Here is a 72,089-nt window from a genome sequence, read left to right as displayed (position 1 = left end):
TTGTTATTATTATTATTATTATTTATTTGTTATTATTATTAGTATTGTCACATTAATTGCTGTACTGATATGTAGGCCTAACTTAGTCTTAGAATTATCTGTCCGTAGTATTATTTCTTTTTAGAATTTCTATGTCCTTTTATGTTTACATTTTTAAATTTTGTTTATAGTGGTTAAGTGTAAGAGAGGGCCGTGAGCCCTAACTTCGCCACAAATGTAAGTCAGGAATAAATAAATAAAATAAATAATAAAAAGAAAGAGAGTGATGGTATTAGGTGACTGTATTTGAATTGTCTTGTATTCTGTTTATATAGACCAAAGATGTTTGATTGATAAGGTAAGAGGTAATTGTATTTGAACTATTTAGTGTTTTGTATATATAGACCAAAGATTCTTGATTGATAAAAGAGGTAATGAGGTAGGTTATTTGTGAGAGGTAGGCTTGGTGGTATGGTGGAGAAAAGAGTGGCTGTTTTATACAGATGGTACGGTAATAACTGCTGGATATGTGTTTGGAATTTAAGGACGTTTGATTGACAAGAGAGGTAGTGATGAGGTGGAGTTATTTTGACTGATGTTGGATAATTATGTTCAAGGAGAGGATGAATGTGATTATGAATGGAATATGTTTGACAAGAGGTATTTGTATTTGTTTTGTCTAGTGTTTTGTATGTATAGGCCAAAGATGTTTGAGTGATAAGAGAGGTAGTGAGGGTGTGGTTGGCCATTGAGGATTTGTTATTTGAAAGCGGGTGACTTATTGGTATGGTGGTGAAAAGAGAGATTGTTTTATGGAGATGGTATGATGGATATGTGAATAGAATTTAAGTGTGGAATTTGGCTAAGAGCACTCTGAATGGAAGAGAAGCTAGTTGAGGAGTTGGATGATAAATTGAAAGGTGGAGTCTGTTTGGGTCTGTAAATATGTGAAATATTTGATTGGTAAGAGAGGTAGTGATGAGGTGAAGTTATTTCGGCTGATGATGGATAGTTATAGTGGTTACAATTGGGAAAAGTAAATTAAATATTGTTATTTATTGCATGTATAATGTATGGCACACTATAGCAGCAGGTTTATGTAATGCCTTGGCTGATTCAGTAAACTGGTAGTAGGTCAGCGAGTGTGTGAGGTACTATCTACGGAATGTGCAGGTTCGCATGATTCAGCCCGAAGAGAGGAGGAGGTCACTAAACCTCCTTGTGCTGAGTTGCCATTTCTATTACTGCGGGCAGCCTCGTGACTTATGGCAACCGCCAATTATATGATATTCATCAGGCTCCACCGCACAGTGATCACAGCAGGGAGGTCCTACTAACCATTCTACAGCTATCCTTTTGTCAATCTTCAGGCCCCAGCCAGCAGTCAGCACTGCCGGGGGAGCAATTAGCCCTTTATACCAAATTTTCTAACACTTTTGTGAGTAGCTTCGCGAATTTTTGGCAGTTCTTCAGGCTCCAGCCTGCAGTTTACACTGCAGGGGGAGCAGTTACCTCTCTATACCAATCCCCTACCATATTCACGAGCAGCCTTGTAAATTTCTGATAATAGTCGAATAGCAGGTGAATACCACGACCCCTTGAGCAGTGATCACTGTGGGGAGGGCCCACTATTCCATTATTATTTTTATCTAGAGTATAGTTGAAGATGTTTGCCGAGGTTGAGCAATGTTATTTCTCTCCATTAAGGATCACTAAGGTAGGAAATACTGTAGATCTGGAGGGAAATAATATAACTTTTAAATAAATAAATAGTAAAGCAAAGACAACTTGGCTAGTAGACATGTAACCCATATGAGAACTAAGATAACAGAAAGGACTGCCTGGAGGGGAGAAATCACACAGCCAAAATCATCCGCAGAGTGAAACATGGCTACAAAAATGAGCTAGTAGAGATTGACAGGATTTTAAGAAAAATAACACCTGAGATTTTTAAAAAAGTTTTTAAATGCAACCACAGAAAATATACTCCAACAAGCCTGCACTTCAAAGGCCATGATGGTAAAGTTGCTTATGATGGCAAGGACAGTTGTCAGATCCTGGCAAAGTACTTTGAGTCCCTCCTCAACTTTGAAGTTCCAAAATCAAAATTCCCCTTTGAATAAAACACACCCACCAACCCTGACTCATCTCCATCCACAAGAGAAGAAATTCAACACACATTCCATTCAGCCCAAAACAAACAAAGCACTTGATATACAGTATACACCAGTGTATATATATGTACAATATTATAGTAAATATGTTTTTATTAGTATCGTCAAGTTAATAAGATGAAAGCCATCTTAAATGCTCCACACTGTGTCACAAGGCAAGACTGGAGCTCCCAGCATGACATCATCAGCTTGAGTGAGAAGACGGTACCTGCGCACTGCTCCACCATTATACTTACACCATGGTTTCAGTTAGAGCATTGCTTCCGGTGGTCTTTTGGCAGATGCTATGCCACGTGGAGCAAGCCTATATATACGCGTAGGTGCGTGTGACAAGTTGACTATTATTTACGGAGCCATTACTGTAGTTAGTGACTCCATTATCCATTATGAAGTATGTAGTGTTGAAGAACCTTGATTGTGAAGTCATCGCTGTACCATTAAGGACCAGACTACCAAGGCATTACGAGGTTATGACAAATCATTCATGGTGTGTATTCTGCAGAAGATGCGATGCTACATAGTGTTCATTTGTCAATCATATTCTCGTTTTTCCTCTCCAAGGTAATGCAGTGAGTGAGGTGATTTATATATTATGTAATCTGGAGGTAATATGTTGATGTGCACAGAACTGATTGTGGCTAGATGAAACTGCAAGCCAAGTGTTTATTACTTGTTCACTCTTTGACCAATATGACATGGTTGTCATTTTTATTAATTCTAATGTACCAGTAGCCATTTTACTTTGTGAAGGTGTATGGCTTAATTAACAGAGTATAGTGTGGTGACTGGGATTGGTTATTTTTGTTCAGTTATAACATGTGGTAAATTGATTCCACGGTGATAGTGCTATTCTGGTCATGTAAATAAGGTTCAGAATGGACATTTGTCTTACCTGTATGAAATCATCAATCTGAAGCGTGGCCTTCAGAACTATGTACCAGTACGTTTGTAGATTGTAGATGTTTGTGCAGGTTTATTTTTATAAGCAGTAAAACAAGTTGGTCTCATCACATGATGATTGTTGTTGGTGTTTGTTTTGTTTTATTTTATTTTGTTTTGGGAGTAAATTCTAGTAGTGAAATTTGTAGACCGGCAGAGGTAGTCGGATTTTTGAAGGGCGGAAAAATGTCCGTTCGACACTCCATGTCGTACGATGTCGGCATGCCAAAGATCGCTGGTGACACATTTGGTGTTTATCTGACAAAATTCATTAAATCTCAGCCATAGACGCCCAAGAGAGTTTCGGTTTACTCGGTCTGCCACCTAGTGGAGGCCTAGAGTAAAACGGAACGTCGAAATTGACGAGCAGACAGCCAGATGGTGTCAAATTGAAATGTCTGCACACGGTAGCTGAGGCCATACGATTATTATTATTATTATTATTATTATTACCAACCAATCAAAAATTTTGGGAATATTTTCTGTAGCCAGTTAAAACTGGGGGTGTGTACAGGCATCCAACCTATCTGTCAAGAGTTCTGGAATCGTCGCCATAAGACCTATCTGTGTCGGTGCGACGTAAAGCCCCTAGCAAAAAAAAAAAAAAAAGAGTTCTGGAAACTTTCCCTTCAAAACGCTATAAAAGCGTCGTGTCGTCATCTTCATTGCTCCAGTTCATTGAGTGCGGCAATTTATTTGGGGGCAGGAGCCACAGGTCGGCATTCGGAAGACCCAGCTACTCAAGGTAATGGCAGAATTTTCTTAACATGTGATAGCTCCGGCAGATAGCTTGAGAGAAAGATTTCAAATTTATTTCTTTCATGTAAAGTTTTCATTTCATGGTTTAAATGTAGATTTTTGGCAAGTCTGGGGACTCTGTTCAAATCCTGGCTGGGAAACATGTAAAAAAAAAAAAAAAAAAAAAAAAAAAAAAGTGTGAATACCCTCTGTTGATTCCCATTCAACTTGATATGAGGTGACTAAAATTTTTTAATCCCCCAAATTCTTAACACACTTTTGGCACTTAAAATTTCTCGTTTAGTCACCCCTCTGCATATAGGCTTAGCCTTTGCAACTTTGGGCAATAAGCCCACTTAGCGTTTTAAGAGTTTTTCTAGAAGGAGTGCAAGTGTTTTGCCTCCTAGCCCTTTGTTCAGGGCCGATCATGTTAAACCTTTTTTCTTTTACATTAAGGCCATTTAGAATGGACACTAATTGCCCCTGTTTATTTTGTAATTGTTAATAGACCAGTGTGTAACAAACTGTAGAGCAGAAGTGACTAAAGTTTGTCAGGCATAACCTTGTAAGAAACTTGTGCCTCTGAGAGGCTGGACTATATTAACTTTTCGAGCTCAGACTCATAGGCTATGTAAATTAGTGGAGCAAACATGCTCTTATAAAAAGTGTGCCTGTTAGGGGTATTATACTTATCCCCTTGTATGATATCATGTTGATAATTCTCTCTAATTTTTTACCTCATTTTCGACTTTAAGTCATTGTTGTGGGAGCTGGCGAGGTCATTATTATATTGTTGTTGTTTATTCAGATTTTGTTTTTTTATATCTTATCTATGATCTCATTTTCTCATATTATTGGGTAAGGTTCTAGGGCTATATTTATTAGAGGGCAGGAAGAAAAGCATTAACATAACCAACTTTATTTGTAGATTACATGAAAAAGATGTGCACAATACCTTTTGTTGAATAAATTCAGCTTATCAGTACATATAAGTTAGATCATATTTGAACATTCGTTATTACTATTCTTGCAACAATAGACCTTCTGTGAGTATTTACAGCAAAAGAAAGCAAAACTAGTGTCATGAAACTGCCTAATAAAAGTTTCTACAGCAAAGGAAACAAAACTAGTGTCATGAAACTAACAAAATCAAAGAATAAAATGTCTGAGTGAAATGAATGTGTGTCCACTCCTAACCACTCTCACTATTATCGTCATGTTCAATGATCCCATGACATTGTTTACATACTGGAATGGTGTGCTCACCACATATAGGTTTAAGACAGTCTCCACACCTTGATGTTATCTTTATGTTGTTCTTTTTAGGACAGAAATAGCACTCGACTGTAGCCTTCGTAGTACCTTCCTCAGGTAGAGCTTCAGCTCTGCAATCTTTCTTTTCATGTTCAGCTTTTCCCAGCTGTCCGAATCTCAGTTCTCTGTGTATTCCTGGTCCCCTCGATGCAATGTGGGGCCAGGTGAGTTCTAGAGCTAAAGTCTTTAGGTAAACTCTAAATCTCGGAGTTTCGCTTGTCTGTAACTGGTGAATAATCTTGGAGTTGATGCCAGCAATATCCATCATCATTAAGAACACTGTCAGTGGCCACCTGAAACTAATTCTTGCAACAGTGTACTTTGATCGTAACTTATCCACCACATCCACTCCACCCTTTGTTAGGTTGTAAAATGTCATTAGTTCTGGCTTCTCTTTTTCTTCTGTGCTGTCATCTATTTCATCTCCGTCATGCATAGATGATATCATCAAAACATTTCTGTACTTCTTTGAAGCATATGATAGGAGCATAGCATTTTCTCCAAAAGCAAAGAAACTGCTGTAAACTTCCCTTTTCCTTATATTGACCATCACCGCTGGAATTTTCTATTTATTCTTTTGAATAGTACCGGCAACTATGACATTCTTTTTACTCGCTAGTTTGTTCACTAAGTCAACAGAGGTAAACCATTTATCTTCTTCTTCTTCTTCTTCTTCTTCTTCTTCTTGAGGCGCCTTCCCCTAGCGGAGGTTGACGGTCCACATAGCCAGCTCCGAACGTGATGTTGTAGCATGGAAAGCATCTTCTGAAGTGCAGTGATGTCCTTCAATTCAAACTTTGTTGTCGTACACTTTGATGAGGTGAATGTCAGGATTTCACCGTCATTGAAACTGAGACCATAATGGCTTTTCTCAGTTTCTCTGGATCTTCATGGTTATATTTCTACCAGTTCACATAATTGGCTCCGCTAGCCTTTTGATGATACTGCCAGGTTTGTTTTCTGTGCAAAATGGACCTTCGGGCTGTTTACCTGCTTAGATTTCCATGTAACCAAACCCCATGGCACTACAGCCCTCGAAGGGCCTTTGCCTACCAAGCGACCGCTGCTCAGCCCGAAGACCTACAGATTACGAGGTGTCGTGTGGTCAGCACGATGAATCCTCTCGGCCGTTATTCTTGGCTTTCTAGACCGAGATTTCCATATGGGCAGTGTAAAATGTGCGCGCATCAGCCATTGACATTACTTTCAGGCCATATTTCACTGGCTTTCTCGGCATGAACTGCCTGAAACTACAGCATCCAGCATCCGCAGAATCTCACTAACATTTCGTCCACAGTTACATACTCTGAAACACTGAACATGTCCTGGCAATGCTTCACGAACTCCTGAAAAATTTCCCTGATAGCAGCAAGCTTATCTAGTCTCTTTCTCTCGGCCCTAGTTTCTTTAGCACCGAACCGCAGTGCAGGCAGTAACAAATAAAAACGGTTGTACCTCATAACAAGGCGGAAATGTTCAGGAGCTGTCCCATCCTTGGCCCAGAGATCCTGAAGATTCTGATGAGAAGATTTCAACACACCCACTAGGTACAATAGCCAAGCTTTCACTTCTTCTAAATTTGTCTCTAACATGTCCCTTGGGCGACTGTAAGTCATTCTTATCTTCTGTAGCTGCACATTTGTGAATTTTATTATACACTCCAGCATTCCATCAGGGAAGAACAACTTCCATTGCACCCTTCTCTGCACTTTTAACCCCTGGTGGATGAAGAACAATGTTCCGTTTTTTCCGCTACCTGTTTCTTGGGGGAGCATGAATTTTCCAAGTAATCTTGCTGTCACGTTGTATATATTGTGGCCCAGGATTTAAATTACAATCAAAGACAACTTCACTCGCACTATCATGGTTGCTTTCTTGTGGAGCTTCATTATCGGAGTAATCCATCTTGTGACTCATATTTACATGAGAATTATTATCAGTATCTAGCATGGTGACATCATCTGATGAATCCTGAAGCCACCTGCATTTATCACTTTCTTGAATATTCATAATACTGAACAATAAACCAACTAATTAATCAGTTCTAACCAAGAGCAAAGCTTGCTAACAATTTAACGTGGTTGGTTGTGGGTAAGTGCTGCACTCACTTGAGAGACACAATATTGAATGTGGCTGCCTGCAGGTTATTGTTTCTCACTTGATCTCTAACAATGTGTGTTTATTGCTTCATAACACTCTAAAGGGAAGGTAACTGGGGGTTCAGGTTTCTAGCTCAATAACTGCTGATTCCAAAGATATTTGAAAACAAAGGTGAGCGCAACACTCACCCTGCGACCAAAGGCAGGTTAAACCTCATACAGATAAAAATTTTTTAAATGACGACCACTCTCTTGATCACAATCTCTCCAGTATGCTACCTGCATCTCATGAAAGTCATCAAATTAGAATCAATTCCTTACTCTCATATGATTTACAAGCTGCAAAACATTAAGCTTGTGATACTGTGACAGCGCGGCATTCATTCTGCGACCAACAGCGGATTAAACCTCATACAGATATTTTTTTAAAATGAGACCACTCTCTTGATCACAGTCTCTCCAATATGCTACCTGCATCTCATGAAAGTAATCAAATTAGAATCAATTCTTCGCTCTCATGTGATTTACAAGCTGCCAAACATTAAGCCTATGATACTGTGACTCCTAATGTTCTTTCAGTTTGTTATGTATATTTTTCCAATCATAACATCCTTCCATAGAAAATGACTCACTCTTATTACATTGAAAAATTCGATATGGAAAACAAAATACACATCCCATTGATAAACAAACTGATCATGGACCTTAGTTCCACCATTTTTTATTCTCTGTTCTTGTGAAGTGAAATGTGCACAACAACTGGTAGTAAAAGAAAGATAATGAAACCTTTGCAATGTGACATTACCAAAGAATGTACAAAATCTACTTTGATCTGAGTAAACTCTCTTAAAATGAGAGAAAGCATTCTCAAAGCAATTTTTAATATGGGTTATTATTAGTTAAAAAGTCATCATTTTGTCATTTACAATCAAATTAACTGGGAATGTACTTATAGAATAGTTGATTGTTCCTCAACTTCTGATATTTTCTTGGGCTGAGCATTTGAAAAAGGAGATAAAATGATTTCTGATAGAGCTTACCTGATTGCTACAGACATATTAATTCCACTATGTCACGTTCTGTTTCTGCATTTGTATTCCCAAAAAGAATACTTTGGGAATATTTATTTACTTCTTTTGCCTGTTTATTGCTTGTTTCCTGTAAAAGGCACAACTAAGTTTTTGTTCATTCATAGTATAAAAAAAAAGAAGAAAAAAAGACACTGATAAAACTCAAAGAAAATAAGGTACAAAATACCAAATAAGGCTAGCTATCCAAAATCTAAATGCTGTAGTCTAAGTATGAGCTAAACATGTATGCTTACGACCAACTCAAGTTTCCCACTATAAGATAATCTTGTAATTATAAATAACAATGGGCAATTGTCACCGAAGGTTGATCCAGCACTCAGCAATAGCTACACAAAGTCTTATTGTTGCATACATGTTTATACAGCAGGATCACTCGAAAAGTATATTATAATCTATAATCCAGAAACACCCACATGGCAAATTTCTAGTACAATATATAAGGCAGGTCAATATATCCTGCCACTAGGCTGCATGCTACCTCAGGCTCCAGCCTACTCAGCCTAGTATCACATACATGTCACATAATATGATGTAATTAGATTTTGAGCAAATAATCTTGAACACATCAGAAACATCTGATTAGTGGTGAGTTTTTTGGCTCCAAATCCAAGGATTCATAATGCCAAAAAAACTGGATGCTGGCAGACAACTAATTGAAAGTTATTGGATTTTTTGGGGGAATGTGGGATTATATGGAAGTGAAATGTTGAAGATAACTGGTACAGAAAAGATGATAAAAGCCTTTGAAATGTGGGGTTACCGTACTGTACCAAAGAATGTTCAAGGTGAGACATGTGTAGATCAACTCAAAAATGAAGAGAGAGTCAATTTGGTGAGAGGAAAATGATTTGTCAGAATTTGAGCAGGAGAAGAGAGAGATTAAATTGGACATATCACCCACTACTGTCTTGTTCAATTTATTTTGGAGGGGCATATTTATATAACAAAGAGATAAGAGCAGATGTAGTATGGAGTAGTGACATACAGTGGCACACAGATGAATAGGTTTAGCATAGGATAGGAAAGCATTAAACTGGTTTATGGACTGACCATGACAACAATAACAAGTGTTGTTCTGACAAAAAAGAAAAACAATTATGGATAAAGGACTTTTCAGGCAATCTAGAGTGAGTAAGTGGATTAACCTACAATCATTCACAGCTGGAAATGATGAGAAGATAACTGTCATATATTGTAATCTGTAATCTAGTACAATTTATTTTTTATCTCTATTCTGTTCAATTTTGTCTTGTTCCCTAATTTTCAAAAACTTTGGACAAGGTTTGTATGAGTGCTCTAAAATATACTGATGTGACATTGCTGTTGTTGTATTCAAATCTTCAAGTGAACTAAATAATTTCAGTAGTTTATAACATATCTTTTCTATTGATACAGCAGCTTATATTGGTGTAGTTATAAGTTTATAATTTTGTAATGTGTGTGTTTCAGAGAAATGGCAGCTGGGCAATACGAAATATTGTTGCTCGACATTCATGCCTTATGACCAGATTTATTGCAGTGGGTGCAAAAGAAGTCCTTCAGCTTGCTTCAGATAAGCAGAATAACCAGTGGGATTATGACATAAAAGCAGCCCTGAAAGAGTTAAGTCCAAATCCAAACTAACACTCAGAAAAAAAGAGTATAGCAAATAATATTAGAGCTTTCATTGAGATGCACTATCATACATCCTATAGAGCAACTTAATAATGCGTCACCAACCTTCTGAAAAATTAATACCCATGAGGTTCAGAACGAGATCACAACTCAAGGGAATCTATTTACCACAACTGCAAAAAACTGAGATATAACTTTACCAGAAATCATGTTTAAAATAAAATAATTACTCTTATTGAAAACAACAGAAAATTTCTGTTCATATGCCTCATGTAAAAGTAAGTTTTCTTTAAGGTAATAAGAGTCCAGCTCCATGGTTAAATGGCTAGCATGCTGGCCTTTGGTCACAGGGGTCCCGGGTTCTATTCCCGGCAGGGTCGGGAAGTTTAACCATCATTGGTTAATTTCGCTGGCACGGGGGCTGGGTGTATATGTTGTCTTCATCATCATTTCATCCTCATCATGACGCGCAGGTCGCCTACGGGCGTCAACTCAAAAGACCTGCATCTGGCGAGCCAAACATGTCTTCGGACACTCCCGGCACAAAAAGCCATATGCCTTTTTTTTTTTTTTTTTTTTAAGGTAATAAGAGGCATTTCTGAACAAGTCAAGTCTACAGTGGTTATTTCCTAAATTCATTTAAATGATGTCCATTATACAATCATGATAAATTGACTTAATTGCATCATCTGCACTTCACTCATCTTATCTTTTAAAGGTAAAAATATTACAGTCCAACACTGTCAAGATGCATATTACAGGCATGGGAACTATGTACTTTCAATTACTTCAGATAGTCTGCGTTAGTGCAGTGTAAGCTTGTAGTTGCTCTTTACATTGCAGTCTTACAGAGCTTGTATCCTGCCAAATAGTAACACATGTTAGTACTGTGTGCTGAAATGTTTTCCAGGAAATGACCTGTCGTACATAATTGAGCTAGATCAGAGGGTTTCCAAATGGCAGCCTGCAAAGGCCTATTCTGCGGTCCATGAGGGCGTTTAAAAAAATATTTTAAGAAATGTGAAGAAAATGTACAAAAAAAATACTTCATTGCTCGTTCAAAAATGTACTAATTTTTATACCCTCTATAGACCCAAGTTGGAACTAATTTAGTATTATTTCCTGTTTTTAAGTATTCACTTGGTCTGAATAGATTATTTTTGATAAAAAAAATAAAATCCAAACTTTGGTGGAAAATGAGCCCTCACAAATGCTAGGCTATGAGATTTGTATCAAATCTTGAACTCCATGCCAATCTCACTGTGGACATTTTATGTAATGTAGCATGCAGTGAATACCAAGAAATACTTTAACTGCCAATGTGTAAGAAGCGGTTTCAGTTCTTTGTTCTTCTCTCATTGGTAGTACTGGCTGGGTTTTGAATATATTATTAATTTCATTTTGTCTTTAGATATATTAATTTCACTTTGTCTTTAGATATTTTGTTTTCATTTTTGGCATTTGTCAAATATTAATTCAAATGAACTGACATTGTTGGGTCTCTTCTTCCAAATTAAATTGTCCTGTGTACAATAGTGTATATTTTTAATTTCACTCTTTTATGCAATTTTAAAATAGCATGTTAAGCAATAAAAATTATTAAACCTTCATTTCAATTGAACTACACATATTATTTCATACTGCTACCTCTGTTGTATTTGCAGAATTTTAAGAAAATTGGCCCATGATCATGCCTAAGGTTTCCAATGTGGCCCTCACACTCTTACAAATTGGAAACCTTGGGCTAGAGGCATAGTTTATAATGCCCTGAAACAGTGATATCAAAATAGAGGAAGGAGCCCTAGCATGAGACATGCAAAGTGTTGTTGATGCAAACTGTACCTCTGTACTGTACCTCAAACCTGTGTGTAAATAGAGCGACAGCAGAACCTTATTCACTATTATACACCTTGGCTGAGTTGGGCATTTCCTTCTAATATGGATCTAGTCATCTTAAGCAACTGAATGCTGAAGGATTCTGTTCAATTTTGTCTTGTTCCCTAAATTTCAAAAACTTTGGGGTAGTGTTTGTATGAACGCACTGAAATGTATTGATGTAACATTGTGAGGTTGCAACTTTAGTAAGTACAATAAAGTTTATTTGAAGTGGAATTGTTACAGACAGAAATTTTCTTCTAAATTAAGACAAGTTTTTAAATTACATAAAACATGATAAAGATTGATCAAAATAACCATTTATTAAGAACATACCTGTAACTGTTTATGGATGACACTCAATTAACTTGATGAATATACTCAAATTATAACTGATTTATAAAATTATTATTATGATTTATTTCTACATTACCAGAGTACTGTATTACACTGTATCCTGCTGAGTATAACACATGTTAGTACTGTATGCTGAAATGTCTTCCAGAAAATGACCTGTTGTTCACAACACTATACGTTTTGTACTTAAGAATAGAGTTGGCTAATGTGTGTATGCTTCGAAACACTGAGCTGGTGCAATCAGTTGTCTCGATGCCTCTAAAGATCAGCGCCTCACTGTTTCAAAGCAATGAGATTGCTTCATGTGCTTTTTGCTAGAAAGGCTATAGCTGGTATGTCAGCTACATCGATGCTTCGAAACAGTGATGGTGCTTTATCTTCTCGCCTCAATAGAAACATTCCACATGACATTGCCCTGAATATGAGCTGACACTTGTTAATGGATGCTTCATATTCTGAACTGCAATTCAGGTTACTAAAAGAACAATGTATTCTGCAACATAAGGTCTTAGTTTTACACAGAAAAAGGACATTATATTCAAACAGAAGGACTCTCCTGTTTGTCAAGTGCAAAATTTTCAACAATTATGTTTTAAAACTTCAATTTGAAGTAGATTTTCAAACTGGATTAGGTCAAGTTGTTACTCTTACTTATAATATCAACCTTGGACTCTTCTTAGATTTAATTTCTCATTTTATAATCATTCAAATTAGTTCATTTAGTTTATTAACTATCTTACTATGCTTTTGTAACTAGTTTAGGTTGTTTGTTTATGTACGTAAAATTCTGATTTCCAACTCTTCTTGGATTTCATTACTGACTATAATTATTCAAGTTAGTTCATTTACTTCATTTACTATGCATTTGTAACATATTGTAGAATACCTATTTTGAACTCTCCTTAAATTTCACTAATCATTTTATAATTATTCAAATTAGTTCCTGCCTACACTTTTAATTGTAAAACTGATCCCTTTTAGTATCATTCTAAGTGCTTAGTGAAGAAGCAAATGCATAATATTACTATATACTACTACTATTATACTGTACATCATCTATTTATCATACTGTATTTTGTACATTTGCTCATTAAATATTTCATGAACCTCATATTTTATTGTTATCAGAATGTTGAACAGTTTATTCTGTGAAATGAAGTAAGCTATGAAGTGTGGTTCATGTTTCACCACGCCATCATAAAACACTGCTTCTTTTGTAGTCCGAGACAGAAGTGTGCCGTGTGTCAACATGCCTATAGAAAAAGCCCAAGTGCTACTGCGCAAGATGGCAGCTATAGATAGGCTCTTATGGCCTTTTCCTTCTCTGACGGGACACAGCTGCTAGTCAGAAAGTTGTGTACAAGGAATGCCCAACCAATTTTGTTTGAGATGTTTTAAATTATACTTAATTTCTAATGCTGAAATATGCTGTTATATTTAGAATATGCAATAAATTCAATAAACCCACAAAATATGCATTTGCATGGGTTCATATGCATTTTCAAAAAATCCTGTCCCTACTCGTAACATGTCCAAACCATTTTAATTTATTCTTTTCCATCCTATCATTCAGTTTTTCTGCCCCTATTTCTTTTCTGATCTCAACATTTTTTTAAATTCTGTCTCTCCTTGTCTTCCCTACCATACTCTTCAGGAACTTCATACCACTGGCCTGAATTTTACTCTCATTTCTTGCTGTCAGTGTCCAAGTCTCTGATTCATACATTAATATAGGGGTATAGTACATCTTGTACATTATCTCTTTACTTCTCTGTTCCACATCAAGTTCCTTACATTCTGGTAGAATGTATTTCCCTCTTGTACCCTCCTGCTGCTAATCTCCTTATCCACTCTTGCATTATTTCACTTCCAAAATATTTAACGCCATCAACACCCTCAAGGTTTTGTCCCCAGATACTAACAATTCCTTTTCCTTGTCTTTCTCCTCTTGTCATCAATGTTTTGCTCTTCTCCAAATTGACTTTCGTACCATATTTCTCAATATTGTCATTTAAAGCCTCTAGTTGGATTTGCACTTTTGTGTTATTGACTCCCCAGTTCACTATGTCATCCACAAACAACAATATTTTCATATCTCTTCTGTACGTTGCCTTTCTTTCATTTAGAATTTCATCCATAACCATTATACATATAAGTGGAGACAATACTCTTCCCTGTCTTAGTCCAGTTTGGTTTCTAAACCAATTTGTTCTCCCCACTGGAGTCTGGACAAAACTGGAACAATTCTTATACATTGCTTTCTCTAATTCCCTTTATTGTTTTCCATATTCTTTTCTTTCCAGTGTTTCCCATACCTTTTCTCTATCGTATGCTTTCACTAGATCAAGGCAGTCCACCAAGAATAAGCCTTTATTGTAAAGGAAATGAACCGGAAAGAACTTTTGGATTTCTCAGAGCTTTTGCAAGGTACTCTGCAACACAGGAAAGTAAACAAAAACAGAGGACATCTCAACTGGAGGGAAGTGAAATGGTTGCATTTTGACAAATGTGATATGGGCACCATTCATTATAAAACAAAACTTGATGCCAGTGAATTTGAAGAGGTCTCCTTTTTGAGGTAGGGTAAGTATGCCATCCTAAACCCACCTGCAGCTTACAATGGTCCAGTCCCCATCTCTGACATAAAGAAGAAAGATTTAATGGATCTCCTCCAATTTATCTCGCCAGTTTTCCACAACTTCTACAAGGAGATTCCCTCGGCAAGCACACTAAGAGACTTGCACCCCAACACCCTCAATGATGGCGATGGTAAACACCACATTGTTGTGTGAAGATAATGTTTCTATCAACGAAATGTGACATTTTGTGGAAAGAACAGTCACTCACAAACAAATTATGAGTAGGTTATGTAAATAATATTAATCTTCTTTTTCTACTGCTTTTCCCACATCTCTGGGGTCGCAGGTACAAACTACAGATTTGGCTGTTTTACGGCCGGATACCCTTCCTGACGCCAACCCTATATAGAGGGATGTAATCACTATTGCGTGTTGCTGTGGTGGATGGCAGTGTAGTGCACTGTCTGAATATCAAGATGAAAGTACGGTATTGGGACAAATACTAACACCCAGTCCCCAAGCCAGAAAAATTAATCACACATGATTGAAATCCCCGACCCGGCCAGGAAACGAACCCGGGACCCTCTGAACCGAAGGCCTCAGTGCTGACCATTCAGCCAATGAGATGGACAGTTTATGTAAATAATATCTATACTAATACGGGATATGATACAGTTTATTACTAATAAGGCTAATTAATATCCATGTTATTGTGCAGCATTGCATTATATTACTAAATGTGGGTGTGCAAAGTGTGTTGTCATAATTTATTCAACAACTTGTGTTGCTTGCCTCCCTATTATGTGAAGCACCAACACAGATAGGTCTTATGGCGACGATGGGACGGGAAAGGCCTAGGAGTGGGAAGGGAGCGGCCGTGGCCTTAATTAAGGTACAGCCCCAGCATTTGCCTGGGAAACCACAGAAAACCATATTCGGGGCTGCCGACAGTGGGGTTCGAACCTACTGTCTCCCGAATACTGGATACTGGCCACACTAAAGCGACTGCAGCTATCGAGCTCGGTAACAGAATGTTTTATTCCACCTATTCAATATTATACATTAATTACAATGCCTATGTTTACATCATAATGCGTTGCTAGGGACTAGTTTCAACTCTTATTTGGGACATCAACAGCCTAGATAAAGTACACTTATATGTTGAATGTCCTGGAACAATATCTTCTGGTGAAGTAATAAAATTAATTCTTTATGTTACTTCTTAGAAAGTTTGGTGTTAAATCAAATAAAATGCACTGCTTCTGGAAATCGACATCTTTGCGTAACTTGGTTATTATTAGCTTTATGCCTACGTATTGGAAGGCATTTTGTTTTGCTTGGTAAGCTGCATCATCAAGTGTTATAAATTTCATTTTTGGTTCCATATAATTTAGTTAAACAGAATATTTTATTCCACCTATTCAATGCTATACATTAATTGCAATGCCTATCTTACATCATAATGCATTGCTAGGGACTAGTTTTGACCCTATTTGGGTCATCATCAGCCTAAGTAAAGTACACTTATAAGTCGAATGTCCTGGAACAATATCTTCTTGTGAAGTAATAAGATTAATTCTTTATGTTACTTCTTAGAAAGTTTGGTGTTAAAACGAATAAAATGCACTGCTTCAGGAAATTGACATCTTTGTGTAACTTGGTTATTTTTAGCTTTATGCCTAGGTATTGGTAGGCTTTTTGTTTTGCTTGGTAAGCTGCATCATCAAGTGTTACAAATTTCATTTTTGGTTCTGTATTGAACTGAGATTACATATAATTTAGTTAAACGGAATGTTTTATTCCACCCATTCAGTATTATACATTAATTGCAATGCCTATGTTTACATCATAAACATTCTGTTTAACTAAATTATATGTAATCTCAGTTCAATACGGAACCAAAACTGAAATTTATAACACTTGATGATGCAGCTTATCAAGCAAAACAAAAAGCTTCCAATACCTACGCATAAACCTAAAAATAGCCAAGTTACACAAAGATGTTGATTTCCTGATGCAGTGCATTTTATTTGATTTAACACCAAATTTTCTGAGAAGTAACATAAAGAACTAATTTTATTACTTCACAAGAAGATATTATTCCACACATTCGACATATAGGTATACTTTACTTAGGCTGATGATGACCCAAATAGGGTCAAAACTAGTCCCTAGCAACGCAATAGGGGATTCTCTACTTCTCGCTAGGAGCGACATCTCCGAGTGGAACATCAAAGCTACTCCTTACTCCTTAATTTTTTTTTCGGCCGGGTGGCTCACCATCTTTACCTCCGCTACCTCGCCGACTCTAAAGAGCATATTGGCTGACACCTAGTTGGTAGTCGGCCTCCCCGCCATGCTTACCTGCCTACTCCGTAACGTCAACCTCGCTCTCTCAGATGACGACATCGTCCAACAAATCCGCCAGGCAGGCGTTCCAGTTCATTGGGCCACAAGACTACTAAACAGTTCTGGACTGTCACCAGATGTCCTTCTATATTTCCACACAGAGGACGACGTCTGCCGCCTCCTGAACAACGGCGTCCATATTCATCACATCTTCCATCGTGTGGAAGTTACTCCTGCGTCACTCATGGATCAGCTCATAGCCACTAATTTTACTCCACCTGCAACAGTCGCGCCACCACAGGAGACTTCATACCAGCTGCCTTCGCACCAAGTGGAATCTACGCCGTCAAGCCAGCCAACATCACACGCCGTTTCTACATCGCCGATAACTACCACTACCACCACCATCTCCACCACAACGTCAACCTTCAACCCCTCCCCTATTCCCACCACTGTGGTCACAACCAGTCATCCTGCGTCCATAATGATTTCTTCCCTCCCTCTTCCTTCAACACCTGAAGAACGTCATGCCTCATACATGCCTCCCGCAACGTCTGCAGCACCGTCGTCTTCGTCGTCTTTCAACACTGCCGAAGAAGCACCACCCTCATCGCAGTCATCATCATCCCGCCACAGCATGTATAGCTGTGTGATCCGTGGAGTGGATCCTGTTCACTCAGAACAAGCCATCCTCCAACAACTTCGAGCAGAAGGCGTACCCGTCCGTCGAGTCTTCAGGATCAAGAACACCTCCGGTCTGACGTACATGGTCCGCATCCACCTCCCTACTGCCGTCGACGTTCACCATCTCATCGCCAATGGAGTCTCCATCTTTGGCCATCGCTACAAAGTCGAGCCATCTCTTTCACCACCCCAACCTGTTCTACATAACTCCAACAATGCCCGTCGTCACACCCGGCCACCCCCTCCACCCGTTTACCCTCCCCTCCCATCAATCAGTTTCTTCCCCCCATCAGCTCCAACACTCGACATCTTGAGATTCCTAACTTCCTCCCTCTATAACATCACGGCGACCCTGCACCTCCTCAGTTTCCATTTACAGCCTGGTACCCTCCTCTAAACATGTCACTCCTCCCGCACGCCCTCATAACCTCAACCCCGTAGCCATTCATCCAAATTTTCATACCGTTTTTCCCTCTTCTTCATTTGAAACATCTCACTGTTCTCTCCACATCTCCCTGCCCGAGAGATCGCAACACGATCTAGGGGGCCCGTCCCGTCCTTCGGGCGGGGAATGAAAGCTTTCCAGCAGCAGCAACGCATTATGATGTAAACATAGGCATTGCAATTAATGTATAGTACTGAATAGGTGGAATAAAACATTCCGTTAAACTAAATTACATGGAATATACGTAGATTGGATCTTAAATAGTGGCAACTATTTATTTACAACAGATACAAAAGAGGTACATGTTAGCAACCTTTACTGTCCTTGAATGTAGTCACCAGCATTGTGTATAACCCGTTGCCAGCAATGTGGAAGTCGTAGTATACCTTTAGCAGAGCCTGTTCTGTTCATGGTGCGAATGGAGCAGTCTACTGCCTGTCGAATCTCTGCAACAGTTCTGAAGCGAATGCGAGCTCACGAATCATCTGGTTTTGATCACTGTCCAGTAACACGGCAAGAGCATGCACTACTTCTTCACTGACACTCGTAGGATGACCTGCCCGACGAATGTCTGCCACAGTTTGCCGACCATCGTTAAACGGGTTTTACAGTGATTATATTTCTGTCGACCCCTAATGTTGTCGCTGAGATTCTAAAGCACGTTGCTTCTCCCTGTCAGAACAGTTCGGCCCTCTGCAGTTTCATTTTTTTAAATATTTGATCTCTTCCCTCTGGAATAAAATCCAAGTATCAAGTTAACAACTGAAAAGTACAGATAACTGTAAAACAGTTCTGTAAGGCAATGCAGATTCCCCACAAGCCTCTTGAAGACCTTGATGACACTGTCATGCTCTATGACCTCTGGCACATTCAATCTTGATCCAACTCCGTTGTTCCTATTTGGAATACATAGTGACAACGTTATGTTAGACCGCTAGCTCACAAGTGACTGTGTTTCTCTCCCTTGTGCACATGCAGGTGATGTGGGAAGGGCGAGTCCATTTGCTCTGAGGTAAGGTAGGTACGTAACCAACGTGGGCTATCAGCGATAATATTAGAATCCGTTGCATAGCATCTCCAGAGCAGTGTTGCCGCTATTTAAGTTCCAACCCTCGTATCATGACGAGTTACCCCATTGCTGTGAACAGTGTTAGGTTCCTGAAGATATAATTCAAAATACTTATATTTCACAACTCGATTTTGGGTTCACAACTTCCTCTAAAGCAGGGATACTTTGTCATTACATGAATTTTTCATCTAAACAGTGTTATGTGGCTGAAGATGTTAATAATATACGAAACATGTGCCACTTTTAACCAATAAGTTGTCTTAAGCAATTTAGTGTATCGACAAGGTGGAAAATAAAAAATACTTAGTTGTGAATCTGTTTAAGTGCGATACGGACCATGAAGCTGATTTTATGTAATCGATTTTGGGTTTCGAATTGAACTTTAAAAATTGATTTTCTCAAAACTAGTAAATTGTGACATAATGCACTTTACACAGCCACTCTTCTAAAGCGTTTTTAAATTTGGTCCATTCTTCTTCTACACTTTCCATTTCTGATATCGGGATGTGTTATTTTCATTCCTCCTCAGTTCCTTTATCTTTTAATTTCCAAACTTTTATTTTTTTCTGTCTTATTTCTTTTATTCTCACAATTTTACTTATTTTCAATTTTGCTTCTTGTGGCCTCCATCAAACACCTCACTTACATCCATTAACTGTTTATGATTTGTTTTCTCAACCCAAATCAATAACTGTTTTTTGTCCGTCTTTTACCCCAGTCATATCTAGTGATCTTTCTACTATTGTTTTTTTTCTAAACCAAGTGTTACCCACAATCATTTCCTTCCTCACAAAAATCAATCAACTTATCTCCTGCACTGTGTTTTTTTTTCCTTCATGTCCAAAAGGACCAATCACTTTGTTTCCCAATTTGCATCCTTTCCAACCTACACACTGAGGTCTCCGATGGCTATCATTTCCACATCGGTGATTACTGTACTTCCTTGAGTGACTCCAAGATTCCTTTATATTTTCCTCACCGTTTCCAGTTTGGGACGCATAAACTCTGATGAAGTCTTTCACTCCTTCTTCCTTCATCAGTTGTTCTCTGATCACTCTGTCACTAACGTAACTGCCAAAAAGAAACATGCGACATCCTCAAGGACTGTGTTCAATAGCACCAGGGTATATAATATGTGCACAATGAGGGGTTATTGTGTTAGCCATTCATTTGTCATGGACATTGGCGATCAGATGGCGCTCAAGAGGCATTAACTATGCTGAGGTTAGAGGTGAACACTGTTTGCAACATTCATTCTAGGGTACAACCATACCCCGCCAACGAGTACGTGCTCCTGTTGAACAACTGCAGCCATTTGAACGGAGTCGCATTGTGAGCCTGCGGGAAGCTGGATGGACGTAGCGATGGATTGCTGCACAGGTTGGGCACAATGTATTGATGGTGTGTTGCTGCTTTCAGCACTTGTCTGTGGAACATCACCACACCCGTAAAGTAGGCTCCAGACATCCGCGTATTACAGAAACATGCCAAGATCGACACATTGTGCGAGCAGTGGTGGCCGACCAAACAACATTCAGGAATGAAATCCAGTCACATGTTGCACCTGCTGTGTAAACACGGACCACTGGGAACCGTCTGCTTGGAGCAGGATTATGATCACATGTGCCTCTAGCCAAGCTACCATAGACACCATGACACCACCAAGCACGGCTACTCTGATGTCGTGAAAGAGTCTACTGGAGAGGGGAATGGTACTCTGTTGTCTTCAGTGACGAGAGTAGATTCTGTCTGTGTGCAAGTGATACCTGTCTGTGTGCAAGTGATACAAGTACACGTGTATGGCATAGACCTGGCGAGCGGCCTATTTCAGAGTGCATTCGCACATGACACCAAGGTCCCACCTGAGGCTTCATGGTGTGGGGGCCATTAGTTATAACTCATGGTCCCAGTTGGTGTTTATGCAGGGTAACATAACCAGTGCCCACTACAAAGCACAGGCCGTTGCCCCGTTCTATTGCCATTTCTCTGAAAGGAAGGTGATGTGCTTTTTCAACAGGACAGTGCACGTCCACATACAGCTGTACAACGTGCTCTATGTGGTGTAAAACAACTGCCCTGGCCAATATGATCACCGGATCTCTTGCCAATTGAACACGTATGGGACATGATGAAGCGGGAACATACACGTCCTCCACAGCCTGCAAAAAAGATTGCTGAATTGCATCAAAAGGTGCAAGATGCTTGGGGCAATCTATCACAAGATTCCATTTGGCACCTTTATAATCATTTGAATGAGCAAATACACGCCTGCATTGCCGCCAGAGAGGGGTACACTGTGTATTGATGCAGCTGTTTAACACCCTTCACTGTGACGTGTGTTTCATTTGGTCTTATTTGTAATCATATACCGCATTTGCTAGCAAATAACTTGCCACCACGTACATCTGGCATCCCATTTTTAACATTTGAAACCGCAGGAAAAATTCCCCACACATAACTTGCATTAATTTCTGACATCATAAAGACATACGGTACACACACAAAATAAAGTTTGAGTCTGTACCAATTGCTGTTATGGTACTCTGTACGTGACAGTACAAAACGAAGCTGCATTTCTTTCTACCTGCAGAACAGTTGAGGCTAGCTGTTGTAACAAAAATACATAACTCGCAAACCCCCCGCCCCAAGGTCGCATTCTTAACCAGTCACACTCAACCATCCCTCTCACTCTTCCGTCTTTGTCAATATGCTTATTGCTACCCATCCGGCAGAGCTGATCATGTTGACAGGAAGTGTTTCCCTGTCCAGGCAGTCACCAGTATTCTGTCTTCACATTTCGTTGTTTCTCAGTTAAGTTTTCTTGTGTAGGTCGATCTTTAATTTATAGAGAAACGTGGGAGTTATACGGTTGGGTTTAAACTCAAAGTGATAAAATATGCTGATGGACATGTTAACAGAGTTGCTGGTCGAGAATTCAGTGTAACTGAGTTTAATATTCGCTACTGGCGCAAACAGAAAGCTGCACTAGAAAGCACCAACCGAACATGTAAGGCATTCAGAGGGCCAAAAACTGGTAAGTCTCCTGAGCTGGAAGAAGAGTTGCAAAATTATGGCTTTAGTATCTAGCACGAGATGCTAAATTTCAAAGCATGCGAACTAGCAATTAGAGGAGGAATCAGCTGTTCAGACCTGAAAGTGAGCTGGGCTTGGATCTGTAGATTGACGACATGAAAGGTATTGTGTCTGCAAAGGCAAACACCTCTCTATCAGAGAAAACCAAATGATTTCAGTGCAACATCATAGATTTTCATCAGCATGTGATAGCAATGTAGAAGAACAATTACCTCTTACCTCAAATTGGCAATGCAGATCAAATCCCAATAAACTTCGACATACCATGCAATGCTGCCATCAACAAGGGAGAATTTAGCGTGCTTGTACATACAACTGGGTGTGGAAAACAGCGTTGCACTCTCATGCTAGCAATAACCGCAGACAGAAGAAAATTGCTACCGTACACTATTTTCAAAAGAAAAACAATGCCTAAAGCAAAGTTTCCCAAAGGCATTCATGTATGGGTTCAAAAGAAAGGATGGATGGATACAGCTCTTGTCTAGGACTGGGTCTGTATAGTGTGGGGACCACTGCTTCGATGCCCAGCAATGCTAGTGTGGGACAATTTCCGCGGACACTTGGTGGAAGACACGAAGAAACGTCTTCAGGAAATGCAAACTGATTTCGTAACTCCTGACTGACTCACACATTGTCTACAGCTTTTAGATGTTTCTGTCAGCAAGCCCTTCAAGGACAACATACATAAATTGTACGCCGAATGGATGGCAGGAGGGGAGCATGAGCTGACGCCAACAGGCAAAATAAAGAGGCCGTCAGTTGAACTTGTGTGTGTGATTGGATTATACAAGCATGGGTTATGGTGTCCACACGACGTTATTGTGAAGTTTCTTAAAGACAGGCATCGCAAATGCATTGGACGGAAGTCAGGATGATGCAGTATGGGATGACGACCAGAATGATGCACGCAAGAATAGCTCTGAGATTGAAGGCAGTGACAATGAATAGGGTAAGTATGCAAATTTTAATTTTTTTCAGGAATACAATCTTCCACACACAAACCCCCGCTTATATCATGCACCGAAAAAGTTCACACTTATTTTTGGTCAAAAAAGTGTGACTTATGAGCGAGCAAATACAGTACTCCTGCAATGATGAACTACCTGTCACATCACTAAAGACAATGGGTTGGGATATAGTACCATATCTGAAGTACTTATTTGATTATTGTTTGGTCGGAGGAGCTATACCCGATGAATGGAGAGTTGCTATTGTAGCCCCTGTGTATAAAGGAAAGGTTGATAGACATAAAGCTGAAAATTACAGGCCAGTAAGTTTGACATGCATTGCATGTAAGCTTTGGGAAGGCATTCTTTCTGATTATATTAGACATGTTTGTGAAATTAATAACTGGTTCGATAGAAGGCAATTCGGTTTTAGGAAAGGTTATTCCACTGAAGCTCAACTTGTAGGATTCCAGCAAGATATAGCAGATATCTTGGATTCTGGAGGTCAAATGGACTGTATCGCGATTGACCTGTCTAAAGCATTTGATAGGGTGGATCATGGGAGACTACTGGCAAAACTGAGTGCAATTGGACTAGACAAAAGTGTGACTGAATGGGTTGCTATATTTCTAGAAAATAGATCTCAGAGGATTAGAGTAGGTTAGGCTTTATCTGACCCTGTAATAATTAAGAGGGGAATTCCTCAAGGCAGTATTATTGGACCTTTATGTTTTCTTATATATATAAATGATATGAGTAAAGGAGTGGAATCGGAGGTAAGGCTTTTTGCGGATGATGTTATTCTCTATAGAGTGATAAATAAGTTACAAGATTGTGAGCAACTGCAATGTGACCTCGAAAATGTTGAGATGGACAGCAGGCAATGGTATGTTGATAAACGGGGTTAAAAGTCAGGTTGTGAGTTTCACAAATAGGAAAAGTCCTCTCAGTTTTAATTACTGCATTGATGGGGTGAAAGTTCCTTTTGGGGATCAATGTAAGTATCTAGGTGTTAATATAAGGAAAGATCTTCATTGGGGTAATCACATAAATGGGATTGTAAATAAAGAGTACAGATCTCTGCACATGGTTATGAGGGTGTTTAGGGGTTGTAGTAAGGATGTAAAGGAGAGGGCATATACGTCTCTGGTAAGACCCCAACTAGAGTACGGTTCCAGTGTATGGGACCCTCATCAGGATTACCTGATTCAAGAACTGGAAAAAATCCAAAGAAAAGCAGCTCGATTTGTTCTGGGTGATTTCCGACAAAAGAGTAGCGTTACAAAAATGTTGCAATGTTTGGGTTGGGAAGAATTGAGAGAAAGAAGAAGAGCTGCTCGACTCAGTGGTATGTCAGATCAAAAATTAGATGGATGGCTTTTCCGGCGTTTGCTCTATTAACCAGCGTTTCGTCTTAGGTCTGACACTAGACTCTTCAGAGTGGGATGTGTCAGACCCTACCCACTGACGCTGGGGTGTATGCAGGTGAACTTATCAGAAGCTTATTTATGAAGCACAGTCTGATAACTGCATACGGGAGATAAAAGTCCACAATGGAATTAATGCCCGCCTAGCAATCCATTTAATTTTTGATCTGATTTTTGATATGCTCTATTGGTGGAAAAGAATCTAATTCCCTTCATGGGAACTTAGAATTTCCATTCAGTGGTATGTTCCGAGCTGTCAGCGGAGAGATGGCGTGGAATGACATTAGTAGACGAATAAGTTTGAATGGCGTTTATAAAAGTAGGAAAGATCACAATATGAAGATAAAGTTGGAATTCAAGAGGACAAACTGGGGCAAATATTTATTTATAGGAAGGGGAGTTAGGGACTGGAATAACTTACCAAGGGAGATGTTCAATAAATTTCCAATTTCTTTGAAATCATTTAGGAAAAGGCTAGGAAAGCAACAGATAGGGAATCTGCCACCTGGGCGACTGCCCTAAATGCAGATCAGTATTGATTGTATTGTATATTGTATCACATGAGAATAAAATAACCTTGTCCTTGAGGATGTTGCATGTTTTTTTTTTGTTTTTTTTTTCTGGCAGTGAAGTCTACCTTATCCATATTTTCTTCCAGGGTCTTGTTAACAATCACTCCTACTCCATTCTTTGCCTCACCTCCTCCACTCCAGCATAGGATGTATCTTCTACTCCTTATCTTCACTTCCTTTCCCTTCCACTTGACCTTACTCATTCCTATCATTGTAACATTCTGTTTCTCCATTAAGTCAATCAACTCTTCTGACTATCCTGTTAGGGTCATAACATTTATTTTCACCTTCATAATATTGGTTGCTGGTCGCCCACTTATCACAGCTCTCCCAGCACAAGATCTGCGTGTCGCCTGCAGGGTACGCCCTAACCTTTTCCAAGGCTGATGTTTACCATCGCTCATTTTCAGGCTACTGTTACAAGGGGACTGCCATTCCCAAAGGTATTTTAGAGCTACTGCTAGCAATTATTCAGGCCGCCCCTCTTCATGGGGAACAGACGCTTGATGGATTCGGGATAACTGTGCACCTCATTATTGGCCTACAACTACATTAGATAGCACAGGAAGGAGACTGAATAGGCGAGTGTATTTTTTTTTCTTTCTAAACCTAGATTGTATTGGATATGTTCTCAGGACTCAGGACTTCAAAGTATGAATGATAGGGTCAGGAACAATTGATTGAGATTCTGCTGTATATTATCTATCTGGTATCTTTCAATGTCTCCTAAGTCCGTCCAAGTGTACAGGTGTCTATGTTTCTTCCACCAAGCGTAGCAAGAATTTGATTATGATTAGAGCAAAATTCTATGGGCCGATTGCAGAAACGATGACTAGTTTTAAGCCTTAGGCAACGTCTAACTAAACGACGTCTAAGTCATGTTCGATGTTGCGTTGCTTAAACGGTGTTCAGCCGGTGTTTAGCAAGACATTAACAAGACATCGTTTATGTTTCCATATCAGCTCCTAAACGGAAATAGAAGTGTCTTCGAAGCTACTCTTTGCCAGCTGGGACCAATGAAAACTCATCAATGCAGGCGCCATCTTTAATCAGCTGTTGTGTGCTGTGAAAATGGCAAGACGTTCAGAAAACTTTTCAAGCGAAGAAAAAATAGTATTTTCTGAAATTGTTAAGTCGCATGATGTTGTAGAATGTAAGGCATACAACAGCGATACCATACTGAAAAAGAAGGTAGCCTGGCAGAAGATTACTGAGGCTTTCAACAACAGTTTTCCTCAGAACCCCCCACGTGACAGCAGGACTCTGTTGGGTAAGTTCCAAGATAATTTTGCGGGTTGTATTTATTTCAGTGGGAATTAAGCTGTTCTATATTGGAAAACTAATCATGTTGAATCAAAATAAAGGCAAAAGCTGACTCAATAGGCATGTACTAAAATGTATTGGGGTATTTTTACAGGACTGTGGCGGTGGCTGAAGCTCCAGGCTAAAAACAGCTTGGATTATAAAAGAAAAAAATCCAAAACAACAGGAGGTGGGCCGCCACCAAGCCCCTTAAGTCTTTTAGAGGAGAATGTGTTGGCGGTGTTAGGCGATTCAGGCGAACCTCTCGAAAACCCATATGACGATGAGGGGGAGGTCGCTTACGTACGTATAACGGATACTATTAAATAATCATTACTCTTGAGGTAGGAAATGCATTGTAAATAAATTGCTTGACGAAAGTTTTATTTGCTCCGTATGAAAACAGATCCCTGCGGAAGGTGTTACCGCTCAGCTGTCGCTGCTCAGCGAGCGTGAGGTGGAGAGAGGTTGCCGTCCTGACGCCGAAGTTAAGGAGGTGGAAAAGGAGGACTTAATGGAATTCACAGGGGAGAGATCTTCACCTCAGACTCCAAGGTAAGTTGTGGTCAGAAATTTGAATTCATTTCTTTTCTCCACGGAATGTAACCTCAGTTTTTTAGAAAAAGGTACCGTATAACCTCTAAACATGGTCTATGTTTTCGTGTACTTCCAGTGCCAAGTCCAGGAAAAGGCGACACGAGGAAGGTAAAGAGGACGAGGCGGTGAAAATGATGCAAGAAATCCACAAGAAACAGTTGCGTGTGTTAGATTTACAAGAAAGGAAGGCACTGTTAGACATTTATTTAATTGAACAGGAAATGAAAAAAAAGGGTTATGACTTGCCGGAGTGGTATAATTCAATTAATTGATAATCATGTTAAATAATAATAATTAATGAATAAATGTATTTTCATTTCACTTGAGGTGATCTTATCTTAGCAAGATTTCTAGCGGGTGAAGTAGTTATCAATTATGAGCTGACGATATCTGTTTCCTGTCACATCATCTCCTACTGGTTCAACAGGCACTTCATCATCTGGTAAGTCTGCCTCTAGGTCAAGTTCACCGCGCTGCACAGCGAGGTTATGTAGCACAGCAGTCGCCACGATAATTTTCAGTGTTTTCCGAACCTTCGTTCGCAGACCCTGTGCAAGACAGGGAAATCTTCTTTTCCACGAACCGAAAGTTCTTTCCACTACATTTCTGGCCAGGACATGAGCTCGATTATAACGATTATCAGCTGCGTTCCTTGGGTTCAGAATCGGAGTGAGTAAGTATTTCTTGCAAGCGTAGCCAGAATCTCCGACAAGATGTCCCTTAACATCTCCTCTTTCCAGGCGGTCGTGGATAGTAGAATTTCGAAATATTCTGCTATCATGAGTTGAGCCAGGCCAACGAGCAACTATACGCCTTATTCTCATCTGAGTGTCACATATCACCTGCAATGAAATAAAAACCGCTGTATGTAAGTAGGATTCAAGTGTAGTAGTAGTAGTAGTAGTAGTTGTTGTTGTTGTTGTTGCTACGTATTGTAAGGGAGCGATAACATGAACCAGTTTGACCGTATTTATGTCCACTATTGTGCATGCCATATAATGAAGTGTAACATTAATAAGGGTATTGTCGTTAGGACGAGTACAAATAACAGCCGTTACTGAAAAATAAGTGCTGTTTTGCGTCAGTGTTATGTGGACTTACTTGGCAGTTGATAGAATGGAATCCTTTCCGGTTGATGTACGTGACAGCTCTCTGACGATCGGGACAAGTTATTCTGATATGAGTACAATCTATTGCACCTATTATTCCGGGAAAGTTGTCCCTAGAAATAATAATTATTTTCCACAATGTAAATGGATAACACGTTTATGAGTTAACACATTACAGAGAAGAAAATTACATTCAATCCGCAGAAAAAAGATTAGACCTATTTACCTGGAAAGGACAGCGAAATCATTCCTGATAGCACGTAGCTTATCGTTGTTAGGGAAGTTGATAAATCTTCTCCTCAAACTATTGATAGCAGTCACAACACGATCCACTGTCCGGCACACAGTCGCTGCGTTGACATTTACCGTATCACCGTTCATGGTATAAAATGCATTGGTTGCCAAGAAACGTAAAGTCAGAAGGAGCTGAAGGGTGACAGGTAATGAGCTACCTCTTGTGTCGTGCTTGATTAATTCTCCCACGTCGCGCAACAATTCCCTTACAGTTTCCTTTGAAAAGCGAAATCTTGTTTTAAATTGTGCCTCCCCGTACATTTCAAAAGGATTGCTCCGATCTCGTAGCAGGTGACATACAGGAGGCCGTCTGACTAACATTTCTCTCCTGAACCGTCTCAACATACCAACATAATTTACATGCTCCATAGTGAACAACCAACGAGTGCGATTCGCTTCTATTTTGAGGTTAAACAGTGCTCTCAGCAGTGTTTAAACATGGCGTCTTGAACATCGACTTTAGACAGTGTCTAAGTGATAAATAACGTCTCTGCAATGCGGCAGCCATACTCAGGCACTGTTTAACCGTACACATTGTCTAAACACCGTTTCTGCAATCGGCCCTATGTCTCATTCCTCATCATTCCTGTTTTCCCAGTTCCTACTCTCCTACATGCTTTCCTCCCTTTCCTTTCCAGCAGTTGAATTCCAATTTCCCATCACAATAAAGTAGTCTTCTCATTTCACATATTGCATGATCTATCTCTTCATACACATACATAGCTTTCCTCATCATAAGCATTGCTGGTAAGCATGTAGACCACCAGTATTGACGTAGGCTTTTAGTTCTCTACCATGACAATTAAAATTTGTTCAATGCTGTTCACAGTAGCTTAATCATCCATTTCCTTATTCATGATTAGCCTTACTCCTGCTTGCCCCCATAGTTGATTTTGTGTTAATAAGCCTGTATTCCCCTGATCAAAAATCCCAATCTTCTTGACAAAGCACCTCGCTTATACTAACTATGCTTTCAATCTTATATCCCACTTGAGATTTTCTAACTTATTACACGGATTCAGACTTCTGACATTTACACACTCCCGACTCATAAGAATGTCAGCATTCACCTTTCTAAACATGCTAAACCCCCATCTCTCATAGTTCCTGCCTGGAGATCTGAATGGGGGTGTAAATTTCCTCCAGCGTATTTCACTCAAGGAGGATATCAGCATCAAATTCAAGCTTAAAACGAAGACAGCTGCATTTTTCTCAGGAAATCCATAAGGATTTAATACAGTGGCCTCCCACTGTATTCCACAGCATACATGATATCGGCTACAAAACCAATACTATGGTATTTCCCATATGGGATACTTCAAAATGAAAGACAGCATTTATAGTTAGCATTATTTCTTTTCAAATAAGTTGGCAATATGTTTAATACACATCAATGTAAATACAATACATCAGTTTATGCTCAGCAATATTTTCAAAAATTTACCATGTAATGATTCTTCTTTTCTTAGTTATCTACAAAAGCACCTTAAACCAACAAATCTGTTCAAGCTATCACCACATATTGCAAGAAGCATATAAAAATGTTCACTGGTTCATGGACAACTTGAGAGTTCTATTTTTGAAAAGTATTGCTTCAGCTAAATGAGACTTCCTATGCACCTCTCAAGCAAAATGCACTTCTCAATCACAACATGTCGCTTAGTCTGTAGCATCTTCTTTACTAACAGAGAATGGTTCAGGTATACTCTCAGCTCCACTATCAGCTATTGCTACATCTTGCGTTGGACGGTCTCTTGCATCTGTACTAGTGCTCTCTATTTTTCTAACAATATCCTGAAACAAAAGTATAACATGTTGTAGAGATTTTGACAACTTTTACAGGAAAAATTAACACACCTAATTTACAACAGATTTACAGATAGGTCTTATGGTGGTGATGGGCTAGTGGTAAGGAAGGAACAGTGGCTTTGATTAAAGTACAAGCCCAGCATTTGCTTGGTGTGAAAATAGGAAAAGACAGAAAACCATCTTCAATCTGACAGCTACACGACCCGACCCGTGCAGACACTCGCTCGGTTAACACATCTAAAATCGGATAACTCCGATATCTACAACAAGCCTACTTCTACGATGTTTTTGGACAGTGTTCAATGTTGTTTTTTACAGGTTTTTCTATTTAAAAAGATGCTACATAGCAAATTATCTACTTCTAAGGAAGTCTGTAGTGTACACTTCAATAATATTAAGCAATGACAGTTTTTGAACCTGTATAGCTGGTTAAAGAATTTAAGTTGTGTTATTAATAATCTGATCAGGAATTTTCATGAAGCAAAAACCAAATATGGTGCATATCAATATTTATATCAACACATTCTTGGAGAAACAAACATTGGAAGGAACAAACTGGATGGTACTTTATTATTATTATTATTATTATTATTTGTAATGAATTAACAAACTACCATCTTTCATTCCAAGACTGACCATGAGTACATTGGGAATCACCTAAAAACAATCAACACCTGTAACAAGGGAAATACCATAAAATTAGATCTGAAATAATCTCAAGAATGGATAAAGAGCATCTCCTTTCCTGACAAAAACATAATGTCTATCTCAGACAACTCATTATTTAAGAAAAGACTAGGTAAACAACTGATGGGGAATCTGCCAGCTAGGCGACTGCCTTAAATGCAGATCAGTGATACCAAAAAACTGTTAGGCCAGAGTCTAAGTGAGCCATAAGCAACAGTATTACATTACCAGTAACATATATGAAGGGAAAAAACTTTCCTGGATGATACTTCATTATCATTATTATTATTTGTAATGAATTAACAAAAGGTAGTGTATCCTACAGCTGTTTGGCTAATCTTACATTTCCTAACTAACCTGAGATGGGATTAGACAATTTATTCATAGTGGAGTCCTAAATTTTATTGTTTTTGATGACCCCCCCACATGGCACTACAGCCCGTGAAGGGCCTAGGCCTACCAAGCAACCGCTGCTCAGCCCGAAGGCCTGCAGATTGCGAGGTGTCGTGGTCAGCATGACGAATCCTTTCGGCCATTATTCTTGGCTTTCTAGACCGGGGCTACTATCTCACCATCAGATAGCTCCTAAATTCTAACCACGTAGGCTGAGTGGACCTCGAACCAGCCTTCAGGTCCAGGTAAAAATCCCAAACTGGCTGGGAATCGAACCGAACCCGGGGCGTCCGGGTTAAGAGCCAGGCACATTACCCCTACACCACACGGCCAGCAGTTTTTGATGGAACCATGAAAAAAATGCAGAATAAAACATACAAATTTAAAATTATAGATAAACCATACAATATACTGCTACTGTATTGGGTATTACTGATTTTATACTTGTTTATAATCAAAGAAATTATTTATTTTCATTTTGAGATACACAGCAAGAGAAGGAATAACGGAGTGGTAAACAATGAAAGAATAATAAAATACAGCAATACAGTCGGTGGAAAAGGTATCTTTTAAGAACAGCTGGAACAAGAAATAGCACTAGTGACAAAGCATGATGTTAACGTTGTCATGGGGGTGGGGGTGGGGGTGACTTTGACGTCCACGTGTGAAGAGAAAGTGCGCTTAAAGGAAAACGGCTGGTAAGGGGAGTTTGTGTGAGGTTTATAACGATAATGGTATCAGGTTGACCGATTTTGATATGGGCAATAACATAATAAAAGCACATCGATCCACAGGACGGATATAAGGATCCCCTGATGGGATCAAAAAAAACTAATCATGTGCTTATAGAGACAACATGCTTCAGATGTGCTGGAAGTAGATAGCTGTCACGGCGCAAATAAGAGATGGTGATCATTACGCGGTAAGAGTCTAATACAGACCAAGGATAGCCACCTACAGAGAGACTGAGAGAGCTGTTATACCTAGATTTGATGATGCTAAGTTAAGAAAGGATGAAAATATAGCACAGCAATTTACAAAGAGTTTTTAGAAAAATAGCTTTGTAGTGTAGGCTTTTATATTATATCCATAAGCATAAAAAGAGCAATTACAACATATATCTTGTCCTTCATGGCTAGTTTCCAATCCCACATACTGGAATGAAGTGGTACAAATAAGCTCCTAGATTAGATTCTTTGCTCAGCATATACATTTGTTTCACAAACTATTAGTTCCAGTAGATCATTCATACAGAGCATCTTAAAAAACCTTCCCACCATCACATTCCTCAACAGCTTCATTCCGAAGTCCTGGGTTCCCTACAAACTGTTATATTTGACCCGCATAATTAGACATGACTTCCCATCGAAATGTATCAGCCATGACATGCCCCTGGTGGCAGAGATAAACATTCCTTGAAACATCACTTGAATTTCGGTGATAAAACACTATTGAAATAAGGATCAAGGTATATCATTTGAAAGCTCAAACCTTCTGCTTCAAGGAGAAATGAGTTAAAACACAAACAGCTTTGATCATAACTACTAGATCGCACTACAATACATGTGTGTACCATGCAAGCACTGCTTGGCACTCCATGCTGACAGGTTAAGAGTCCTTTGGGGCAGGGGAAACATCTGATAATTACTCATATCCTTTTCTAAATTCTTTTAAATATGCAAGAGAACTTCTTGAGATGGGACTACTGGTCTCTGGCAAGTATAAACTAAAGAATATCTCTTCTCTACTACTTCAGGTATCGTAAAACATAATTTATCTACGATTCCAACCATGAGGGAAGGGTACCAAAGCGCTATCCAATAAACTAAAAGCAATAAGAAAGCGAAATATTTTAAAGTGGTCGATTTTTTAATACGAATTTAAACAATGAACAGCAGGCAATAAGATGGGAATAAGTAAGCCAACTGATTTAAATCATCGCACCCTGCCATAGACTACCAGCATGAATAAAATTATTTACAGCCTAGATTGAGTGCCTTATTCCCCAACTTCACACGAAGATTTTCTTATCCTGGAATACAAAATTCAGGAACTTGCATATTATTTGAATCACTACACTGACAGCAAGCAACACTTCTAAACCATATTTCACCAAGAGGATGTGCTATTCCTATTTCTCCATTTCACTGGGGGAGAAGTACAGATTCTTAAACAACATTTGTAAGGAATTATGAAACCACAATGATAACTTACCATTCCTTTAAGAATTTTTCCAAATACCACATGTCGCCCATCTAACCAAGGTGTTTTCTTTGTAGTAATGAAGAACTGAGAACCATTTGTATCTTTACCAGCATTAGCCATTGACAGCCATCCTGCTCCGTAATGCTTCAGCTTGAAGTTCTCATCAGCAAAACGATCGCCATAAATACTTCGGCCTACAATGAAATAAAATATTACTGCTGTTCTTCCTGCAATTCATCTGAAAATATATTAATTTTACTGTATTTAAAAAGTTTGCAACTGAGGGACTCAGTGGAATAAGTTTTCTTTTACAATTTGTTTTAAGTCGCACAGATAGGTCTTATGGCGACAATGGAGAGGAAAGGCCTAGGGAGTGGGAAGGAACTAGCCATGGCCTTAATTAAGGTACAGCCCCAGCATTTGCCAGGTTTGAAAATGGGAAACCACGGAAAAGCATCTGCCGAAAGTGGGGTTCGAACCCATCTCCCGGATGCAAGATCACAGCTGCGCGCACCAAACCGCACACCTAACTCGCCTGGTCAGTGGAATAAGGATCCCAACCAGACTAAGTTTTGACAAAAATGGGTTTTTTTGTTAGATTTTATATAAATTCCAAATGTGAAGTGCACATGTAAATTAAATTTGGCATATATGATCTACATAAAATTACCTTTCTATCTGGGAGCAGATTGCTCCAAGATACCTTTTTTGCATAAAAGCAAAATTCAACCATTGGTTGGGATGGGCCCTTATTCCACCGAGTCCCTCAATTAATAAATTTAATTCCTAAATGAAACTACACAAAGCGCCAACAATGTAGACTATTTCTCCTAATAGCTCCAATGAAACTAATCAGTGGATTATTTTGCAATTTTGTTTGTGGCCGCAATCCCAAGGAAAACGAATGAGTATCATCCTATGCTAGCCGTTGCTTAACTTACAGAGTTTCGTGTGTGTTTAATAAAGGTACATTACTGGCTACTTCTTCAGGAAGTTTCAATCCAATATATTTAGATTTCTAGATGTAAAGATGTAAAGTGTGTCACACATGTAACAAGCACTAAACCTGCAAAAATGTATTGTTCAGAGTGTAGTACTCACGTTTCTTTTAAAAATTGTTTGACTTTTGTACATCAATAGTTCAGGTGCAATTATTTTTTTGTATTAATATGTAGAATGATTATCAGTATAAAGTTGATATGAATAAAGATTTCTTCGTGTGAAGACTCCATCTCTTGAATAAATCACTGAATTAGCAATTAATTTTCCACAAACTGAAAGAGTTGCATTCAAGAAAAACAGAATGAGAAACATATTAAGTACTAAAATCTAGAAGCTATGGGTTTCTTGACTTTCTAGACAAAACAGAGTTCACAACAGTTTAACAATAACTTAGAATGATACTTGGTCTATTCAAATAAAAACAGCTACAAGGGTGCACAAAGTACTTCTCAGGTACTCCAGTCCTTCTGGGCATTGACAAACTACTGCTGAGACAGAACTGAATGTCAGGGGGTTAGTGCAAAAGAGCTCACCATCATAAATATCACATTCCAAGACCAGGGTTGGTATTATCTTTGGGCTCATTGGTGGTCTGGTACCTACCAACGGTTGTGGCAAATTTTTTAACACGTTCGCTACCGTGATCAATCAAAATCTATTACATCTGACTTGTTCAAACTCTCTTAGTTTACTATGGTCAATTAGAGTAGTGAGGCTAAAGGAGCTGTAAGAAAACTCTATAAACAAGGTTTTATCAGTAGTTTCTGACAGACAACAACTGAATCTTGAATGAGAATTCATTGTTGACAAGAATACAGGACGATTTCTTGCGTTGCTCATTCTTGGAAGGTTTGTACACAAGTTAGCTGCAGCAACATGTCAAAGAGGCATGGCATGTGGAAGAAGAAATCTTAGAATGCCTTGAGAACGAAGTCGAGATGTTGATTTATCCAGATTCAGAATGAGCTAATTCTGTACGATACGGAAAGTGATACGGACAGTGAAGGGGATAATGAGGATGCATCATATGGTATTTGATGCTTCCGAGTCATCTCCACTTTACTGCCCTCTGCATCTGCCTTTCACTGGGAATCCAGGAATTTTCATGAGGATATAATGGCATTTGTGGACTTAACCCTAAGTTTTACCAGCATACTGTTGATCAAAGTAACCCGTATGCAAAACCAAGCAGCAAGTAGAGTGCCACGCCCTTTCACAAAATAGCTACGCTAATGCATCAAAGTTGAGTTCCTGGGACTGTGGAAGAAATGAGGAAATTTTTAGGCTTGATGCTCATCACTGGGATTAATCAGAAACCCAATTTAAAGATCGAAATAAACTTTCAACCTATTGGATTGTGTTCAATACATATAGTATGTGTTTAAGGGAATAAGTGCTGAAGTTAATTTTTGTGAGGATACAATGGCATTTGTGGACTTAATCAGAATCCCTGTTATGAATGGTGTGAAAATGTTTCCAAGTCAATGAAACTCAATTTTCACGACTGCACTGTAATCGAAATAAACTTTCAACCTATTAGGTCGTGTTCAGAATCATATAGGCCTAAATTGGGAGATTGGGCCAGCTGTGTAACGGGACAGTCTATTGCTGGGAGAGAACATGATAACAATATGACAAGAGATCAACAATTTCAGTAGAATAAAGTTGACAAACAAGGCGACACTTTTAGAGTTAAATGAGAGAAATCAGAGATTAGCGACAAGGGAGATATTCAGATGCTAAGCAAGACAATTGCAACAGAATGGTTCAAAGGGACAGATCAATCACAAAGTCCATGAACTGTGATGGGAAGATTCTCTCACTTTTTATATGTAGGCCTATATTAAAAGAATACCAAGAAAATAGGTAGTAATAGCTGTGATTACGGTTTTGAGGCGAAATACAAGATGCCGATGATCATCTAATATTTTGCTAGTGGTTTAACATCACACTAACACACTGAAGATTTCTGGCAATGCAAGGATGGGAAAAAGGTTAGGAATGAGAAGGTGGCGGTTGAGGCCTCTATTAAAGGGTGAAAATGGCAAAACCACGGAAAGCCATCTTCAGGGCTGATGGTAGGATTCAAACCTACCATCTCCTGAATGCAAGATTACAGGTACATGGCCTTAACTGTGTGGCCAACTCACTCAGTTATTAATGATCATCCTCACCAAGAAAAAAAAGAAGAAAATGACCATATTCAAGATGATAACCTTTCGAGATGTTTAATACTGTCCTAGACAATGCAATGCAAGAACACTGTGAAACCTGGCTATCCTTGTCTGTTATCTCAGTTAACAAATAGTTGCATTAAAGAGAATAAAGGAGTTTGGTCTAATTAACTTCAAAGGAGCGATTATATAATCTAAATAATCATCTCATTAACACTTAAAAATCCATTTTAGGTTATTTATAACCTTTTGTGAACAACCCACACAGATAAAGCTGACCTCATTAGTGTCCCTACATCAGTGCACATTACTCTTTTAACCTCTTAGCAATTAACTTTTAATGTCTGCTGAGTAAAATCCACATAAAGATAATGTTTACTGCTGACCTATCACCTTATAGAGGTGAATTGCAAAATTTGCAGGATCACAGTACTTCAGCTATACTCAATTTTGTCATAAATACAACATTCTTAATCAACTGATGTAGGCTATGCTTCAATAAACATGATCTTAAGATAGCCTTTTTTTAATATGCAACCACAGTAACCAAAAGTAAATACTTACCTATCTATTTTTCAATGGAGATGAGAGAACATGGGAAAAAAGAATAATGAATAAAAATGTACAAACACTACCACACTTCTTTTGGTTTTATAAATCTTCTGATGAAGCACAGCAAACTCTTCACAAAATTTCAAGTTTTAATAGCAATTTGTCTTGGTTCACACATCAGTCATACAAAATAATAACAAAAACAAAAGAATCTTATAAATAAAATCATAATAGTTCAAGGGCACTCATAGGATAGTTTGTAGGGGGATGCCTAGACCTGGGGGTATGCAGTAATTTTAATATTTTGGAAGATGAATGGAGACTTTTATTCCATGGTAAAATACCACCCATGGTATCCTGTACCACTTCCACGTAATACCGACTTTTAAATCATTTTCTTTAAGGAAAAACACCTGACTACATTAGATTTTTTCCTTTCCCTGAGAGCTAGGGTGGGGCCGCATCCCCCCTTTGCCCCCAGGTATGGGCGCCCTTATAATAGTTGGGTAATTCACTGATCAATCCATCCAGAAAGCAAGAGTTATGTTTGAGAACAGAGGAAGAGCAAGCTTTAATAAACTGGAGGAACTTTGAAAGTTTAAGTTTTATGAAATTATACACACACTGTTAGGTTACCAATGATAATTTATTTTTTCTTGAGCTGGAAGTCACAGACCAAATCTACTGCAGATGAAAAAAATCTATTTGAAAAAATACTGCTTTATGTTTATTTATTTATTTATTTATTTATTTATGGTACGGCTTTTAGTAATGCAAATGTCCGAGTACACATTCGGCTTGCACGGTGCAGGTCTTTCTTTCTGACAACCATGGGCGACCTGTGCATCTGGACGTGAAGAGATGGAGATGATGAGGTAGGAAGAGTGCCTGCACATAGTGTATTCTCGTCTAATAACATCAAGGGATCTGTTAAACGCTTAATTTCCCCACCCGACAACAGCATCATATACCCTCACTCAATATGAACACAGTAGAGAGGTTTGGAATTGAATCCAGACTTTTGGCAGTTTTTCATTTACCATGTAATAGTTAGGCCTTTCCTTTCTAGTAATGTAGTGCTTTCTGCACAGTCTTTGGACTTAAATCGTATTGTATCGACCATAGGAGAATACCAGGGTGGTTTCTGGAAAGTGAGAAACTGCGTAGAACAGATCTTTGGACTCAAGAGATTCATAGAACACAGACATAGTAAAGGAAAGGACACAATAGTTACATTTGTAGACTTCGCAAAAGCCTACGACTCAATAGACAGGAACACACTACTGAACATCCTATGGGACAGAGGATTGGATTCTACGACACATGCATTGGTGGGGGAAACATTGAAGGCTACCACTGCTAGAGTAAGATACCAGAGTATGTTGTCAGAGAGCTTTGAAATTAAGACAGGAGTCTGACAAGGGGATGGTCTGTCACCAATATTAACTAACCTAGTTTTGGATGAAGTGGTGAAGCAGTGGAGACAGTTGAACAGAACCATGGGAAATGAAGGTGTACAGATTGGATATAAGATCAAAAACAATGTCATAGTGGATTGCCTTACCTTCGCAGATGATATGGTGGTGTTACATGAGAAGGAAGAAGATGCGAAGTTGACACTAGCAAATCTAGCTGAGACTGCAGCAAAGGTTGGTCTAAAAATAGCCTACAACAAGACGAAGGTACTGAATATGAAGACCGATTGGAATGTAAAAGGCCAAGTGGTAGAGAGAGTCAACAGCTTCCGGTACCTAGGTGAGAACATTACGGGTAAAGTACAAAGCAACAAAAGTATCACAGACAGAAATCAACTACTGCTGAAACTATGATATGCAGCCATGACTACATACGGAAAGAAGAACCTCTCAAGAACGCCAAACTGCGACACTACATGATAACCATCAGGAATGCTGCATTATATGCAACTGAAATGCTGACATTGGGCAAGAGAGCATGCATACAATTGGAGAAGGAGGAAAGAAGAATCTTGAGACATATATGGGGCACCAAAAAGCAAGGCGAAATCTGGGTACACAGATCAAGGCAGGAACTATATGCGAATATAGAACCAATCTTGAGTGTGATAAGAAAGAGAAGGTTAGGATTTGTTGGACATCTCATGAGGATGGATGACAGATATGGAATGTAACCTGCTTAACTGGAAATAAGTGGATGAAGGAAGTCAGAGAAGATTGGGAGACTACTGGCATAAAGGAAAAATATCCACTGATGATAGTACAGGATATGTCCAAATACAAAAAGCTCGTGGAAGGTCACAGATGGACAGACACCAGGATCCAGATTCAGATCACGGAAGCTGAGAGAAAGAGGAGGAGTGAGAGAATGAAGAGGTATTGCGAAGAAAGAATACGTACCAAACAAGTCACTCGTGATCCTCAGGGGTCATAACGAACCGAATAGAATAAATTGTATTCCCTAATATGAAGTTAATCAAATGTAAGGAAGCACGAGTGATTATCCTCGGAATCCTCCCCTTCTATTTGGATTGGGTGACTCAAATTTCTTACCTTCAAAATTTAAAATTAGTTCTAGGTCTTTAATGTTTTCCCTTTTAGTAACCCGGTATCATGGGATTAGCCCCTGTATCCACTGGCCTTAAGCCTGCTTAGGTTTTTTCCCTTGTATTTTTCGGAGTGCTTGCTTTCCGCCTCCATTCCATTTTTGGATTCTGGCCTTTATTAAACGTTTCCTTTTCTCATTTATTGAGGCTGTGTAGAATGGGTCATGTGCTTCTGCACGTACTGTCTGTTGAGGGTAACCTTGATATTAAATACCGTATTTATGCAAATAATCCCCGCATATATATTTTTAACTGAGGCATGAAATTGGGGTGTGGGTTTTATTTGCGTCAAGGTTAGTAAGTTCTCAATGTTGGACGTACAATTATGCTTTGTGTAACTGCAGATGGAAGAAAACTGCCTCCATGTTACATTTAAACAGAAAACAATTCAGACTTTTAATTTAAAACTGCATTTACATTTTTAAAAAATAGTATTTTACAGAGTAATTTAAATTCAAAATTTCTCCGTCTCACGAAAAAATGCATCTTCCGGAATGTGCAGGGGTAGCTTTCCACACTTTCTTTCACTTCGGTATGTCGACAGTGTGTTTTATAGTTGCTAAGTTCAAGTGAAATCTTAATTCTTTCGTATTCAGCGTTTTAAAGAACGCCACATCATCACATAACAGGTAGTGTGCGGAGAAGCAGAATCCGCGAACAATGGCGATGCCGACAGTGGCGAAAAAGAGTGGCTCATAATCATAATCAATTCGTATGCACCAAACAATACTGTCAATGCCAATGAAAATGCATTGTTTTTTAATGCCTAGCCAAAACAGATGTTTTTTAAAGGGCATGCAGTCACTGTATTATGTTGCAATGCAGACAGAAGCAAAAGACTTCCTCCCCTCGTCATAGGAAAGCCTGAAAAGCCACGATGTTTAAGGGCATTTGGTACTTTCCGTGCAAGTACGAGGCATCTAAAAATGCAAATAGTACAGCAATCCAAAAAAATAAAGTACTTGCACAGAGGAGCCAGCATTATTTGTCCTCGTCTTTGAATTGTGTTTCTTTTTTTTTCTTTTGTTGCGTGAGGTTATGGTTGCCACTGAGTTATCCAAGTGCATTATTTGAATAATGTAAATGCACCTTGCTGGATACATTTTGGAAATTTTTTTCCATGGCATTTGAAAGGTTTATACTGTGAATCAATGTTAGTTGCATGCAGTAACGGGTCTTGAATATTTTGTGACGCGGCAAAGGGTGGCATTTCTGAAGCACGAGTTGGTAGTTAATTCGAAGTCAGATTTTTGCATCCCAAAGAGTGCGAATTAACAAGGTTTTACTGTATCGCAAAACTAACCTCAGTGTTCACTGGTGTGTCTTTTTCAAGTGTTTACATTTCACGAAAAGAATTATCCACCACTGGTCGTGTTAATATCTGAGTAAAAAGAGATTGTGTTTGAAAAGTGCTTTAGATGTGGAGTGTGACAAATTAGTAAGTAGTTTAGGAGAGGATTCTAGTGATGCAAGGGACAACGAATCTTCTGATCTACAGGGAATCAAGTATATTTCCTTGCGCTATTATGCCCCGAACTTACCTTGTGTACCGGCCCTTCATATCACTACCTTTCGCCGGCCTTGTTCTCCACAAACTGACTGCCATTTTGAATGATCAGCTGACTATCCCCCTCGACGTCGCTCTATGTCTCACAAATTCTAGAATGTACTGTAGAACATAAAAATACTTGTCATCTGGCCCAATTGGGCAGGTGGAATGAGAGGCCGTTCCCTGCTGAATGCACAACCGCACCACACTGGACAGAGCTGGTTCTCTAGCCCCTTCGACTGCTGCTGTTTTGGTTTCAGGTGAGACATAGAGATCAAGTCATGTAAAATACTGTTGCATTCATCTTTCTAAATAATGACGGAGTTGGGAGAGTCACGCAATTACACAGCACTAAAATCCAACTTAATTACCGCTTTGATCAATCTCACTGTTGATTCTTTTGAATTGGGTTACTTATTCAGTTAAATTTATAAGACTTGTTAACAATTTGGTATAAGTGTTTGCACATCTAAGGATCTGGATCTGTTGTTGATGTGTTTTTGGGATTAATTTATGTTAATGATTTAAGAATATCCTAATCCACACTCCAGACTTCTAAGTCAGAGTAACCTCCAGTCATATTCATTAAGCGCTAATTAGGACCAAAACCACGCTCTATCTGGATTAACTATGTAAAGTATTTATACTAAACACACTTTATATCACTTTCAATATATGTCTCAGTTATTCATCGAATTATATTTGTTATGCTTTGTACCCGCTGGTCGGTTATGTACACACAAATATATCTATTCAAGTAAAAGGTTGTTGTTTTCATTATTGAAATTATCTTTTCGTTTCATTGTATATCTTGTTACCATCCCCTATGTCCCGGATCCCTCTGGGCTATATTCCACTGCGCACAAAAGTTTTTAGTTAATAATAATAATAATAATAATAATATCATTATCAGTAATATAGATGTTAAATCTGTACTCTGTCATTGAACCGTACCCTCAGCCTAACGTACTGTCACCAAGTAACCCAGTAGCAGTTGATAACAAAATAGTTACAACAAAATAGTGACAGTGATAACAACATGGGAGCAGAGTACATTTCTGTATCTTAAAAGAAAGGTATACCATACCCAGAATATTTAGAGAATGATTTGAAGCAGAATTAGATTGTATGGTGGAAAGAAGTGTCTGAAGTGTTTGATCGAGATCAAGTAATTCAAGAAAAGGGAGTGATCAGTTAATGATCGAGTACTCCCAGTGTCCAATAAGGCTTCGGAAGGGAACTTATTAAGTAAAACAATTACAAAAGAAGTATGGGGAATTAACAAATGTAGAGCAATGTCGTTAAAAAGAGGCAGATTTTGACCATTATCGCGTAAACTGCCTATTGACGCGGTCTGTACTGGTTTCCCGACAGAGGAGTAGAACGTTATTTTGCAATATGTCCAAATCCTTTACACCAATAACATTTTAAGTATGAATTGATGGAAGAGAAGGTAAGAGTCGAATTGCTTCGATGTCTATATGGTCTTGGCAGAGGGGTATTAAATGAAGTCTGTAACAATGGTTGGTTAGGCAAAGTGCCCAACAACAACAACAATCTTAATAATAATAAATATATTGATAATGATAATAACAATAAAACTATGAATATAGTTCCACAAAAGCTGTTCACACAAACGTAAATTACAGGAGGGAAAATTAAAGAATAACTAACCAACCCATTAAAAGTTCATTAGACAACCCCTAAATAGTTTTCAAAATCGATTCAAATTACAATAATAATATAGCAATAACGATGAAAAATGGTAGCTTAATTTGAATGAACTAAAATGTTAATTAGCATATAAATGCCAAGCAAACTAAATTTCTATGCCAGTGGAAGCGTGCTGGGCCCATAACCCAGAGGTCCGTGGATTCTATCCATTCTATATTGTTAAAAATTTGCCCTTTCCTATTATTCTTGGATATGATTTTTTCTCTTCTACGGGGCTTATTTACGACAATTTAAATTCTTGTATATCATTTTGATCCTTCACTTCATATTCCCCTTATCAACCGTTTTGATTACCCTACTCAACATTCTTGTTTGATTTCCCACTGTTCTACTGATGATTCTCAGCAACAAACCGTAAATAATCTTACTGCCCAATTTTCAGATGTTATATTGCCCAACTTAGGTACTGTGTTTAATTATCAGACACACATTGATTTAATCGATCAAATTCCTGTACATTCACCTCCTTATCAATTAAATCCACTTAGGAAATGCTCGATAATTCAATCATTGTTCCCTCAACTTCTATGCTTCACCAGCCTTTCTTGTAGACAAACCTGACGGTACTTCACATTTATAATACCAATATAAATGGTCCGTTATTGGACATTATAAATTTTCCAGCTAACTCATTCCTGGTTGCCAGCATTTCACCACAGTGTGCTAAGTTGGGCTCATCAGTTGGTAAATAGTACACTCACCAAGACGCATGACTAGTGCATATTGCGGAGGCCACTGTGTAGGCTACTTGGAGCCACCGGCAGTGCCAATGCACTATGAGAGACTGTCTCATTGCCAAAAATTGATGCCTGCCTGGCCATCAGATGATATATATGTTGATTCCCATAGGAAACCTGAAATTTACTCATTCGGGACAAATATTTCAGGTTTCGTATGGGAATCAAGATGTATATCATCAACTTCACGTTTATTCGTGGACCATCGTAAGTTGAATAGGAAAAATAATTTATGACACTTACCCTATTCCAAATTTTCAGAATGCTTTCCAGTACTTTAGTAATGCCTAATATTTTTGGAATGTTGTTCAGAAATTGAGTAGTGTGAAAGGGGTGAATTTTTTAAATGTGTGTGCTCATGGAGATGGGTTTGGTTAGCTTATTTCACAATGTAAAATTTGATATCTTCTTTAACATTCAATGATTTGCTTTTATTATCGATGTGTAAATTTTTTTAGATCTGTGCTCACACCTGTGAAGTTGTGTGAGCTGTCATATATGCATTTTCCAAATGCTGAGTTTTTGCTGTATGTAACAGCATTTCTGTGAAAAAAAAAAAATTAAAAACTTTGACCCTAGAACAACAATGGAACAGTTTTCTTTACAGACGAGAGTTGTTCATTTTTTTCCTTTAAGTCCCCAAATAGTAAAGAAATTGTTAGGAGGAGTTAGGAAAGTGATATTTATCAACTGCTTTCTCATCTAGGACATCATTTGGGGATGCCTTTGTCATGGCACAGGGTGGCACCAGTTTTGAGCCAAGTAACAAACTGCTTTAGTCCCCATGGTCGATGGCAGAGATCAATGCACACTGGTAAACTGAGAAGATCCTGCCAAGCTATGGTGTCATATACACCTTATCAGACTACATGCTCTGTAAGTAACTTCTGTGGTGCTGTATGCATATAGTAAATAGACAGGCAGAGCTGTTATCTCGTAGCACTGGAGCTAGTGAAGCAGGAAACTTGCAGCTGCCGCCATCTTACGTCACTACAGATCCACTGTAAACATGTTCCTGTGTTACAAGCAGTTTTGGTTTAGGTTGTTTATATGCACATTTCACTTTTATTTTTGGCAAACTACTGTGTGGTAGAATGGTGAATATCAGTGTAGTGTTTGGGTGTGGTTTTTCCTATTCATGAAGAAAACAACGAAGAAACAGGAGTTTCAATACACTGTAAGTGGCTCACATGTGCTCATGTAGACTTGTTGTCTAGTTATTAATGCTACCGGTATTAAATTCAGTATTAGAGAAGCCTAATTATGCAGGAGACAGAGATATCTTCCTTCCCATGTACATTTGTTGGTGTTAGCCCCCTTGTGATGGAGTGGGGAATAATAATAATAATAATAATAATAATAATAATAATAATAATAATAATAATAATAATAATAATCTGTTGTAAATAGTTGTAGATATCTGTATAGTTTCATGATCAAGAGGGGCACTCCTTGCTTAAGCCAAGTCAGCCCATTATGTTACCGGCACAAGCTGAGCTTTCCTAAATGGCTTCAGAATCCTGCTACTCATTGCCAGTCTTAATCTATATGTCTGAGACAGACTCTTTGGATTGGACAGCCAGGAGCTCCAAGTTATACAGGGTGGTCAGAAACAACGTGAACCTGGTATATGAGCGTTGGTCAGACACGAGTAAGTTGAAAAAAATTATGTCGATATCTCATGCCGTTGTTATTCTATCAGCTGCTGAAGTTAGCTAATCAGATCACTTTGCGCAACTTCAGATGAGCTTTGTGAGGTGGTGTTGCTAAATCTGCACATGGCTTATGACCAATCTGAGAGCGCCAATAGAAGAAATAAACTTCTCCAGGGGAGGGACTTGAACAAGGACCTCGCTGCTGATAGCGGCTCAGCCCATAGCAAACACGCTACAGTAACACTGGCTGAAGCCCACACTGTGTTAGTGTTTGATGCTCATTTTTCGGCAAGGTTCCCGAGCCCAACCAAGCCACATGCAGATTTAGCAACACCGCCTTGTAAAGTCCGTGTGATTTTCCCACGGAGCGATCTGATTAGCTAACTTCAGCAGCTGATAAAATTAAAACAGTGTGATATTGATGTAATTTTTCAAATTACTTATTAGTAATGACCAGCGCTCTAATGCTCATATATTCGGTTCACGTTGGGGCATGTTTATATAATGTGTTCAATTTCATACCAACAACTACCTGGAACAACTGAGGGTTGCTCTAAATGAACAATGTGAGAGAAAAATTAGACCTCTCACTGAAACATTTTTATTGTGAGGAAAAATACAATTTTCTAGAAGATTTCTATGTGACCAACTTCTTTCACCGATCAGTGTAAATTTTTTGCATAGGCCTACAAACTTACTTTCTACTTTAAGAAAAGCGTACACACTGGTATCTTATTTACAGAGTTTACATACCTCCAGTTCCATCACCCTTAGTAAAATCTCCTCCTTGAATCATAAAATCTTTAATCACTCTGTGGAATTTGCTACCCTTGTAACCTTGACCCTCTTCCTTCTGAGCTAATTCAACAAAGTTCTTCACTGTTTTTGGCACAGTCTTACCAAACAGACCAATTTCAATTCTGCCTTGACTTTCTCCTCCGATGGTTATATCAAACCAAACCTGAAAAATAAAAGGAATGCCTTAGACATATTTAAAACAATTATTTGAAAAATTTACTATGTTTCCAGTTGAACAATTACCTCAATTGTAATAACAATGACATCATGCCATCTAATTTCTCACTCTGCTATTCTCCATTTGCTGTACTGAATTTTCACAGTTCCCAATCTGATGAATGCACAAAGCACCAACTACTGTTTGGTAGAAAATTTTCGCAAGTCATAAAGGCTCTATGAGCATGCAGCAGTGGATGGCAGTGAGAAGAATTCAAGAGTGGAACTGCCGTTACCTTCACTCTTCCACCCAGGCATCATATGATACAGAGCAGAGACAGGCAAGCTAACTTCTGGCATGACTCTCAAGGGCTTGTCTAGGTGGAGTAGTGGGCGCATTGTGTGATGTCCGTGGCTAATAATAATAATCATAATGATGATAACAACAGCAATAATAATCTTATGAACTTAATGTCCTGTCCCTACAACTACCGTACTTTCATTTCTATAAGATTGTTGAATAGAGGAGTTTTATCCAGAAAATCATTTCTTTAATACGCTACCGGTTTGCAGGTGAATCTAGACATGAGTCTGTCACTTTTGAATGCCAACCAATGAAATCAGAAAGTGATACCACTACCTTAAGTTCAGAATGAGAGTTTGCCCACCTGCTTAATTACACTAACCTACCAATTAAAAGCAACTTAAAAAACAAAATCTTTTAACCACATTCAAGAGCTAAGAAAAAGTTTAACTATCATATATCACTAACTGATAACAGTAATGGACAAGATCATGAAGTCTATCAAGAAAATAGACAGCAGACCAAATGCCTTGGTATTTGCTGATGATGTGCTGTAATGGGGAGAAACAGAAGCTGAAGTAAAGAAAAAACTGACTGAGTGCAACAATTATGTTAGATAAGTAAAACAAAGACTGTAGAAATGACCATCAAGAGGAAAGGAACAAATTCAAATTTCTTTTTGGAAGAATCAGTTTCTCACTTCAAGTACCTCAGAAGCACAATCTCCAAATACAACACTGTCAAGCAGGAAATACTCAGCAATACACAGAAAGCATCAAGCTTTTACGATCAAGTCAGAAATCTACTTTGGGACCAAAAAAAAAAAAACCAACCACCCACTGCACCATACCTACTTTGTACTAATTCTCACATATGGTATAAACATGCACTATTAACAATGACTACAGCAGAGATGTGGTGCTGGAGGAGGATAGAAAAGATCTCATGGACAGCAAAACTCATCAATGAAGTTCTTCGACGAATAGGTGAAAAAAGATCCCTTTTAGCAACAATAAGAAAGAGAAGAGACCAATTAATTGGCCATCTCTATAGGCACAATGGTTTCATAGTTAAAGGAAGGAATGATTCAAGGTAATAGAGGAAGAGGAAGACCTAGACTGCAATATTCAAGACAGATCAGAGATGACGTAGGAACAGGCTCATATGTGGAAATGAAGAGATTAGCGGATTACAGAGAAGAGTGCAGAAGACGAATTGCTGCCAACCTATCTTAGGATTGAGAATTGAGAAAACAGCAGAATTCAGGCAACAGAAATAAGATTCATTAGAACTATGAAACAAACTATGCAAAAAAGAATGCATAAGAACAAAAGTCAGCAATATTACTGACTAAATCTTTTGCAAGAGTTATTTGGCATGCTATGAAAATCAGGATTATTGCCTCAAAAACTTTCAGAGACATGGTTGCAGATAAAAGTTCAAAGTTTATAAATTTGATATAATATATTATAATACCAATACAGTTGGTCCGTTATTGGACATTATAAATTTTCCAGCTAACTCATTCCTGGTTGCCAGCGTTTTGAAACGCTATACTGGTATTGGTATTATAAATTTACTCATTCGGAACAAACATTTCAGGTTCCCTGGGAATCAACATCTTTATCATAATATATCATATCTCAAGTTGATAGTGCTATTAGTTCATGGGTAAAGGTATGTATTTTGAGGCAGGCGCCACTGCTTCGATATGTCTGGACTTCTAGTGAAAGAATTACTCTTAGTAATAATAAAGAATACCACTGTTTTTTTTTTTTTTTTTTTGTCATTTCTTTTTACCATTCCTTTACGTCGCACCGACTCAGATGGCAACGATGGAACGAACTGCCAGTGACGAACTCACACATGGAGATATCAAAGAATCATTTTTACCACCAAATGTGACTGTTCTTTGTCAGTCGATTGACCAGGGCATCCTTGCAATGCCAAAGAAAAAGTATTGCCGGCATCCTCTCAGTTCACTGATATCAGCAGTTGCTAATAATGAAGACTGTGTAACCATTTTTAAGAGGATTGACTTATTAGATAAGGTAGTTGGCCAAAATGTAGGAAGAGATGTTGAACATAAGGTCTTGGAAAATTCTTTTGGACCATGAAGTTAGAGATTTTAACTTTGAATCCATTTAAGAAACCAAAGTCAAAGATCGAAACAATGATTTTCTGGCACTGCTCAAAAATGTACCAGTCTGTGAGGATGCTGAAGCAGAGGACGTCACAAAATTGGTGGCAAATTATGAAGTTGATAAGTTACATGACAACGATATTGTGGAAATAGTGACACAGAGAGAAGTAACAGAAGAGGAGGAGGCAAGCTTAGATGACAGGAAAAATCTCATCCCATATTCAGAAGGGTTCAAGATGAATGAGGCAGCACTGCAGTACATTAGTGAGCAGGAGGAAGCAAGTGGAGGGATATTCCAACACGGCAGAGGGCTAAAGCAGGGTAGCAGTCTCTATCAAAGACTTCTCTCAAACCTGTAAATTTTGACTTTCATGTTAGGACTGCTTTTTCACATGTACGTAACAAATATATTTAGGCTAAATAATTTTTGTAACAATCAGGCCTATGTTTCCTGTTAATGTCTAATTTATTTAAAGTTTTATTTATACTGGTATGTACTTTACAATGCAGCATGTTTTATGTTTCCAGTAATAGAAACGTGCACACATAACAAACCCTTAAGCCTATAACTAGTATGTACTACGAAATAAGTCAGAAAATAAATATTGCGTTTTAATATTTAAAAAAGGGTGTTTTAATGGTACACCTGAGGTCGGAAAAGAGTAGGCCTATTTATATGAGCACCGGCCTATCTGGCTTGACCTTCCGCTACATTAGGCTGAATAGCAGAGTCTACTGTATCTTCTTTTTAAGTTTACAAGCTGTTTTGTTGATGATGCTTGTTGTTTAAAGGGATCTAACATTGAAAGTCATCAGCCCCAAGCTCTTTTTACATTCTGTTTTATCTAAGTAAATTACATATCGCACTGATTGGGAAGTAAAAAGTAAGGAATTAGGCCTAGTTTGGTTTATGCCTTACAAAGATATAGGGTACCAGTATTGATAGGCCTATATGTAACTCCATCATTCCACTAAGATATCTGCTTTTCCCCCATCTTTATACACAGTTGTTCCTAAGCATTCCCTTGCTGTTTCCACTACAGCATCCCTGTATCTTTGTCTATACCCTGAAGCTGCTGACTTTCTATTTGGAACTTTTCAGTAATCATGTCCACGTAGCTGTGTCTTAATTTCCTCATCCTAGAGATTCTCATATACGGTACCTTTATTTATTTGCTTCAACAAAATGAATATGACATGTAATGAGCCAAAAACTAGCAATTATGCCTAGAACGTTTTATGTCTTACAAAGACGTAACTTATCAGTATTGAAATACGTAGGCTAAAGGCAAATCCTAGTAAAATCACACACAAGCTTCCGTCCCAAACGAGGTTATCAACGTACAGTATGTCCTTCTGTAAGTATTGCAATTATCTGCTAAACTCCCTCACTTCAAACAACATAATAATGAATCTTAACAAACGAACCAAGCAAATAAGTTTCTAAATAATAGGTAAACTAAGTAAATAAAATCATTATAAGTGTATCGTAGAAGGCTAGATTAACCATACGGAAGCGCTGACAACTGACATTTAAGCCATCCTCCGCGAGAGCCACGTATAAGGAATACAGCGAAATAGTTAACAGGTAACTGACTCTTACCTTGTCCGTTACCTTTGGACCTTTCTTCGAAGAATCGCCGGCTTCAGAACCAGATACTACCACACATGGCAGTAAACAAACTAGAGACAAAATAACAATATGTCGTGATAACATGGTGCTAACAGTTTTCGAAATGTTTTGTTGCTACCTAAGCATTCACTCCTAGTGCTCCAAGTTCGCAGCCTCTTACGACTTAACAACCACTCACGCTCTCACTCACCGGGTTATAGCAGGTCACGGTTGTTTTATGCACGATTCACCGTGCCGAAGGACAATCCCCCAGATTCTCAGAGTAATCACCCAATCAGCTGTTGCCAACGCAAGGTTAGAAATTCCTGTTCGTAAGTACTGCAGTGATCGCACTGACGGTATTTTACATAAAAATTGCAATTTCCTGAAAACATATCTATTCAAAAAACTTCTGTACTTCAAAATAGTTTTCAATGATTTTATTTCTCTATCATATCGAAAAAGTAGTCCTGAACCAGGAATCACGCTTAGCAGTTGTAGAAAAAGCAGGATGCGGATCTTCCTGTAATTACTGGATGGTAAGAAAATACCGTACAGGAAAAAACAAAACAATAATGGGTGATTCATATTCTTACAGAAACGTTCGAAAGGGAATTCTACACAGCGCTGAAATAATTATTTATTTATTACCATTCTTTCCATAAGGAAGCTGCCACAAGAACAAATTATGAGAGCAGGAGCGAGTTTTCAATACGGTGGTAAGCCCATTGACGGATCTAATCATCGGCATTAACTTATACTGTATAGACGCACACTTGCCTGCGCTGTGATGCAAGAAATGATCACTAAAGCAGTGCTCAAAAAATTGCTAGGAAGTAAAGAAGACGAAGAAGAACTTTAATTCTCTGTCTAGGTTGACACATACCTAGCGTAGGATACTTAGTTTTCTTGGTCCACCTGACGACTTTCAGTCAGTGTTTGGAGCCAGTTGTGACAACTTTCCTTTTACGTTTCCAAGCTGCTCTCACTTCATCAATCCACCAAGATGCTCGCTTTTTCTCATCCTTATACAAAGTTTTTCCAAGGTATTAGCATCCCAGTATGCCACCCATTCGCTTTCTAGCCTATATCCTGAACCTTCTTAGTGTCTATTGTTTGGAATTTTTCACTAATCATATCCATGTACCGGTACTTCTGTCTATATTTTCGTCCTGGAGATTTTCTACCTTTGTTTGTCTGCAAACAGATTTCACTTTTTCTGTCCTAGGCCTAGAATTTCTTAGCTCATTACAGAGAAAGAAGTGGTCTCCATTATCCAGAAAGCTTCTGAATACCAGCACATTCCTAACGAACAGCCTTATACTGCTGCCGGGCTGAGTGGCTCAGAGGGTTGAGGCGCTGACCTTCTGACCCCAACTTGGCAGGTTCGATCCTGGCTCAGTCTGGTGGTATTTGAAGGTGCTCAAATACGTCAGCTTCGTGTTGGCAGATTTACTGGCACGTAAAAGAACTCCTGCGGGACTAAATTGCGGCACCTCGGCGTCTCCGAAAACCGTAAAAGAGTACGGTATTTAGTGGGACGTAAAGCCAAAAATATTATTATTATTATTATTATTATTATTATTATTATTATTATTATTATTGTTGTTGTTGTTGTTGTTACCGCGGTTTGGTGGATGTGCAGAGGTGAAAGAAGGTGCGGGGGTGAACAGGTCTCAAAATACGAAATTAAAGTTAAGATAAAATTTAACAAGGTTATATTTTCTTTTCAAGATTAAAAAATAACAAATAGAACAGGTACTCAGTAGCCGAAACACAATTCGAAAATGTACAATTACAGTGATTACAGGATTTGGGCTCCGAGAGCCAGACACACAATTCTTGAGCTATTAGCCCAACCTTACGATATATAGAATTCAACAAAGGGGCAGAAGACCCCTATCATGCCCAGGAGCACTTGCTCCCAATTACACAGCAAAGCCTCCTCGAGGCGCGCAGAAAACAAAATTTTAGAAAGAGCAAACTGCTCTTAAGTTCGAGCCTATCAAAGGCCACACCAAACTCCACTTTCAAGTTGTCCTCCAAGGACATGAAAACAGGGCTAAAAATACCCAACCTACTGAGGCCTATTAAGTAAAGAAACAGGTCAATTACATGGCCTCTAAAATACCAACTTGAGAGGAGGCGTTCTTGCACTCGTAATACACTTTATATAAAACCTACTTGGCACTAGGCCGTTACTGCAAGGGCTAATCCCATACTAGAGAGGTGACTTATAGAAGAAGACAATTTACATTACATTAAGGAAGAAACGGTTGAGAAAATAAGTTCACCTCAACGCAATATGAGTGGGAGCTCGAGAGGGTTAAGCACTCTCTATCCCAATATGTAGTTTAAAAGATAGAATTGATACTAGGTGTCTTTACATTTTAGGGGAAAAGTTACATGGTAGAAATGCTTCGGACCTGCCCCGAGAGTTAAACTGCTGAGCTGACAAGAAAAGAAGTTATTAAACGGCCATTACCTGGTGGGTGAACTGCTGCCCGAAGAAAGAGGCGCTTCCCGCCCCCTGCTACCTACTTTACACACAGATAGATGTTACTGAAGTGGCCTGGAGACCCGAAAATCAGCAGTTTATATACCCTCGGGGAAAGTTCGAGGCGTTTCAGGAATGAGAACACCCGCCCACAATCATTTTATTGGCTAACCACGAAAACCCCTACACAAGATGAAGAAGAAACACGTTATTGGTGGAAAATTAATTACAGAAATTCCTTATTGGTTAAATTCAAAACTGGCGGGAAGAAAGGGTTAATATTGCCATCTTAAACAATAACTGAAAGAAATTTAACAAAGAACAAACTTATGAACACAAAATTTCTCCAAAAACTTAGTTCTTTCACTTCGCACTAGTGTGCACAATTGTAGTTCTTCAGTAGTGCCATCTGGAAGAGAATGTCCACACTTCTTACTACAGGCAAAACAAAAATACATCGAAAACGACCCAGTTCAGAAACTTCAAAATTTACAAGTAGGGACATCTTCTGAGAAACTTGAGAATTAACATAGTAGATAAAGTTCAGACTTCCTCCAGTAGAGGAGTTGCAACTGGCGCAAAGTTTGAATTAGCGGCGTGGAGGTGTACCACCCGGTACAGACCTCCCCCCCCCCCAAAAGTCCCTCCAAGGGGTAACACAGAAGAACATAAACTTTTGTTTCAAAATAAGGTCCAAGTTATGATGTTGATATAGAAGTTAATTGCGGAAGTATTTGCCAACAAGTTTTCTTAAAATGATTGGATCCAGTTTCAAAATTCTTTGATTACTATTGATGTAATGTCTTTGTGCTTGTAGAAGTTGAATTCAGAAGGAAAAACCTTTAATTCTTGAAAGTCGAGAAAAATTTGTTAAGTCCACCAGATATTGTCGTTGAATTCAAAAATAGTAGTAATGTTGATATTAAATGTCCATGTAGGTGATTGAGTACATTCAAGGTTGATTAAGTTAGACGGCCAGACCGGCTGCTGCTGCTTGTGTCCAAAGGAGGCCGCTCGGACCCCTCAAGTACCCTGAGATACCGCTCGCCCGCACTATGAGAGGAGTAGTGGAGTTGAAGCACACCGCGCCCGCGGCGAACATACAGGTCGCGGGCGAGTTGCAGGTTGTGCGCCGCACATCAGTCTTGGGCGGGAGAAGGACTCCGGCTCGCCGTACCCTGGTTGGCCTCACTGGAGTGGGGCGCGCCCATACCCCACCTCAGTGGCGGTACGGCGCCGCGCTGCTGCGGGCGCACTGAAACATTAAAGCTCGGCGGCAGAATTTTGTTGGACCAGAATGATTTTAGGGTACAGTCTTTGTGGCGAGTTTGAGGGGCCAGCGGCGTGGAGATATTTATTTAATTCCCATAAGCCACAGTTTGTAGTTGAGCAGGAGACGGGAGCGTGGTAATGGCCGTGGTAAGGACAGGATGGCAGTTTAACTGGTCGGGGAAGGTTTACAATAAATGGTTACACACAAAGGAAACAGATTTCAAGGGCAGAAGGCCTTAAAAGTGAAACCCCTCAAACAAAAATATAACCTTCATATTTCTTTCAAAATTATATGAAGCAAGTTAACACAGAAATTACACCGGTTTCACCTGTGACAGGTGAACCCTAAATATCCTCTCGGTGGCTGGATTGCTTAGCAATAAGGTAACGGGAGTAAGGAAATCGAGAATAGTACACGGCCCATGAAATCTGGGGGCAAGCTTGCCCGCGGGAACAAAATTCTTGACCATCACCTGGCCCCCTACCTTCAAATTGGTGGGTCTCCGTCCACGATCATATCTTTCCCTAACCTTTTCATGAGACGCTTTAAGATTGGCTTTAGCCTTCTTCCAAAGATCTTTAATGTTATCGGGATCTATTGTCTCAGGTAGAATGTCACTCAGAGACCAGAGGTTAGAGAGCGGCGTGTTGGGAACAAACTTGAACATCAACGAAGCTGGAGTAAATTTATGTGATTCATGAACAGCCGAGTTCAAAGCAAAAGCTAACCAATGCAGGGACGTGTCCCACCTAGAATGCTCTTCATGATGATAGGCAATAAGCGCGGACCTGAGATTACGATTAACCCGTTCAGCCAGAGATGGTTGAGGGTAATAAGCAGAAGTTGTCACATGAGAGATGGACAGGTCAAAGCAGAATTTACGAAATAGATTAGATGTGAAAGCTTTAGCATTATCAGACACAATATATTGACACGGACCAAAAGAAGCAAAGATTGAATTTAGACAAGTAATGGTGGACTGAGCGGTAGCCAGCTTAGTCGGAAATAACCAGGAAAATCTTGTAAAACCATCTACACATACAAAGATGAACTTGTTGGCATTTCCTTTTGACTGGGGGAAGGGTCCTACATAATCAATATACAGGCGTTCCATTGGGCGCGAAGCCTGATGAGAAGACAAAAGGCCTACCTTGGTGGACATGGTGGGTTTACTAAGCAAGCAGGATTTACAAGCCTTTACTAGTTCACGGATTTCACCGTCCATACCCTTCCAGATGAACCTTTCACGAATCTTTTCACGAGTTTTAAAGATGCCTAGATGCCCCCCTAATGGGATCTCATGATAGTACTTAAAGATCATAGGTACAAGAACAGCTGGAACTACAACCTTCATCATCTTATCATGCCTCGAAGGGCAGCATAAAACACCATTCCTCAGTACATAAGGGACAACATGTTCCCCAGAAGAAAGGGTTTCCATTATCGGAGCCAGCGTCGGATCCTCACGTTGATATTTCTCAATTTCCCTAAAGAGTATGGGAGCATCTGTTAAGATGGCATTAACCTCAGATAGTATGGACTCGGGAGGTGATGAACTATCGACCGGTTCATGGGTCTCGACGTCGTTGGAAAACATACGGCTGAGTCCGTCTGCGACAACATTTTCGGTACCTCTGATATGCCTAACATCAAATTGGAAGGCAGAAATTCGGATGGCCCAACGGGCTATACGACCAGTACGACGCGGCCTACCTAATACCCAGCTTAAGGCTTGATTATCCGTCTCCAGGTCGAATTTGACATATTCCAGATAGAGACGGAACTTTTCTAAGGCAAATAAGACTGCCAAACCTTCGAGCTCATAGATGGAATACTTGGCTTCTTGAGCCGATAGAGTCCTAGAGGGATAAGCAATGGGTCGCCTCCCTAGTTCAGTCTCTTGAAGAAGGACTGCAGCTACCGCCGACGACGACGCGTCGGTTTGGACGATGAATTTCTTCGAGAAATCTGGCATAGCAAGGACAGGGGCATTACAGAGAGCTAATTTAAGATCTTCAAAAGCGGCTTGTTTAGAAGGTCCCCACTCAAATTTGATGCCTTTCCTACGAAGAAGGTTCAAGGGCGCCGCTCTATTAGCGAAGTTAGGAATAAACTTCCTGAAGAAATTCACCATACCAATGAACCTGGCGATACCTTTGATGTCCTTGGGAGGTTTAAAATCACGGATGGCCTGTGTTCTAGAATGATCGACTGCAACACCATCAGGTGACACAATATGCCCTAGGAATGACATGGAGGGCTTAGCAAAGGCAACCTTGGGCAACTTCACAGTTAACCCGGCCTTACGAAGGCGATTGAGAACTTCTCGCAGATGATCTAGATGTTCTTCAAAAGTCTCCGAAAATACGACGACATCATCAAGATAGTGATACAAGTACTCGAATTTGATGTCGGAGAAGACCCTATCTAGCAGTCTAGTGAGTACAGCTGCTCCCGTGGGGAGCCCGAAAGGCACGCGGTTGTATTCATACAAATTCCAATCCGTGGCAAACGCTGTAAGGTGTTTAGACTCTTCAGCTAGGGGAATTTGATTATAAGCCTGATTCAAATCCAAGATGGTGAAGAACTTGGCCTTACGAAACCATGAACAACAACAATGAAGGTCAGGAAGGGGCACAGATTGTAACACCACCTTCCGATTGAGAGCCCTATAATCAATGACAGGCCTGAAGCCCACTTGGGGTTTCGGGACTAGAAAAATAGGTGAAGAATACGCCGACTTAGAGGGCCTAATAATACCATCCTTCAACATTTGATCAATGATTTCTTTCAGAGCCTTCATTTTAGGTGTAGATAGCCTATAAGGTTGAAAATGGACAGGAACCAAATCCGTGACCTTAATTTTGTATTCAATAAGGTCAGTAACACCAAGAATATCGGAGAACACCTCTGGAAACGACTGACACAACTTACGAATACTATCAGCCTGTTCCTCAGGTAGATGTCTAAGGTCTAACAACATCTCATCCTGGGTAGGCGAAATAGATGAACATAATGCAGAATTACATTTCAATAAGGGGATTTTACAATTAGACGCAAATTTGAAAGTGCACGACCTACTCTGAAGATCGAGCACAAGACCAGTGTGATAAATGAAGTCAGCTCCCATTATAATGGGGCAAGACAAGTGCTTGGCCACAAAGAATTTAACTTTCCAAGTAAATTTAAAAATACGAATTTTGACATATAAGGAGCCTAAAATTTCTAATGGAGAAGAATTAGCCGAAACATATTGAACAGAAGATGAACAATGGTCAGGAAGTTTACAAATAGATTTCAATTTCGAATACAATTCAGCCGAAACAATAGAACAAACACTGCCTGAATCTAAAAGAGCAGTTATAGGCTCATTATTTAACTCAATTTTGAGAAAAGGCACAGGTACGGGGGTATCCGCCGCAATCCTAAGACATTCTTTGGGGCATTCAAAAGATAAATTTGAAGACTGAATTTTTCCTGAATTTTCGACCTGTTTACCAGGGGCTGAGCCTCGGGAAGATGGATTAGTCCACTCAGCCGAAGCCACTAGTCACTTTTATTATTGGCATTGGTGGAATTTGCACCAGAAGTTGAGCAGGAGGGGGTGCTATTCGAATTTGGGCAATTCTTGGCGATATGTGAGAAAGCCCCACATTTAAAACAGCCTTGAGATGACCCTGCTCCATTCCTTGTCCCACTGGACTTGATTGATGGGTACTTGTTCCGAAGACGGTCAGGCGACCCGCAAGCATAACATTTACGGGGTGTGACTTGTCGGCGAGGTGGAGGCCGAGGATTACTAAAAGAAGGAGGGGGTTCTTTCGCGACACGCAAGGAATCGGCGTATCTAACTCCTTCAGCCGATACAGCCATAGCTTCAAGCTCAGCGAAAGTTTGTGGACGCGACGCAAAACACAAGTATGATCGATAAGGTGGTGAAATACCTTCTACAATACCCTGTACAATCTGATCTTCAGGAAAATGAAGCGCAAAGACCCTGGTATAGAACTTAATATCTTGGATGAAATCTGCCAAGTTTTCATCCAACCGCTGTACACGATAATAGTACTTCTGAATCAGGGATGACCTCGCACGAGCAGGAATTAAATTTGCAAGAAGGTGTGCATGAAAATCTTCAATGGATGACTGTTCCGCTATTGCTCTAACAATTTTGTCCGAGAGAACACCAATTGCATAGGGATAGATGATTTGAAAAATCTGACAAGCAGAAAGAGAAAAAACGCGGGCATGATGCTGAATCTCAACTAAGAACCGTAAAAATGCAATTACGTCACTGGTAGAGTTAACCGAAAACTTAGAGATACCTCTAAGCAACATAGCTAATGGATGGGGCAAACTGCTGAAACCCGGAGACGTAGTAGGAAGGGGCCTAAGTGGCGGAGAAGCAGATTCGGAAGGAGCATTATTTAACACATAGGGTGGAATGGACTTGCGACGATCTGACATATTTTCTGATGGGGCAGATGTACGTTGTGTAGTCGCCTCAGTACTACTTCCTTCCTCTTTCGAGGAATCCTCCCCACTAACAATATTTACTACCATAGGTTGGTCGAATTTAGGGATAGCAGGTCAAGTTAACAACTGACTAACTTTACTAGACATTTCGGACAAGTTTTCAGCAAGGGCACTAGCTTCCTTACCCTGAAGGTCATTTAACTTCAGAGACAATAGATCACATACCCTATTATAAAAGTGGTACAACCTAGCCTGTACTCTTTTGAGTTGATTAGGAGATGGATCACTTACTTCAAAAAACTAACTACAGATGCTAGCTCAGTAGTATTATTATTGATCGTGGAGAGAGCGTCATCAATCTCTTTTTCTCCCAAAATCGGGATGGTAATAGGTAAATCAAGGGAATCTTTTAGCTTATTGGAGTCGACTGCAACCGTGCCTCCAGATTGAACATTTCTAAGAGATAGTTCATAAATTAATTCCTCTTTACGCAAATAGAAAGGATGAAGAACCTCGCGAGGGCCGGACATGACAGAACAATTTTGAAAAAGGAAAAATCAAAAAATTCCAGCAACAGAGAAAATTGTTAGAGTTCGAATCAAAGCAATGTTTAGCCGTCAAAAGGGGCTAAATTGAGACCCATTCAACCACGCTCTGCTACCACTTGTTACCGCGGTTTGGTGGATGTGCAGAGGTGAAAGAAGGTGCGGGGGTGAACAGGTCTCAAAATACGAAATTAAAGTTAAGATACAATTTAACAAGGTTATATTTTCTTTTCAAGATTAAGAAATAACAAATAGAACAGGTACTCAGTAGCCGAAACACAATTCGAAAATGTACAATTACAGTGATTACAGGATTTGGGCTCCGAGAGCCAGACACACAATTCTTGAGCTATTAGCCCAACCTTACGATATATAGAATTCAACAAAGGGGCAGAAGACCCCTATCATGCCCAGGAGCACTTGCTCCCAATTACACAGTAAAGCCTCCTCGAGACGCGCAGAAAACAAAATTTTAGAAAGAGCAACCTGCTCTTAAGTTCGAGCCTATCAAAGGCCACACCAAACTCCACTTTCAAGTTGTCCTCCAAGGACATGAAAACAGGGCTAAAAATACCCAACCTACTGAGGCCTATTAAGTAAAGAAACAGGTCAATTACATGGCCTCTAAAATACCAACTTGAGAGGAGGCGTTCTTGCACTCGTAATACACTTTATATAAAACCTACTTGGCACTAGGCCGTTACTGCAAGGGCTAATCCCATACTAGAGAGGTGACTTATAGAAGAAGACAATTTACATTACATTAAGGAAGAAACGGTTGAGAAAATAAGTTCACCTCAACGCAATATGAGTGGGAGCTCGAGAGGGTTAAGCACTCTCTATCCCAATATGTAGTTTAAAAGATAGAATTGATACTATGTGTCTTTACATTTTAGGGGGAAAGTTACATGGTAGAAAGGCTTCGGACCTGCCCCGAAAGATAAACTGCTGAGCTGACAAGAAAAGAAGTTATTAAACGGCCATTACCTGGTGGGTGAACTGCTGCCCGAAGAAAGAGGCGCTTCCCGCCCCCTGCTACGTACTTTACACACAGATAGATGTTACTGAAGTGGCCTGGAGACCCGAAAATCAGCAGTTTATATACCCTCGGGGAATGTTCGAGGCGTTTCAGGAATGAGAACACCCGCCCACAATCATTTTATTGGCTAACCACGAAAACCCCTACACAAGATGAAGAAGAAACACGTTATTGGTGGAAAATTAATTACAGAAATTCCTTATTGGTTAAATTCAAAACTGGCGGGAAGAAAGGGTTAATATTGCCATCTTAAACAATAACTGAAAGAAATTTAACAAAGAACAAACTTATGAACACAAGATTTCTCCAAAAACTTAGTTCTTTCACTTCGCACTAGTGTGCACAATTGTAGTTCTTCAGTAGTGCCATCTGGAAGAGAATGTCCACACTTCTTACTACAGGCAAAAGAAAAATACATCGAAAACGACCCAGTGCAGAAACTTCAAAATTTACAAGTAGGGACATCTTCTGAGAAACTTGAGAATTAACACAGTAGATAAAGTTCAGACCTCCTCCAGTAGAGGAGTTTCAACTGGCGCAAAGTTTGAATTAGCGGCGTGGAGGTGTACTACCCGGTACAATTATTACCGGTATTATTATTATTACCGGTATTATTATTATAACTGCTAACCCCATACTAGCACAGAAGTGTAGTAAACGCTTCCCATTCATATTACTTTCCATATCTTGCCCACATTTACCCATCACCTTTTCGTATCCTTCAGCTATATTTCCAACACTTGCATTGAAATCGCCCATTAGCACTATCCTATCCTTGCTGTTGACCCTGGATACGATGTCACTCAATGCATCTGCACCCTCATATGGTGGGTAAACTGACACAGTTCTCTTCCTAATTCTCCGAACAGCTAATCAACCCACATCATTCACTCATCCACGTGCCTAACAGAAACTATGTTGCATGCAATGCTATTGCTGATGAACCGTCCTACCTCACACTCTGCCCTTCCCTTTTTGGTACCCCTCAAGAACACTTTATAATTTCTTCCTCGATGTCCACCCTTACTCGATTATAATTAACTCCTAACACATCCAGACACATACACTTAGCTGACTCAGCCAGTTCTACGTTGTTTCTTCGATAAGCTCCATTATTATCTCCCCCATCGAATTCCATTTCGTTCGTCAAGCTGTTTTCAAGGAGTCCCTCGCCTGTCAAATGGAAGTAGGAATCCGTTACTCCCATGAGTCCGAGGCTTGCTTAAAACGTTCTGTGCCTGGTAAATTCTGTGAAGCAGGACGGAACCCTACTTGACACATAGTGACAGTGAGCATATCTCCCCTAAAGGGTTTGGGACCACCGAAAGATTGTATTGTGCTAGCCGCCTGAGCACAATGAGGGCAATGACTTAGAATATGCGCGAGATGCCCACTCCTAATCCACACCAACTGGTATCGTGACCCTTAGTACCACTTACTGGGCCACTCAGCCGTTGCTCATGGTTCACGAACTAGGACGTAATTACAGTAAACCACACTATCACCACCACCACCACACGCAAACACTATTTTCGAAAACTCTTTTAATAATGGAAAATTGGCTTGCAGCGGGGACTTCGAAAAGAAAAACAAATGATACAGGTGATGCTAACTCTGACTGTGAAGCGTTTTTTGTAACGGTAAGTGAAGGATCTACTAATAAAGTTGAAGCAAGCAGTTCAAAGAAAATACTCACTAAGAAATATGACAGTTTGTACTTGCAGTTAGGATTAACTTGGTGCGATGATGAAAGTGAACAGATATCACGGTGGGTTTTGTGCTATGAAGTGTTGTCGAACGAGTGCATGAAACCTGCAAAACTCCGACATTTAGAAGCAAAACATTATGAAGTAAAAAAAAATATATGTATACGTCGCACCGGCACAGATAGGTCCTATGGCGAAGATGGAATAGGAAAGGGCTAGGAGCTGGAAGGAAGCGACCGTGGCATGAATTAAGGTACAGAATGGTGTGAAAATGGGAAACTCCGGAAAACCATTTTCAGGGCTGCCATCAGTGGAGTTGGAACCCACTATCTCCCGAATGTAAACTCACAGCTGCGCGCCCCTTAACGCACGGCCAACTCGCTTGGTGATTTCCTCTTTCATATTAGACTGAAAGGGGAATGGCAGGGAACATGGACTCTCAGTTCGTCGAAAGAGTTATGAAGAGTCTTTATTATGCGTTCGAAATAGACGAAACTACTGATGTTGCAAATGACGCACAGTTAATATAATTCGTTAAATATGCACATAGTGACGACTTAAATGTTGATGTTTTGTTGAACTTTGCCCGCGAACAACGGAAGAAGAAATATTTCACTTTCTCGATAGTTACATAAGACACAATGGGATCCAGAGGGGAAAATGTGTGGGCTCCTATACAGATGGAGTTCGCGACCTTACAGACAGGCATAGTGGGGTTGTTTCTTATGTCAAGGAGGCAGTTCCGGGTATGAAGTGGTTGTCTTTTCTTCTGAAGCGTACGGGGGGGGGGAGGTATCGTGTTTGAACACCCCCTACACATTTAACCAATTTTTTAATATTAGGTTTATTTAAGTCCCCCTATGTGGTGTAGTGGTTAGTGTGATTAGCTGCCACCCCTGGAGGCCTGGGTTCGATTCCCGGCTCTGCCACGAAATTTGCAGAATGGTATGAGGGCTGGAACGGAGTCCACTCAGCCTCGGGAGGTCACCCGAATAGAGGGGGTTCGATTCCCACCTCAGCCATCCTCGAAGTGGTTTTCCGCGGTTTCCTACTTCTCCTCCAGGCAAATAAAGGAAACGGCCGCTTCCTTCTCTTTTCCATGTCTGTCCCTTTTGATCTTCACATACACCTTCAAGGCCTATGTCCAGCATAGAAGGTGAGACCTCCTGGGCGAGGTAATGGCCCTACCCTCAATTGTATCCCTCCGACCCAAAGTCTCACGCTTCAGGACACTGCTGAGTCATACTAATATAGCATGTTCGTAAAAAGCGATGTTTCCCGTATTGCTAAGAGCTTGTATCAGCTTTAGCTTGATTGACTTAACTATTTCCAAGGTTGTACTACAGAGGGCAGCACCCTCAGTTGTGAAGATGGAGGGTCATTCTTTCCGGCGAGTCTGTAACTTTACCTCTTTGACTCGAATGTTTGTGGTTATGAGAGAGGAATATAAAATGGACTCCACAGTGATCGGAGTGGCTTTTCTGAGCTATAGATGGGTATTTAATATATTTAAACTCAGCCTAGTCAGCCATCCTTCTCTTAATTTGACGGCTGATATTGCAGGTATGGTGATCCTTATATTTATATTGGTCCTATGATTATCTCGTGATTTTCTTGTGCCTTTAATCATAACTGATTGTTATGCATCTTCGTGCTCTGCGGCGTGAATGGACCGCGTGTTTGTTGCTGTTATTGTGATGGTGAGATGTGGGTAACTGGGTCTCTGATCAATTCTATTTATGTGCACTGCATTCTAATGTATTTTTCCATCAAATGAATGTATGCCCTGCGTGTCGACGCGGAGATCCATTCATGTTGTACGGAGTGCGTATGCTGGTGGACTTATGCGTGATCAATGGGTCCCTACTGTCTTGCTGATGAAATAATTGCGTCGTGCACGTCACTCTGACATATGTGAGACCTTTGTTTGTGACCATGAGAGTCATATTACATCAGTTTGTGATCTACTTTTTGAATGGAGCTACCGCTCCTATTGTTGCCCGATACCGGCAATGTCTGAATGTTTGGGTGTGTGTTCGTGAGTGAGGGGAGTAAAAAGATGATGTATCGGTCAGTTTAATTTTTCCTTTCGATCTTGTTTCCGTACCTTATGTTTGTTTTTCGGTACGGTGTTAATTGTTTAGCCTTGGTCTCTGTTTTGACCGTTTGCTTGCCTACGAGGCCGCCATGTTTGTTTACTTAAATTCAGGTGATTCGCATGCCTGTGATTCTCTTTGGATTTGATTATTGTTCTTTGGTCCAGTGATGTTTTCTCTCTCGGCCATCCCGATACCTGCGTTATATTATTATATCTGCTCTGTGTTTCATCTCCGGGATGCTTTGGGATCTTATCTTTCTAGAGCTATTGTTGTCGAGATGATGGTGGAGTTTAAACGGACGCGTATGTAAAACAATGTAATTAATCTCGTGGAAAGAACGACCAAACATTTCCGTGTGAATTGTTTTCTGATTAACTAATTATGTAGTGTAATTATAATTGAGACGGTGAGCACGTCGTAAATTATATATTAATTTTGGTGTTTGAGAAATGCTGTGCTCACGCTTCCATGTTACTACTTCGACTGAACCAAATGAACACAAGCATGTATCCTTTTATTATTTTTTTCTATTGGTGGCTTCATTTTCTTTTCCTCGAAATCTTATTATATTAATAAACCCTCATTTAAATTTTATTTTGATTTTATTGCTTGTAGTTAGTTTCATCCCTATTGTGCATTGTTAATGAGGTACGTTTACAGTTCAGGGCCTTGGACTTTCCTAGTCGCGGTCCACGCCTCGAATCTCCCGATGTGCGTATAATATTATGCCGTATATTATCGGTAAGGGAGGGGTGTTGGTGCACTGCCATTGAGGCGATAGAGGTGGGATCCCTCCCCGAGTCCGAGGGAAAAGCCTACCCTGGAGGGTAAACAGAGTGAGTGAGTGAGTGAGTGAGTCACCAAGCAAGCAAGCAAGCAAGCATTTAAAATTAAAAAAACAAATTGATGACTTATTTGAGTATCTTTAAAAAATCTCTAAATTCAGAGTAACAACATATATTGGCATAAGTTATCGTCCGTCCTCACGTTCTTCAATAATATAATCCCTCTGCTTGGGGCTGCGGCACGTACGGTACGCCACTCAACATGTGACGCAAGTAGCTGTCATTCAGCATTATGAGAACGCCGCAGTGCGGTCACTAGAGCGGTAAGTACCAGTGCATTCATTACTCCATTTTATTTCAGGATAATCCAATAAATGCACACACACAAAATTCTAATTACCCATGAACGACCACACTCACTAATTGCTGTCTATTTACAAGTCTCTCTCTTCCTTATGGCACAGTAGACGGTCCGTCCCGTTGTTATACCTGCGGACGGTTAATCCTTACTTTCACTTCCCCAAGTCCAGTCACCTCATACAGCAGCTGCATGTGGACCGCTGGATCTGAACACAGGACTAAGGGCCACTCAACACACGATGACTGTTCGTTGGTTCGATTCCTGAGAAAGTCCAATAAGTCACATATTCGTATTCAGTGAACAATCAAACAGCAACAGCTCAACAGTATTCGACAGCAGGACGATACTCACAACAGCGAATATGAACACAGTTCCATTTACCCTCACACTGACAATAGCGGCTTCTCTCACTGACTCACGGCGATCCTCAGTCCGCAGAAATACACAAACACACAGTACTGTCAAGTAGTACACGTCTTCCTTTCCGTCGTCTCCAGCCCACTTACGCATTGGATTCTCCGACACCACAACAGCAACTCCTGGTTCAGACCTCGATGGGACACTAGCGACAGCCAACACCTCTGTCGCCCTCAGCCCAGCTACCGAACCCCAACACACTAAGACTCACACTTACTCCACCACGAAGTCCAACTGTGACTCCGAGTCCAGCACCAATACTGGCTCCATCACGGAGCCCAACACTGACTCTAGCTCGGAGTCCAACTATGACTGTGACTCTACCACGGAGCCCCAACTCTGACCACGAGTCGAGCACCAACACTGGCTCCACCACGCAGCCCAACACTGGGACTGACTGTCCGCGGCTAGCCTCCCTTTTTATAGCTCGGGTGATTTGAACCAGAATTTTTGCGAGGTGGCTAGAGGCAGAACATTCCAGTTGAATTTCCAAGAAACTCACAGGTAAGTCTGCCGAGAAGAACAATACACGGAAAGGCCGGCTCCAACCCACACGCCTCTGGGATATCCCAAGTCGTCTGAGTCACTAGCCCCTTCCTGGAAGTACCGAAAGGGGCTACCACGGGGGTGGCACATAACAATAGCCTATATCTCTCCTCGACTATTGAAAGAGAGAAAGGAGCATCAAAGCCGAGCCGCTTATTAAGAAAGTAAAATAATAATGCCGACCCTGTAATCAAATAAGGCCTACACCATATCGAATTACTCATCATTTCATTCTTCAACCTTAGTGATTTCCGTAGTGACATATTTTTGTCCAATTAAATTTATTTCACCGAACGAGTTGGCCGTGCGGTTAGGGGCGTGCAGCTGTGAGCTTGCTTTCGGGAGATAGTGGGTTCGAATCCAACTTTTGGCAGCTCTGAAGATAGTTTTCCATGGTTTCCAATTTTACACTAGCTGCACCGCGAAGCGCAACTGTGACTGTTACTCTACCACGGAGCCCAATTCTGACCGCCAGTCCAGTACCAACACTGGCTCCACCACGGAGCCCAACACTGTGACTGACTGTCTAGCTCAGCTGATTTTTCAGACTGTACCTTAATTGAATCAATTATTTCAGAAACCAGTCAAGCACCAAGTCTGTAATTTTTGGGAAAATGAAAATAAACTGTCTAGCATCAGACATGATGTTATGGTAGGGGTTTTAGTATTTTAGCATGAAAGTATTATATGTAGACCTCGGATTTCAGGCAAAAACCTATTTTGTTCCAGATTAAAATGAAGTTGCATTTACATGTTTCATGTATTTATAAGGTTAGAAACGGTAGTCCTATGGCCCCTAAAATGCCTAAATTTGCGTTGGAACCTATTTTTGCCTACATTCCTATAATTACTATATTTTGTCCCTAAATCGATTAAAAACGAATTTAGTTGGAGAAACTTAAATACTTGCCGACTCATTTTCAGTATCTTGAAGAGCATTTTCTTGAAATTCTTTTCAGACAAAATATGAAGCTGTAAACCAATTACCACTTCCCGGAAGTCCTTGAGAACCTCCCGCTGTGAATAATCCCTTTGTCCCTTAGTCTGTGTGTCACGAGGTGGGGGACAGTGTCCATTGACCTGCTGGAAACGAAACTCTTCATTCCATTCTGTGAGAAACATTCAGTGCGTCCGTTTGCTCAGTGTGCGCATTATGCCGAAAGTGGCAGCTTCCAAGACATCCTTAATTAAATAGTGGTTGCAGGAGTTTCCCCATTTCACGTCGGATGGAACAAATATATTCTGCGACGTTTTCAGCAAAGAGTTAAGTGAAACTTGTTTTATATTTCACTCTGAAGAAGGTACTTTGGTGTGAGAGTCGTACTTAATACGTAGGCGTTCTATCTCTCTGTTGTATTACGTTTTATATAATTTATACATCAATTCAGCTTACATACGGTAGAGTGTCAGTAGTCTCATCGACACAGATGTGAGTCTCCAATATCTTCCCTTATCCGCCTGACTGTGTCTTCGTAAAAAGTGTCCAGGTAGTTTTCCTTAAAGTTAATTCGGATGGAATATCACAAAATGTACCAGCAGTTTACTGGAGAAACCAGCAAAGATGTGTCACGTAACTGGTTTCTGAGCTAAATACGAAATTCAACGTAATGCCTGACCATTATAGGAGAACGTTTCTTGACTGCTTTCAACACCAAAATATGCGTTTACCCTCTTAGTAACATATTTTGCCATTAACGCATTTTTTCATTTTATGGCACTTGACTGCTTTATGAAATAATCGATTCAATTAAGGCAACGGCCGCTTCCTTCCCACTCCTAGCCCTTTCCTATTCCATCGTCACCATAAGACCTATCTGTGTCGGTGCGACGTAAAGCAGTTTGTATAATAATAATAATAATAATAATAATAATAATAATAATAATAATAATAATAATAATAATAATAATAATAATAATAGTAACTAGCAAATGTACCCGTGCTTCGCTACGATATTCTACAGCGTATTCGGATATCGAAGTAAATTACTGTAGGCCTACATACAGTGAATATTTTTTTTATTGCATGTCTCTTAGCGTTATCCACAAACAGTAGGGGAGGTTCCCATACGTTGTTTCCAATGTAGAGTGCGAGTTGCGGAATTGTGATGATAACGACAGGCTCACTTTCCTACTGCCATTCACAATCGAGTAGGTAAGTTTCCATTATAATGGGAGGCCCCATTACCTACTGCGCGGTCACAATCGATTTGGGGAGGTTTCGTTACAATGGCACGCGCCCTTTCCTACTTCCAGACAGATTACAGTTGAGGAGTTTTTATTTTAATAGCTGGCACTTTCCCTACTGCCAGTCAAGACTGAGTTGTGCTGTTACCGTTATCATGGCAGGCCCCTTTTCTTAATGACAGTCACACCGAGTTGGTGATTTTCCGTTATAATAGCAAGACCGCCATGCCTAATGCCAGTCACATTTTAGATGGGTGAATTTGTTTACAATGGCGGGCACACTTGCCTACTAAACACCTAAACACAGTCAGTTAGGGGAGTTTTGAACGAAATTGCATGCTATTTTGACTTCCGGTAGTCAAATCGAGAAGGGAATTATTAATTACAATGGTAGTCCCTCCTTACTAATCCTAGTTACAAAGGAGTTGGAGAAGGATCCCATTCCTACCGCCAGTCAAAGTCGATCTGTAGAGTAATGATAACTATAGCAGACTACCTCCTGCTGAGAGTCACTATCGATGTAAAGTATTAATTATAAAGGCAAACACACCCCTACATTGCTACAAATCGACTTCAATGAATTACAGATCGACATACGAAATATATGCATGTTCATAACATTGCAAACCTTCATTTATAGATTAACTGCTGCTAAACGTTACAACAACTCGACAAATGGATTGTACCATAATAGGCCTCATTTAGCGGTCTAAATGCCTGGTCTTAAGATGCTTTTTCCTGTCTCATATAATTATGGGTAAAACTGAGTTAGAAACGTTGACTGGGTGAAATTTAAGTAAGGTTTTCTCACAGTGCGTTACTTTTGGGTACTAATATCACAGCTACAAACATAGAATTCGGCTCACGTATGGATACTGGGTGGGTCAATGTTCGTGTAGAATTAGATGCTTCTACCTTTCGTAAAAGTGATTCGAAGTACGAATTATACGTGTACAAAGAGCAAAATGTAATTATATTCGAGAAATAGAGACGAATCTAACATATAAGGAACAGAGATATGACGAAACGTCATAGGACCAAAATCGCAGATCGCTCCAAATTGAACTCAGATTGCTCCATCCGTTTTGTGATACGACTTACCGTTTAGACGCGAAATACCTCGAAACGAAGGTCTGCACGGACATTAAAATTGCCTCAATATTCCCAAATTTTTCGGGGGTAAAAATGAAATATTTAAAGATCTTCGAAGCTTTCTGTCGATTACAGGCTATAACATATAATTTTGCCAAAATTCAATTTTCTAACTCGTCTGGCAGACTGTGCCTCAATCTTGCTCTGGGGGAGGGGTTAAAATGATGGCCTTCAGGAAACTAAATCTAACAAATATGCAGATGGTCATTATTACACGTGAAACAGGTAACTGTACGGAAATTTCGCCAAAATAGTCAATTTAGAGACACACGGTCATTACGATTTTATTTATATGTTTTAAAATTCTGCTCTACGTACAACTACAGTACTTTTGGGCTGTGTCCACTGTGAAACCAACCGTTCATGATATCTCCATTATTAATCCTCGTGTCGAAAAAATGCACACGAGAAAAAGTTTTAGAAATGGATATCCATCAAAGTCGGTCTATTTCCACTCAGGTTAGTCTTATATATATTGCGGGAGAGTAAAATCACTATTTCGGTCCCCAATAAATCCCCAGTCCATTCCCGGAATTTGAAATGGAATGGACCACAGAACCTACCTTTGGACAGATGAATGCTAAATATGAAGTTCGGTTGGCATATCTCCAGAAGTTTTCAAGTTATAAGAAATAGGCTTTACCCGCACCCGCTCTTGAGTTAAGTCCAGCGGGACTTATACCGAGAAACGGTCCTTTAATGATATCACCCTGATTAATCCTCGTACTGAAATGGTGCATATGAGAAACAAGTTTTGAAATTGATTTCCATTAAGGCAGATTTCCATGTTGTTTGTGTATATTTTATGGGAGTGCAAGATCACGGTTTCGGTTTCGTATAAACCCCCAGTGAATTCAGTGATTTAGAAACAATATTGGCCCTAAAACCTACCCAAGGACAGGCAGATTCTAAATATGAAGTTTGGTAGAAATATATCCAGTACTTGTCACGTTATAGACACACAGACAGACACCAAAGCTAAAAAATATGCAGATGGTCATTATTACACCTGAAACGGTTAACTGTACGGAAATTTCGCCAAAATAGTCAATCTACAGACACATGATCGTTACGATTTTATTTATACAGATATATAATAATAATAATAATAATAATAATAATAATAATAATAATAATAATAATAATAATAATAATAATAATAATAATAATAATAATAATAATACCTAATACCTTTATTTTAATATATTTAATCACTCCTTTGGATTTTCCTGTTGTGTGAAGTATTCAATTAACCGTTGACTAAAATATATTATTAGTTTTTTTAAAGCAGAAATTTCAAACGGTGTCACCCGTGAAAGAACTGAAACTCGTTTTGGAAATAGTTTGAACATTTCTCAACAGATGTTACTACTGTCAACTTAAGTCGCGCCCTCTGCGGTGAAGATGAACTATTAATTTTTAAAGTAATTTTGTATGTCAAGGTTTCCTAAACTGAATTGGTTATAGTTTTTCTAGATGTTCAAAAGTTATCAACACTTCTATCTCTTCCCGCCTACTTTAAATGTTTGCCAATGAGGAAATTTGTACATTTATTTAAGCAACCAATCACGGTTTGTGATAGTTATTTGATTGTCCAATGAATGTTGGGCGTGTGTCAGGGTTTCCACCCAGGGAAATCTGGAACCTTCCTCTCCGCTATAAAAGCTGGCACATTTTGGGCAATGTTGTCTTTGTGATCGCTCCAGTGTAGAGTGTGTTCGTAACGGAGGCGGGTGCTGCCTCGTCCATCTTCGGGAGGTCAACCAGCTCAAGGTAATGGCAGATTCTGATTAACAATGTGATAGTCATTGAAAACTAGCTCGTGGGGTAGGTTTCACATTTTTAGTATGTATATTTTTATTTTCTCAAATGTTAATTTCAAACTGTAAATGTAAATTTCAAACAAGTCGAAAGAACTTAACCGAAATCAGGGAATAGAGAGTGAGATACCCTCTTGTATTCCCTCTCAACTTGATATTGAGGTGACTATGATTTTGTAACTTTTAAAATCTATCTAGTAATTTCTGTAACTTAAACATTTTTCTCCATCTAGTCACCTCCGTAGTATAGGCTTAACCTCTGTAACGCCGGGCCATAAGGCCAAAAAGGGTTTTATGTATTTCATGTAAATTTCAAGGAGTGCAAATGTTCGCCTTCTTACCATTTTAGTTTTCGGTCAGTAACTTTAACCTTTTTGTTTTTATCAAAGGCCATGTAGAATGGGTACTTGTTACCCCTGTTAAACTCTATTTCATTCCATGTTAAGGATAT

The 72,089-nt window shown here is 39.5% G+C and overlaps 1 protein-coding gene across 1 annotated transcript; it reads right to left on the bottom strand.

The window, feature by feature from the left end:
- Positions 1-29,983: 29,983 nt before the first annotated feature.
- Positions 29,984-50,943, bottom strand: LOC136873972 (peptidyl-prolyl cis-trans isomerase 5). Its single transcript, XM_067147373.2, has 4 exons — positions 50,730-50,943; positions 46,479-46,686; positions 33,751-33,935; positions 29,984-30,441 (listed from the first exon to the last, which is right to left on the bottom strand). Exons 1-4 carry the CDS (start codon positions 50,841-50,843, stop codon positions 30,307-30,309), a joined length of 642 nt encoding a protein of 213 aa, XP_067003474.1. The 5' UTR covers positions 50,844-50,943; the 3' UTR covers positions 29,984-30,306.
- Positions 50,944-72,089: the final 21,146 nt, after the last annotated feature.

The sequence above is a fragment of the Anabrus simplex genome, chromosome 5 (genome assembly GCF_040414725.1).
Source record: "Anabrus simplex isolate iqAnaSimp1 chromosome 5, ASM4041472v1, whole genome shotgun sequence".
NCBI classification, from domain to species: Eukaryota; Metazoa; Arthropoda; class Insecta; order Orthoptera; family Tettigoniidae; genus Anabrus; species Anabrus simplex.
The sequence above is the reverse complement of the archived record's forward strand: the minus strand, read 5'-3'. Positions and strand labels throughout refer to the sequence as shown.

Bases quoted from the DNA above. Each gene is read 5' to 3' on its own strand.
- LOC136873972 (XM_067147373.2), bottom strand. From the start codon at position 50,843: ATGTTATCACGACATATTGTTATTTTGTCTCTAGTTTGTTTACTGCCA. The intron at 46,687-50,729 runs GTAAGAGTCAGT...TTTATTTTTCAG, and splicing joins GTCCAAAGGTAACGGACAAG to GTTTGGTTTGATATAACCAT. The intron at 33,936-46,478 runs GTATGTAAACTC...ATTTCATTGTAG, and splicing joins TAAGGGTGATGGAACTGGAG to GCCGAAGTATTTATGGCGAT.